Genomic DNA, 72,089 nt, shown 5'->3' with positions numbered 1-72,089 from the left:
CTGATTATTATTGATTTTATATTCTTTTCTTGAAGGAATAGAGAACAGACTCGTGCAATCTCGAGCACCATGAGGTGTGGGCTAATCAAAGTATAATTAAATTAGTTTTTAATTCATGCTCTCTAATCTTCTCTTCATTTTTTATTATTGTTTGGGTAAAAATCATACCTTTGATTGATTATTTGGTGGGTAATTCATTTTAATTCATGCTCTCTAATCTTCTCTATAGTTAATTCATTTTGATTATAGGGTTTACAAATGATGTTAATTTTAAGTGCTATATATATAAGATTTAACTTTGTAATGCTTTTGTTAATTCTAGGATTTAACTTGTTAGTCTCTCTCTTTTGCTTGGGGTGTCTATTATATACTTCCTCTGGACTTGGATTTGCACCCCTTTATCAAATTTCATTACTCATGTTAAAAAAAAAAAAAAAAAACCCCATTACAAACTTGAGGTCCTAACTTAGTTGAGGTTGTGGATTCATCTTTTCATCCAATTATTTGTGGAATCAAATTATAAACTTCTCTTCAGGAAGCACAGAAAAAGTGTGGCAATCTAAGGGCAAGCTCATATTTATATCATTTTTAGCATCGCTTGATGGTGTGATGCAAGTTTTTATAAACATGAGAGCCGTATTTTGCATCAGAATCCTAGTTTCACTCAGTATATACCAATTGATGAGTTGCAATCATAAGAAAGCTTTTTCATTGCTTTATAGAAGAATTTAAAGATAGGAGTAGTCTAGGATATGTACTATGTTATATGTTCATTTGGATATATTATTCCAGGATATGTACTTTATGGTTATAGACAATGTTATATGCATTTGATAATATATTTCTATGTTAATATTACGTTAGTTTGGAGACATTTGTGGTGTTGTTAATTAATTACATTTGTGATATTGTGTTAGTAGAGAAAAAATTATTATAGGTTATTTGTAACAGGTTTGAATGAAAAGAAAAAAAAAAAAACAATCTATAGCGGCGGTCAATAAGCGCCGCAATAGGTGCATATTTTATGTATCAAGTGAAATCCTATAGCGGCGCTTATCGCACGCCGCTAAAGGTACAAACATATAGCGGTGTTTTTACCCGCCGCAATAGACTAAAACCGCTGCTAAAAGGCGTATCTACAGCGGCGTGTTTTTGTACCGCCGCAATAGAGATACTGCGTCGCGACAAGGCTGGCGGGTAGAACCGCCACAATAGCCCCCGCCGCAATAGGTGAAATGTACCTATAGCTGCAGTTTTTGGGGCTTTAGCGGCGGTTTTGGCCCGCCGCAGTATGCCAGTTTTTTTGTAGTTTTAATGTACCAAGTTGAAGTTGAAGCCCAAAGGAGAAGATTGATTTGGGCCTATTTCCAGTCTCAGTGCTCTGCTCACTACTCAAGCACATGGAGCAACACCAACCACTTGAGGGTTATGCTATGGAGTCAAAAATTTCCACGGCAGCAGACTCATCAAAACGACCCTCCAAAGACTTGATGATGCTCTCATTCCATTGCAAAATTTCTTGAATATTTGAACACTCCACCCTGATTTTGAAAACACTTTCTTTAGTTTACACATGATTTTTTTATTCATCCGTGCCACACACATGCATAACATCGGTTGTAATATAAAGATAACGAGAGATCCAGTCAATTAAATTGTCCACATGAACAAACAATCATTTGTGGCAAAGATCCTCCCATACCTCTCACTAGTGATCTCCACAAGAGCATGATCCATTATAGAAATGATGATATTGGCTAGAATATCTCTCGCAACAATCTCCCTTCATTCTTAACAATCATGATACGGGTTCCCGAGGTGTGATAATGAGCCCAAGAGTAATGGCCAATTTCTCACTGTGACTAAGAACCATCTCTTCCTTGGTGTGATCATCCACATTTTGCATAACCATGCTTGTGTCTGGCGCATTTTGCAGCATAACCATACTTCTTATTATTCTTCCACAGTGCTGACTCGTAAATGAAAGCATCTCCAAACCCCACTAGCTCTCATTCTTCACATTTTACGTAGTAAATTTTCTTCTTATCATTCTTCCACAGTGCTGACTCGTATTTTTTGCTGTCAAAAGAAAGCAACTCACCCAAGGTTTCTATATAAAACCATTCATGTCACATAAGTGCAATAATTGGATGTATATTCTAATTGTTTAGAAGTCAACATCAATTATTGTTATACATGCGTGCCGTATATAAGAACCTTTCACAATTTTAAACATTTGTTGAAACCAATGAAAATGTAGTATTATCAAACACAAACGCAACGATTTTTCCTATAATACTAAGATAAGGAGAGTATATATAATTATATATACAGAGCAAATACTAATACAAATGATATGGTGGTTTAACCCAACAATTTATATGAAAAACCCTTTTAGGGTGACCTTCACTATATTAAGTTAATTTTATTACAATGTACCTAATGTAGGGTATTTATAAGTGGTTAAACAATATAGACTAAGCATACACTAACCCATCGTTACTAGACTTGTAGTACAAGTAGAATACTTTACTTAGATTGTGCTTGATATGCTTAACCAATACAATTAAAATTAAGGATGGGAGGCTGTCAAATTGTTATGTACTTAATTCTGCGAACCTTGATGCCTACTTGTTTAGAAAAATGGACTTTCATGTAAATTTTTTGTGGCCGTTTAACGTGTGCAGTGTTTACTATATGTGTGTTGGATGAAGCAAAAGATTATTGCTCTATTTCATCATTTCAATTAAGGATAATGCTTTGGTGAAGAATACTTGTGAGAGGTATGGTGGGAATTTTGCCAACAATTATTGTTCATGTGGACAATCTAATTGAATGAATATCTCGTTATCTTTATATTGCAACTAAAATTATACATGTGCTTGGCACGGATTCTTGCTGAATGCTAATAATGGACACTCTTTTGTCCACAAATAATTAATTTGTGTCATTATAAATTATAAAGTCAGAATTTCGGTCCATTGTTTATCCAACACAAAAGAGAACGTTTAAAAGAGGAAATGAACGAGAAAATTGATAAGACATAAACTATAACCATGCTTTTTTTTTAAAAAGCATTTTATAGATGATATATATAATAAATCAAAAGTTCCTATTTGATTTGATTAAGTAACGTACGTACTACAATTTACAAGACAGACGCATCTGTTAATGTTTACAATTTCAATTGTTATCCAATAAATTGGGCAAAACTATTTTCTTCTTGTTCTACTCATCAATATCCTTTATGGCATCCTGCATCATAAGCATTAGAATAGAAACGAGTCAGCATTGTGGAAGAATGATAAGCAGTATAAAAATTGACTAACTTCAGAATTTAAAATCGTTGGCAAGTGAAGCCTTTCAAGTAATCCCACATCCGTATATACATCATTTAGACAAAATTATAAGAGCCCCATCTCCAAATTCTCACCCATATTTAACCTAAAAAAATCTTTTTTTGTGTTACCTACCTACCTACCTACCTACCTTTTAAATTAAGTTACTTAACAAAATGACAAACTCTGCCATTTCTCTATTTGATGGGCTAATGGGGTTTTTAATAGTATGGGTTTGGTTGGCATTGGAGATGGAGCAACATTGGAGCTCAGGGCTGGCTAGCTTGGGTTAGATTGTTGGTTTAGGTATATCCGAGAGGCACGTGTTTATTGGAGATAGGAATAATAAAACCAGAGAAAAATACCGTGGGTTAAATTTAGCTCTCTAAGAATCTAAGAGCAGTGTATTATTGAAGGAAAATATAACATAATGCATTGGAGAGCTACAGTGGCTTTCTGGATTTAGAGCGCGTAGCAGTTGGATTTTCTACAAAGCCTCAAGTGAGGTATGTAAAAAATGAAGAGGAAGAGCCTCAAGTGTGGCTGTTGAAGATGCTCTAACGCCACACTAACTCAACCAAAATTTTGCCTCATTTCCAATTATGGAGTCAACAACATGAAGGTACCACCCATTATGCCACTACTTAATTAACAGATAGTGAGACTGAATTTTAGCCATGAGATAAGGGTCATTAGCATGATAGCTTGGGCAGTTAAAATTCACTAGTTTTAGACACGCATAATTTGCCAAAGTGTTTGGCAATAAAGTTGCTTAGTTTTTTACACTGATATTAACCCTATTGGCAAAATGAGGGATTAGGATAGGAACCTTAAACATAATAGGTTATAAGAAAGAAATACTTTGCAAATTGCAATAGAGACATTACCTTAGCAAGCTGCGTCACATAAGCTGCAGCAATTGCTGTGACCAATAGTCCTAGACCAAGTGTCAATAGCTGACCATTTCCTCCAGGTAAACCAATCTCAGATTCTTCTTGCTGAAACATCACCAGAAAGGGGGGGAAAATCAATAGGCAGACAATCAGATTGAATCTAATGGCAAATCATCCTCATTAGTGGAAGGTTGTGACCTAAAAGAATAGAAAATAAATTCAAGCACCAAAATTGGAAAATAATGAATGACTGATAAGTTTGTGCATCAAAAGCCTAATACCAAACCAATTAACCCATCAAATGCCTTCAATCAATCTCAAAAGGCAATCAGTTTTAGTTAAAAATTGGTTGTTTAGACTGTGGCCTTGCATTTCAAAGCTTCTACTGTGTGAAAGGCTCAAACTTCTTAAAAACACACCTTCTGGTTTACCAACCCATTCTTTTATCTCATTTCACTATGTTGCTAATACGTTGAAGAAGTTAGAGCAGGATTTGTCATAGGGTGGGAAAAGTTTTAAATGGTTGGATAAAGTATGACTGTTACACTTTTATAGGCTGTAAAAACTAACGAGACCACTATTACAGTCTAGGCAGTCATAAGGAACACACACACACACACACATACATATATATCTTCTAGAGGTTGTTAGGATGAGTCTTCATGGACACGCATGTTTACTTTTTAAGTAAAAAAGAACAGAGACAAAATGTAATATTCAAACAATCGGCACAATTACATATAAAGTTTGCAGTAAGAAGAACCAATTAAAAACTCACAATAATTGCCCGCCCAAATGCACCAGCACTCACATAAGCCCATGTTCCTGGAAGCATCCCCAACCAACTGCACACAAAATATTGTTGAAATTTGAATTAGAAAGCAGAAGATTGCGAGGGTTTTACAAAATCATATAAAACTTATATTGTCATTTATAAGTGATTAAGAGTTTTAAAAGTAAGTTCCCAAACATAATGTTAGCTTACCAACATGTTGTCACACTACACATTCCCAATAGCGAGATTTTGGCAAGTGCATTATTGACTAATGTATGCCACTGCTTCAACAGAACTTAACTAGTGAGTTAATAGATTATCTTTATGGTATTACAAATTCTCTCCAGTTTTGGCTAGGTTACACACCTAATTTCCACATTTTTACCATGCTCACAATCTAATTTGATAATTTTATTCATTCTACATTTTGAACAGGCAAACATGAATAAATAGACAACTCAAACCTTGTTGCATATATATTAGTAACATATATTACTTGAAAGCAAGTAGGAATGACAACTGGAGCCATGATCAAGCCAACAGTGACTAAGCCATGCATTACATAGACACATTTTTGGCTTTTTTTTTTTTTTTTTTTGCTAGTATAAATTAGTCAAAACAACATCTCGACAAATTGAAGCTAAAAGGTTATATGATTTATAAGTTTTAAGTCAAATCATCTTGGGGAACTCAGATGCCCATAAAAATGGCAAACGATTTCCAATTAGTAAAACATCCAAAAAAAGTTACCAAAAAGTGAAGCAAAAACATATACAATAAACCAAAAACCATTAACCATGAGCAAATAGAATCAACAAGAAGCAAACCTTCCCAACACGTATGGTACAAACTTCACGGATGTCAATCCATATAGATAATTTCCCAAAGAAAATGGAAGTAAAGGGCTTAAACGAAGGAGGGTAACAACTCTGAAGCCATTTTCTCCAATTGCTTTGTCAATTGCTAGAAATTTTTTGTTTCCTTCAACCAGTTTAAGAATCCGCTCTCGAGCAAAGTATCTAGCAATTAAAAAGGCTGCACTTGCTGCCACCTGAAACAAATTACCGATTTAGAAAACAAAGCTTAAGTAGATATTGTCATTTTGATCTTTCTAACTTGCAAAAGAAATTGACTCACTGTTCCACTGATGGAGACAATGATAGTGCCGATAAGAGAACCAAAAAGAAGACCAGCTGACATGGTCAAAGGAATGGCTGGAATCGCAAGTATCTAGGAACATAGCTATTCAAAGTCAGTATTAGCAGCTAACATATATATACATAGGAACACATGTATGTGTGTATAGCTTTGGAAATTGTTGGACAATGTTACAGCACCAATTTGAATAAGAATGCACAAGTTCAGGAGAATAGCCCAAGGAAAACAATTGTCCTTAACTTTTTTTTAAAATAAATATTTTGATAAGTTATGCACACACCCAATGAGCCTTGAATGCACAACGTCACATTCCACTTTACTCTTATAAGGGGAGGAGATGCATTGGCAATATCACCCTTGAGTTTAGAGACCATGTCGACATCATGAAACTCTCAGTTTATGATGTGGAAAATAAAAATGCCTACCTATTTTACTTTATAGACAAACACTACATTGCCTTGACATTTACTAGCATGCACATCTTGTGATAGGACAAACAAAGGAATTTGTATACGTGTGCTTGTGGCAGGTTACAGGTTTGGAAAATTTGTGGATCTTTAGAATTATGGAAGAAAAGGTCATGGATTTGTGTTAGGTATTAAAAGGTGCTTTGATGAGTTATTTGATGACTATTTGGTAGAAGAAAGTATGTGAGGTTTTAGGGTTTTGATAGGCAATACAAAAGGCTTGATTTTGGCTTGTAAGGAAGAATAAAAAGAGAGAATTTAATGGTGTTTAAGGGCTGTATTAACAATACTCAGGAACGGTACCATCAGAAAGAGAGGAAGAAAAGATGGAAGAGAAAGGGAGAAAGTAAAACATGAAGGCGAACATGCCTCAATGCTCAAAACACTCAATATTTTTCTTTTAATCAACTTCATCTCTCTTTGGAGTAAATTGAACACCACATATGTGTAAAGGCTCTTTCTTGCACTACTAGTATTATTAGCACTCCTAGTTTAACTAGTAAACTAAAAACCTAAAAAACTATCTTGGACATAAAGAAAATGACACGTAAGAAGATACTAAGGATCTCCTAGAAAATTATAGACCCAACTAAACTACCAGAATACCTTTAATTTGCAGTGATTACAGAAATGACAACTTTGACACTTCATACAAAATTGACCATAACTTATTAAATTAAAAAAACCTAACACTCAGACACATATAACTAGACCTTTAAAACCACACAACTTCACATGCGGACCCCATAAAATAATTCTTGAATCGGTGAATTCGCTAAGTAGTAATAAACTAATCTTCTAAGGTTGCATCACATCTAGACTGCATATTTTTCACAGATATTAAAATTTTGCCACTGGATAGAAAATACACCATAACTTAATTAAGTTAAAAAACCTAACACTCAGACACATATAACTAGACCGTTAAAACCACAGAACTCCACATGTGGACCCCATAAAATAAGTCTTGAATTGGTGAATTTATCAAAAAGTAATAAATTAAACTTTTATGGTTGCATCACAACTAGACTACATTTTTATCCATATTAAGGATGAAATGTATTGCTGAAAATAACATGCACTATACTCAGGAAAGAGTTCCAGGTGCATACTTCCAGTCCTGCATAAACCGCTACAAATAAAGCATATCCAGCTGGGCCATAACCTGTTCAATGAAAGAAGTTTATAAGATAAAGCTGAGAGCGCATTCTTTTATTATGATGAGCTAAACGCTATATTGCTGTCTAGATATACTCTGAAAATGCTGCTAGCATGGGCTAGGAAGAAACACAATTTAGGAGTTCAATGGCATCATAAATCAGGAAAGCAGTTGCTCCAATTCGTAGAGGAGGTCCTATCATCAAGATAAAGCAAGCACTTTCCGTTTAAAAATAACTCCAACCAAATTCATACATGCAAAACTATTTCCAATTTACACAAGATAAAACTACAACTTTGAAAATTAGATTGCATGATTGAGCACAGGATTCTAGATCGCAGTATAATCACAACAAAAATATGCAAAAAAGTGTCTCAGCAGGTATATAAGGCATGCAATAGGATGCCCTGGCAGTATTAGAATGAAGTAAAGTGCTTCACATGTGAAAGCTCCCCATTTCACCAAGTTGGCACCTGTTTCTGTAGGGTAATTCTACAGTTTCTAAAGCTAACAGATGAAGTTAAGCAAAAGTGTTTCCCATGATAGAGCTTATTGGCAAGAAATGAAAATAAACATTCAGGGGATTCCCTTCCATTTGAAATTTGACTACTTTGCAACTTGAAACTTATGCATTACAAACATGAACCACCTTTGAGAGACTGCACTTCCACAGCCAATAAGAAGGTATTATCTAGTTATAATGACCAACAGGATTAGATAATATTTTGAACGTATAGGATCCTAAATAGGTCTTGAATTACAACAAAACCATTGAGATTCTTCTACCAAAAAAAAATCCAATCCAAATTGACATAACAACATCAAAAGGGAATAGTATAGAATTCTAATTCCAATTAATTGAATCCACACAAGTCCTCAATAGAGTGGCAACATTCAGAGAATCCCATATCAATGATACTAACAGAAATCAACAAAATCCAATCCAAATGGACAAACAACATCAAAAGGGTATAGTATAGAATTCTTCTTCAATCAATGGAATCCACACAAGTCCTCAAAAGAGTGGCAACATTCAGAGAATCCCATATCAATGATACCAACAGAAATCAACAAAATCCAATGCCGAAGGAACGAAATTTTCACACAATTACCTTCGATGAAAGTAGAAAATTGAGTCAAGAAGGCATTAATCTGGTCCCTGTAGACATACCCAACAGTGGAAAAGCCACCAACTACACCCACCAGCAAAACACCAGCCAAGATGGTACCTTTAATAGCAGTGTCACCTTCCAACTCCAACCCACCACCCTTTTCACCATCTCCTCCTCTCTTATCACCACCACCACCTCCACCACCACCACCAGCACCGCCTCCACTACCTTCTTCTTCACTCCTTGGATTGCTAAAGAACCACCTGAGACTCTGTGGGGCAGTGCTAGGAGCAGTACTTCTTTCCTGCTTCTTGGTCTGCTTTAGAGAAGAGCAAGGTGTGAGGAAGTGAAACCGCTTGTTGGGTCTGAAGCTGAAGAGGAATGTGGAGCTGAAGAGACATGGTGGTGGTGAAGGTTGTGGTGGCCTGAGAGTGAGGAGGGTGCGCATTTTAAGGATTGGGTGTGGTGTAGGATAAGGGGGCTTCTAGTTCTAGGAGGTGTTGAGGAAGTGCCATCTATTGATGAGAATTTGGGGAGTGTTTGTGTTTTTGTTTGACAGTTTGGGTTGTTCTGGATTTTGGATGAGTGACTGGGAATGGTTGATAAGAGGAAATTTTTTTTTTTTTACTTTTAGATGTATGGAATTTTCGTGCTTTTTACACACGTGTAGCCGTATGAGCCAGTCAAAAAAATAAAAAGAAGTTGAAAGAATAGAAAAAGAAAAGTCTTTGGGTTCTGCTGTGGTTCAGGAAGTGCCAAGTTTGTGCCTTATTACCTTTGGATCGGAGTCAACACTCAAGAGTATGTGTATAACAATACTTATATATACAAAAAATTTCACTATTTTCAATAATTGGGGTGGTGAGTTGTAATTGGTACTAAGTCAAAATGATATTAATAGTAATTTTATGTAAAATGATTATTTGTTAATTAAAATGTTGTAAAATTTGTTATGTCTACGATTAGTGAATAGGTATATGATATACTTCCTAATTACAGGGATGAACTTGATAAAATTCCTCTCATATATTTATATACATGGGTAAATTGCACCAATTGCCTTCCTTGAGGTTTCAAAAAATATATTAGAATTCTCTTTTATTATATAAAATGACATTTTATTTTATCTTTTAAAATTTTATTATTATGTAATTGGTGACTAAGCATAATTTTGAGATTATTTTGGTTGAGAATTTAATTTTAAGTATAAATACTCTAACTTTATTTGTAATAAACATAAAGGGTCTTTAAGTATAAACACTCTAAATTTATTTGGTCATAAGAGGTTACTTGTTGTATAAAATAATAAATCAAAATATCAAGGGATAGAATATCATTTATAAAAATAAGGGCAGACTTTTCTCCCAACTTTGAAGGAGGACCATTCGGGATGTGGCTTGATGGTAGAAGTCTTTGTCCTTGCACCCAAAGAGAAGTGGTTTGAACAATAGTTCCAGTAAGGTCCGTGTGGTACATGTGACATTACTCATTGTCATCATGTGGCGTGAGATCGATGAGTTCACACTAGAGACCCCCTTTTTTATTTAGAAAAAAAAAACTTTGAAGCAGGTTATTGCAATTTAAATGTACATACACACACACGCACACATGTACATTCACACAAATATATATACACACACATATATCCTAGTTAGAATTCATTGTAAAAAGAAAAAAGAAAAATCAATACATCACAAATATGAGTTAACCCGCTACCATAGTACCATTTTCCATCATTTGCTAAACTGAACCCATGTCACACAAGGATTTGATATGATGCTATAGTCTAGGGTAATTGCAATTGTGCCGGATCTAAATCCATCACACAAAATCTCTTTTGTGTCTCTTTTGTGTGCCTTTTTCGAATGGAAGGAGACAAGGAGAGTAGAACAAAAAATAACTAAAATTGACTAAATTTTATTACTATATTTCAGTCACCTTCTCCTCTCTTCTCGTCGCCATCCCTTCCAAACATAAACTTAGTCATGTAAGGGCACGACCCCAATATTCTCATATCTACTAAATTCCAAGGTCCAAACTCCGGAGTACAAACCATCTTTGCATATAAGCTGAGGCTGGGTAGCTACTTGCCTAATTGTCCTGGCATCACTTTGAAGAATCTACATGGCTTTCAGAGTTTAGGGTGCTTTACCTCCAACAACTTCCCCTTTGTAAATTGTAATATAAATTAATGCTCACCCTCCACACTAGCTGCCTCCAAATTGTTAGACATGGTCACATGTCAGATCCGAATATGTTCAAACCCAACCCTAGTCCATCAAGCCTTTAAAGCCCATTCCAAGAGGGATCGGGTCAACCCACTTATCCACCATTTTAGCACCCACTAAACAATGTCCAATTTAAGCCCAATCGTCAACCCAACCCCATCAGAACCAAAGCCCAAATTTAATTTCTTAAGACCAAATGGACCAACTCAAAAGTCGTATTCCTACCAATCTAGTCCGTCGACAATGTAGCATTTTAAGGGCTTGGATGTCATGGAAACTAATGAGGACTGGAAAACTAGAGAAGGTGGCACACTTTTTTCGTTCACTTCAAACTTCAAAGCCTCAAAGATTTGAAATTGCATTGGTGGAGACTTGAAGAAGATGTACTCCCTCACGTCGCTGCTCTGACTCATTTAGGCCTCTCCAGCAGCTTCTCTAAATTTTTGTACTGTTTGAAGAATAAACCGTGACTTTTACATTTTAACTACCCACTTTTTCAAATATACTTTCCAATAGATTCTTTATCCCATTCTCTATCTCATTTAAATATTATTTATTCATTCATGCATTATTCTTTTTTATTATCATTTATTCTTCCTATATTCATTTCCAACAATTATATTTTTCAATGAATAGTGTTATATTCACAACATTTTTCGCAATACTTTCACAATAAAATTTATGTAAAAAGTTGTAATTAGTTCTATTTTGAACCCACCGTTGAAATTATTTTTTTTCTCACCAATATAAACTAATAACAATCTGTTACTTAAAATATATTTTGAAAATATTGTGATGGTATTTTTCAATTAATATTTTTTTATATTTTTTATATTATTTTTCTTTCTTCCCTTTGTCCTCATCCATACGTTTCTTCTTTCTTTTTCTTTTGGTTTTTTCTCCACAATACACGTATCCCACACCTTTCCTCCATCTACATTCTTTTTCTTTTTCTAGTTCATTCCGGCTCTCATTTCTTCAGCTCTCTGTCTCTCTTTTTCTCTAGCTATCTCTTTTTTTTTTTTTTTTACTTGATTCTAGAACACTCTCTCCCTCTCACACAAACAAATTCTCTCTCATACACACATAGATCACCGGCAGAGAGTGGAGATCGGCATTCTACAAGTTTGTTTGTTTGTTTGTTTTTTTTTTGGTTTTGGTTTGATTAGTTTTTTTTTTATTGTTCAGATTTTATTAGGCTTATGAGAAAGATTGTTTTTGTTTTTCAAATCTTTCGATTGGGTTTTGTGATTTTGTTTTGATTGTGGTATATTACCGTTGAGATAAAAAGTGAAGAACAAAAGAGAAAAGGAACTAGTGAGAAAGAATATTTTTTATTCAGCAGGGTATTTTTTTTAAGATGAAATAATGGTTTGGAGTTGCTATCTAGAGAAGCACTGTAGCAACTTCAAAAAAATTTTGAAAAAGTTTTGTGTTTAGAGAAGCTGTTGGAGGGTGAACAGTAGCATTTTTTGGACTAAAAATAGAGACAAAGCATCTACCGAGCATAGTTGCATGAGTGTGAAGCGAAGTATTGTTCATGCAAATTGTGACCAAAAACCTAATTTGCCCTAATTCTTCTTTCTCTTGAAGAAGCTGCTGTGTTTGTACACCGTAGGGTTTTGTGACCAAGTAACTTCATGATCTTCATCGTGTGATAAACTAAAGAACTTTGCAGCCAACATCCTTCTCAAGTTGGTGATTAAGTTGCGTACTAGGATCCACACTTCTATTGGTTAGTCACGTACTAGGAGTTGTGCATTAAAAGGAGAGATTGTCATTACAGAACAAGTCCAATTGGGTAATGGGGTAAGGGTTCAACTGTAAGTTAGTATAAGGTACTGAAATTCTTTTACTTGTAATCGCTTGTTGTGATAATAACAAAAATTGCCTTAATTGTCATCAATTGCACTTGCATGATGCATCTAAAGGCGTGCAGCAAGAATTTGAATACTACTGCTATCATCAACGCTTCCTCCAAATCTTCTTGGCTTTTCTTGAAAAATTTCTAACCATAACTGTGTCAAAGAATGTTAAGGGAAGTTCTTCATCAACGGGAATTTCTAACCATAACATTCTCTGACATAGTTATGAATAGAAATTTTTCAAGAAAGTGTTTTATCTACAAGTGTTTTTCAAAGTGTAAGAAAGTGTTTTATCAACAAGTGTTTTATTATGAAAAAAGCAGTATCATGATCCCTCTGATTGTTTCTGTATATCAAGACTCACAAATTAAAAGTAGATGAATGTACAAAAGCAACATAACATGCAAGCCCAAGTTACACATAACATTCTATATACACATAACATTCAAAAGTTTTTTAGATTTGATTGAGTTTTTTAAATTTTGGTCCTAATAGAAAAAAAAAAAACTGGCATACATATGCAATTTGAAAAAAAAAAGAAGATTTGCCCTTAAATATATATATATATATATATATTTTTTGGATCTCCTCTGAAATAGCGTCAAGTTCTATTTTGATAAATATGTTAAAATGTTTAAGAAACATTTATTTTATATGTTATACTTTGTTGACATTTTTATGATATCAAATGTTTAAGAAACACTTATTTTATATGTAGTATTTTGTTGAATATGAAATAGATGTTAGTTTTTATTTCCATAAAAAAAAAAATTGTTTTAAGCTTTGCCTCCCAGGTTCGAATCCTGATTCCATCCCTGAAGACAAGAAATTTTTAAAACTCCACAATTAAAGCCCCAAATCCAACTCAAAAAGACAAGAATTTAAGGTGATACTATTTTGAAAGTCCAGATTTCAATTTGAAACTAACAAAAAGTATGAGGCTTAATTTGTAATAATCTAAAACTTAATGGATAAGTTTTAAACTTTGATATTTTAGGTATTAATTTTAAACGACAATTATGGAATTTTGATTTGAAACCACCCCTAAAATATATGGTTTAAAATGTAATTTTCCCTCATCTTATTCTCCACCTCTGCAACTTAATCTCATTCTTGGTGACTAAAATTACTGATTTGCGACAATTTTTGGCATTGAATATCAATGTAGTGACGTCATTTTGTACAATAAGAAGTAGCAAAAATGAAGGACTCTCTAGAACATTGCCCCCTCAGCCACAGCTATAGACTAGGCTGCACCATTACACAACTTAATTACCCTTAATCCATTAGCACTTCCCTTAACCCGAAATCACGAATTCCCACTTAAATGTGAAACAATAATTCAGATGAAACCAAACCATGGGACCACAATAATTAAAAGATGAAGCTATGTGACTCTGTAATAAGTGGTCGAGAACGGCTACCCCATTAAGGCCACTCATTCTCAACGTGAAAGACGGTTGAAAAATCATCTAGATATTATTTTCAAGTCTCCTACGAAAATAGGAATTTAGGAGATATTTGTCAATGTCAAGTGTGAACTGGAGAAAACAAAATAAGAAGAAAGTGGTCAACTGGTCAGCAATGGCTACTTCAAGTCTGTAGTAAAAGGCTACTACTTCTCTGTTTTGCTGAGAAGAAAGAAAATGCTACTCATTCTCAACTCTCAAGTGAAATACAGAGCAGAGAAAAACCATCTTTATATTGTTTAATTTATTTCTCTAGTTTGCGATCCTCCCTATTTATAGTATTTCTTTTATCACCTTCAATTGTAAACTCCGCTTGTAAGCTCTCGAAGTCTACAATTCTTCTCAAGAAAATATTCCAGTTTAATTTTCAAGTAAGTCTATTCTTTAAAATATTTCACCACTGTATTTGCATATTTTAAATATTTAAAAGCATTAATTAGCTTTTGTTTTTATAGTTGATAATTTTTTCTTTTGGATCTCCTAGGTTCCTACATCTATCTTCAAGTTGAATATCAGATGGTGTAAATCTTGGGTATCCATTTCGAGTAGTGGACTCAGGACCGGAGGTTGGAGTTGAAAATTTTAAATATTATTTTATTAATTTGAATATTTTAAATTGTAGTTCATTTCTACTTATGTCTACATCATATATTCATTCTTTATTAATTATTGAGACCACACTTCATGAGGTTGAGGTTGAGATTGGGTCAGTTTGAATTTTTAATTTTTTTTTAGGGGAGTTTGAATTTCTAATTGTTTTGCTTTTAATCAATTAATTTGTACTTTTATTAGTAAATTTCATGAGGAATAAATAAGGGTTTTCTATCTTTTCAGTTGGTGGAATCACTTCATTTTATGTATTAATATGTTCTATTCTCTCTCATTGGTCACCTATTGTCTAACTGTTTGGTTTAAAATGCAAATTGCAATGCTTTTATTATCAATAAAACTTATAATTTGAAAAGAAAAAAAGGCCAAATTGCTTGATCAATTAATGATAAAAATGAATAAAAACCCTGGATCATGCTTTGGGTGTTCTACTTTATATTCCACCAATTACATACTATTACATAGTTTTTTTTTTCTCCTCTCATTTTCAAGTAACCAAAGTATATTGTTTTAAAAATAAATAAATCAAAAATCAAACATCAAACACATTACATACTATAATTGATGAAGTATAAACTATAAGTATAAAGTGAAACACTAGAGTAGGACATGAGACTTTTGTTTGAGAATACGAAGATTCAAAACAATTAAAATAAATTGGTCCCTTATGGAAACATGACTCTATGGTTTATTAATATAGAAATAATAGATCAAGGACAATTGAAATGTAAATGGTAAAGCATCTCTTAAACATGGCAAATCAAACAATTGTGTTAAACTTCATCTCTTATTAATGATTTAATTGTCACTTGAACAAGTTTAATATGTGAAAATTTATATTTTTGTCGATGTCTTTTACTGTCTTTACTTGAGAATAAATGCAATTATTATCATGTAATAATTTTTTTAACATATTTAAATTTAGTAATAAGATAAGAATGATATTTTAGAAAGACTCAATTATTTTTGTAAGTGCACAAATGTACTTGGCCTCAAGAACAGTTATGGGCCCAGGCCCAATGAGCCTTAAACAATATGAATTTGTAGAGGGTGGGCTTGAAACCCAGGTTAGAAGTGTGTGGGGATTAAATGACAAATTAAAGATTACAAATACTTAGAGACAACGAGGGATATTGTAAATCGGCTTCCTCGGATGTAAGCCAAGGGCTGTTCTTATATTATATCTTTCTCCTTGTCTGTTTTCTTTTTTAGATTACAAAAGTCCCCCCTTTTCTATTCCAGGTTCCTCCTTAAATACTCCTCTTTTGAACACTTTGTACACGTGTTGCCCCACCTCCCCCTTAGCCTAGATATTTCCCTTCTCAGTGCCTTTGAATAGTAACCAGAAGTTTCTCTTCTACTGTTCAGGTGTCACTTCCCCATAAATGCGGCCAGGGTGGTAGGTGCAGGGTCTTTAATGTGGAGGTAGCAGCCTTTATCTTTGACATTTCTTCAACACCGGTGCTTCTTGGGCGTTCTAGGGCTCCCCCCTTTTAACCATTGGCCTTAACCATGTCATCCCCTAATCTTTACTATGAAATCCCGAGTTCTTCGGTGTTCATCCGAGGGTAAGGTCACCCTCGGCTGGATCCTCGGATCCTCGGCGTATGGGCCGACCCATAGTACTAACAAATTCTAAACCCAGGATCAGGTCGGCCTTCTTTAACAAGGCCCAAAAGGCCCATGTTCCCATCAGGATCTTTTTGCCCCACACAATAGCCCCTCAAAACTCTAATTTTCAACGTCCGAGGAGAAAAATAGGGTTTTGATCCGACGAGAACCTACTCTACTCACTTTGCGAGTAATGGCACGTGTGGAAATCGTTTCGTGTCCCAGAAGATGCCATTTGGCGGTTTTATTTTGAACAACGCGCGTATTTATTACTGCCAGTTACACTTTGTCCCTCACGTTCAACGATGAGATGGACATCCAACGGCCCTCATTACTCCACGAAATTTTAGGCGGGACAAATATAATTTCGAGGCCGCCTTTTCGCACGTCGTGACGCTTCGGGAACCTGCGCCTTCATTTAATTCCTCAGGGGGTAATCCCATCAAGACATCAGCCATCATACCTTACTTGCAGAAAACCGTGGAAATTTGCACACCTTCAACCTTGTAAGTTCTTGCTCCTATTCTTAACCTTTTCTCCTCGATATTTGTCCTCGGCTATCACTACAAACACTCTCCCTTTTAGAGTTTAGTCTATCGTTCCTCTGTAATGGGAAAATTCAAGTGTCTAGTTGATACCGCCGCTGGGATGGAAGGCTTTAGGGCCAAATACCGTATTCCCAGCGACGTAGGGTTAGAATATTGCCCGGCAGAAGCCGTGGCCGGTTCTAGGAAGGAGGGAGAGGTTATCATTCCTATGATAGCCTTTATAGAGGGTGGGATGACCCTTCCAATGAAACCTGTAACTAGGGAGTACCTTCGCAACCACCGGTTGTGTCCCGATCAATGCCTCCCAAACGTTTTTAGAGTTTTGGGTAGTGTAGATGCTCTAAACGAGCAGATGGGTTTAAACCTCACATGGCACGATGTCGTGTTCCTATATGAGTCCCATAAACTTTCTAAGGTAGGTTATTATATTAAGTCTCGGTCCAGCACCGTTAGGCTAATCTCCTGTCTGCCCAAATCAAACAAAGGCATGAAGGACGACTACTTGATCGTGTCTGGGAACTGGCACGACGGCCTCCACTGCCCAGTTCAGTGGGGGGATCCAGGTGCGATGCCGTAGGATTAATCTCCCCACAACACAACTCCTTCTAACACACACAGAAATGCGTATTCGTACTTGCTTAAAGTTGTTAAACATCTGTGTGAATCTGACCAAGTTTGTTTGTTTTGACGTCTTTTTGCAGATAAGCAGCACGTGCGTCCTCGTCTGAGTCACTGTAACATCGCAAATCTAAACCGAGTACTTCGCTCCGAGGTGTTCGTTAGCGAAGACTTACAGCTCTGGGCCGCTCACCTCATTCTAGGGTACAATCCCCTTTCCTCGGACTTCCAGGAGATAGAGAACGCCATAATCGCGGGCGACCGAAGACGAAGGAGGATAAACGTAGCTCGGCCCCACTTTCTGGACGACCGCGACCTCCCGGACGCTCCTAACACCATTTTGTACAACCGGCCAATAGCAGCAGTCCCCCTTGCTGTGCACTCACAAGCAACTGTCGTTCCAGAAGAGCAGGTGTCTTCTTCACACACACTTGACGACGAGATAGATCAATTCCATCTCGAAGACACCGAGAGACCTCGCGGGAACCAGTTTGTGGTACTTTCCGACGAGGAGGAAGAAGCCGCCGAGGCCTCTGGAATTGCAGGGTTTGTGGTTGCCCTTCCCGAGGACGAATTTGAAGAAGACATGGGAAGAATGGAGGGTCTCCTCACCAATAGGGCTGCTAAAGTGGCAGAGAAAAAGAAGGGGACGTCTCAAGTTCCCCCATCCTTACCACCTCCCTCTCCTCCAGCTGAGCCAAAACTTCCAGCCGAGGATCCAAAGAAGAAGAGGAAGGGGGACAACGAGGGGACGATTAATAAAGACCCCAAGAAATCACGACAACAACTCCCTCCGGCCCAGCAGCAGAAGGTGGACAAGGGCAAGGGTAGGGCCCGCTCGGTTGAAATCGAGGAATTCAGGGACAAGGCTGAAGTGCGCCGAGCACCGACCACCTGGTCCCCCGATCTAAGACTGGACGGCGCACCCATCTCCTGCCAGTCCAGTATAAGGGCGGTTCAACAAGGCCATGCCCACCACCTGGCCGAGGTCCTGGAACGCCCTCTCCTGCTGCCCAAGGACATGGAGACCTTGGAAAAAATGGGCCAGCCACAACTATTCCTCTCCCTAAAAAGAGACTTAGCGCTGGTAAGTGTTTCTCCTTTTAACAATATTTATAAGTAAGTTTGTTTTTTACTGTTCCTAACTCCATCATACTTTATTACAGGCTATTCAGGAGGTCTTCGTAGCTGAGAAGTTTATTGAAGACACTCGAAAAATAGCCAGAACTGAGCTCGAAATCAGGATGGAAACTGAGAAGTCCTTAGGCACAGCCCTTGCTGAGAATGAGAAGTTGACCTCGGAGGTGGCTGATCTGAGGAGAGAGAAAAATGGGGTCGAGTCAAACTTGAAGACTATGCAGACCCAGATAGAAGGACAGCGCCAGCTCCTTCGTGAAAGAGATGAAGAGCTCTCCCAGGCTCAAAGGGAGTGCTCGGATCTGAAGAAGGAATTGGCATTGATGAAGAAAGAAGCCAGCTCCTTCCAACTCTCTCTCCACGCTGCCAAGCAGGCAAGTTTCGATGAAGGGGTAGCAACCACAGAGGAGCAGCTGACAGAGGAGTTCGCGGCTTTATGCCGCGAATACTGTCAAAAAGTATGGGGGGAAGCTTTAAACGTAGCAGGAGTTCCTCCATCTTCGGATCTGAGGAAGTCCGAGAACGTTTGGCTTCCTCTGGAAATACAGGAGATTGAAGAGGCTCCTGCTGCAACTCCTACCCCCGAGACAACTCTTCCTGCTCTTCCTCCGGTGGTCCCACGGCGGATTCCCGATCCTACGTAACCTTCTGGTTCCCACAAAGAGAAGGAAGGAGGAGGTGATGCAGAGAAGGACTTGAGCCAGACAGCGGAACCCAACGTCCTTTCAACGAAGACAGCAGATAAGGGAAAGCAAGTCTTGACTCCCTTTGAGCTGGAGTTGAGAAAGACCGAGGGCACCAGTACCTCTCAGCAAGATCCTCCTCCAAAAGCTTAGGACTTTAGCTTAGGGCTTCTCTTTTTCCATTTTTGAATTATATATGTAATGTACATTTAACAGATTAATGAAGAACAATTTCGTTTGCTTTTCACTTGGGTTATATCTATTTTTACTTTAATCTTTTTGTACTTATTACAAAAGCTTCCCATTAAGTCATAGCAAAAGTTTCTCAGAGTACACAAATCTAACTCCAAGGATTGCACAATCATAACTTCCACATAATCATGCGTATATTATTAAAGATTCAATAAAAGGTGACATGGTTAATATATTTGAACAACGCCTCGATTAAGAAGAAGAGAAGGCCTCATATAACGATTAAACCCTTGTAATGCATAGCTCTGTTTCTAGTAAGATGTAAGATCCGAGTTAATAAACAGTAACGCATTAACATCCAGACATAATACGGGAATGACTTTGATAAAAGTTGTGGTCAGAAGATAAGACTTAACCAATTCTCCGTTTGATTCTTAAAGGTTATAACTTCAAATGTAAAATTTCCCAAAGCAGGAGGTCCGAAGACCCAACATAATTGAGGTTCTGTTTAACAAATGACAAGACGTCAATTTTCACAAGGTTTGTGGTCCGAGGACTACACTTAACCAAGTTTCTATTTGATTCTTAAAAATGATAACTTCAAAGGTTAATTTTCCCAAAGTAGGAGGTCCGAAGACCCGACATAACTAAGGTTCTGTTTAACAAACGACAAGACATCAATTTCCACAAGGTTTGTGGTCCGAGGACTGCACTTAACCAAGTTTCTGTTTGATTCTTAAAATTGTAACTTCAAATGTTAATTTTCCCAAAGTAGGAGGTCCGAAGACCCGACATAACTAAGGTTCTGTTTAACAAACGACAAGACATCAATTTCCACAAGGTTTGTGGTCCGAGGATTGCACTTAACCAAGTTTCTGTTTGATTCTTAAAATTGTAACTTCAAATGTTAATTTTCCCAAAGTAGGAGGTCCGAAGACCCGACATAACTAAGGTTCTGTTTAACATATGACAAGACATCAATTTCCACAAGGTTTGTGGTCCGAGGACTGCACTTAACCAAGTTTCTGTTTGATTCTTAAAATTGTAACTTCAAATGTTAATTTTCCCAAAGTAGGAGGTCCGAAGACCCGACATAACTAAGGTTCTGTTTAACAAACGACAAGACATCAATTTCCACAAGGTTTGTGGTCCGAGGACTGCACTTAACCAAGTTTCTGTTTGATTCTTAAAATTGTAACTTCAAATGTTAATTTTCCCAAAGTAGGAGGTCCGAAGACCCGACATAACTAAGGTTCTGTTTAACATATGACAAGACATCAATTTTCACAAGGTTTGTGGTCCGAGGACTGTACTTAACCAAGTTTCTGTTTGATTCTTAAAATTGTAACTTCAAATGTTAATTTTCCCAAAGTAGGAGGTCCGAAGACCCGACATAACTAAGGTTCGTTTAACGTACGACAAGACATCAATTTTCACAAGGTTTGTGGTCCGAGGACCGCACTTAACCAAGTTTCGTTTGATTCTTAAAATTATAACTTCAAATGTTAATTTTCCCAAAGTAGGAGGTCCGAAGACCCGACATAACTAAGGTTCTGTTTAACAAAAGACAAGACATCAATTTCCACAAGGTTTGTGGTCCGAGGACCGCACTTAACCAAGTTTCGTTTGATCCTTAAAATTGTAACTTCAAATGTTAATTTTCCCAAAGTAGGAGGTCCGAAGACCCGACATAACTAAGGTTCTGTTTAACATATGACAAGACATCAATTTCCACAAGGTTTGTGGTCCGAGGACCGCACTTAACCAAGTTTCGTCTGATTCTTAAAATTGTAACTTCAAATGTTAATTTTCCCAAAGTAGGAGGTCCGAAGACCCGACATAACTAAGGTTCTGTTTAACAAACGACAAGACATCAATTTCCACAAGGTTTGTGGTCCGAGGACTGCACTTAACCAAGTTTCTGATTGATTCATAAAAATGAAACTTCAAATGTTAATTTTCCCAAAGTAGGAGGTCCGAAGACCCGACATAACTAAGGTTCTGTTTAACAGATGACAAGACATCAATTTCCACAAGGTTTGTGGTCCGAGGACTGCACTTAACCAAGTTTCTGTTTGATTCTTAAAATTGTAACTTCAAATGTTAATTTTCCCAAAGTAGGAGGTCTGAAGACCCGACATAACTAAGGTTCTGTTTAACAAACGACAAGACATCAATTTTCACAAGGTTTGTGGTCCGAGGACTGCACTTAACCAAGTTTCTGTTTGATTCTTAAAATTGTAACTTCAAATGTTAATTTTCCCAAAGTAGGAGGTCCGAAGACCCGACATAACTAAGGTTCTGTTTAACATATGACAAGACATCAATTTTCACAAGGTTTGTGGTCCGAGGACTGTACTTAACCAAGTTTCTGTTTGATTCTTAAAATTGTAACTTCAAATGTTAATTTTCCCAAAGTAGGAGGTCCGAAGACCCGACATAACTAAGGTTCTGTTTAACAGACGACAAGACATCAATTTTCACAAGGTTTGTGGTCCGAGGACTGCACTTAACCAAGTTTCTGTTTGATTCTTAAAATTGTAACTTCAAATGTTAATTTTCCCAAAGTAGGAGGTCCGAAGACCCGACATAACTAAGATTCTGTTTAACAAACGACAAGACATCAATTTCCACAAGGTTTGTGGTCCGAGGACTGCACTTAACCAAGTTTCTGTTTGATTCTTAAAATTGTAACTTCAAATGTTAATTTTCCCAAAGTAGGAGGTCCGAAGACCCGACATAACTAAGGTTCTGTTTAACATATGACAAGACATCAATTTCCACAAGGTTTGTGGTCCGAGGACTGCACTTAACCAAGTTTCTGTTTGATTCTTAAAATTGTAACTTCAAATGTTAATTTTCCCAAAGTAGGAGGTCCGAAGACCCGACATAACTAAGGTTCTGTTTAAAAAACGACAAGACATCAATTTCCACAAGGTTTGTGGTCCGAGGACTGCACTTAACCAAGTTTCTGTTTGATTCTTAAAATTGTAACTTCAAATGTTAATTTTCCCAAAGTAGGAGGTCCGAAGACCCGACATAACTAAGGTTCGTTTAACGAGATGACAAGACATCAATTTCCACAAGGTTTGTGGTCCGAGGACCGCACTTAACCAAGTTTCGTTTGATTCTTAATATTGTAACTTCAAATGTTAATTTTCCCAAAGTAGGAGGTCCGAAGACCCGACATAACTAAGGTTCGTTTAACAAACGACAAGACATCAATTTCCACAAGGTTTGTGGTCCGAGGACCGCACTTAACCAAGTTTCGTTTGATTCTTAAAATTTTAACTTCAAATGTTAATTTTCCCAAAGTAGGAGGTCCGAAGACCCGACATAACTAAGGTTCGTTTAACAAACGACAAGACATCAATTTCCACAAGGTTTGTGGTCCGAGGACCGCACTTAACCAAGTTTCGTTTGATTCTTAAAATTGTAACTTCAAATGTTAATTTTCCCAAAGTAGGAGGTCCGAAGACCCGACATAACTAAGGTTCTATTTAACAAACGACAAGACATCAATTTCCACAAGGTTTGTGGTCCGAGGACTGCACTTAACCAAGTTTCTGTTTGATTCTTAAAATTGTAACTTCAAATGTTAATTTTCCCAAAGTAGGAGGTCCGAAGACCCGACATAACTAAGGTTCTGTTTAACAGATGACAAGACATCAATTTCCACAAGGTTTGTGGTCCGAGGACTGCACTTAACCAAGTTTCTGTTTGATTCTTAAAATTGTAACTTCAAATGTTAATTTTCCCAAAGTAGGAGGTCCGAAGACCCGACATAACTATGGTTCTGTTTAACAGATGACAAGACATCAATTTCCACAAGGTTTGTGGTCCGAGGACTGCACTTAACCAAGTTTCTGTTTGATTCTTAAAAAATGATAACTGCGAGCGTCAGAGCTACTCATAACTTTGAAATACAAACTGACAAAAGCTCATTTCATTAATAATAATACCTTCTAAGATTATTTACATTCCATGGACGTGGTACAATTCGTTCGTCTAGATCAGCTAGCCTATATGACCCTATGCCTGCTACTGAAACAATGCGATAGGGGCCTTCCCAGTTAGGTCCCAGCTTACCCCATGCTGGGTTCTTAGAAGTGCCTACAACTTTCCTTAATACAAGATCACCAGGTGCAAGTGGTCTTAGCTTCACATGGGCATCATATCCTCGTTTTAGCTTCTACTGATAATAAGCCATTTGGACCATAGCTGCCTCACGTCGTTCCTCAAGTAAATCAAGATCTTTCTCTAGAAGTCCCTTGTTATTCTCTGGGCTAAAAGAACTTGTCTTTAGAGTAGGAAAACCAGATTCCAATGGTATCACCGCCTCGGCACCATACGTCATAGAGAATGGCGTTTCTCCAGTGGACCTGCGCGGTGTGGTCCGATATGTCCACAGGACATGAGGGAGCTCTTCTACCCATCTGCCTTTCGCATCGTCCAACCTCTTCTTCAGCCCGTTAACTATGACCTTGTTAATCGCCTCGGCTTGTCCATTTCCTTGAGGGTAAACTGGGGTGGAATATCTGTTTATGATACCCATGTCACCACAATACTTCCTAAAAGCCCTACTATCGAACTGGACACCATTATCAGAGATGAGTGTGTGTGGTATTCCGAATCTAGTGACAATATTTTTCCATATAAATTTCTTGGAATCAATATCTCGTATATTGGCTAAGGGCTCAGCTTCAACCCATTTAGTGAAGTAGTCTGTTCCCACGAGCAGCCATCTTTTGTTGCCAGCAGCTCTCGGAAATGGCCCTACAATGTCCAAGCCCCATTGTGCGAAAGGCCAAGGGCTGGAAAGAGGGTTAAGAACCCCTCCAGGTTGGTGGATATTAGGGGCGAATCTCTGACATTAATCACACTTTCTGGCATAGTCCTGAGCCTCCCTCTGCATATTGGGCCACCAATAACCCTGAGTCAGGGCTCTATGGGCTAAGGACCTTCCCCCAGTGTGGCTCCCACAAATTCCCTCATGCAATTCCTCCAGTAATGCTTCTGTTGATTCAGGGTGTACACACAACAAGTACGATCCTGAAAAGGATCGTTTGTATAGCTTCTGGTCCTCGGACAACCAGAAACGCGGCGCCTTTCGACGTACCTTTTCTGCTTCAACCTTGGCTTCGGGAAGAATGTCATTTTTAAGAAAAGATATGATCGAATCCATCCAACTAGGACCAGGCCTTATTAGATGGATGCGAGGTGCGTTAGCAATTACAAGAGAAGGTTCTACCAAATCCTGAACGAGGATAACCCTTGGTAAACCTTGAGCCGAGGATGTTGCCAACGTAGCCAAGAAATCTGCATGAGTGTTTCCACTCCTAGAAATGTGAGCTAAGGCAAAGGAGTCAAATTCAGCCTGCTGGCGTTTGACCTGGGCCAAATATTCCTGCATTCTAGGGTCTCTAGCCTCCATGGTTCCCATGACCTGGCCGACCACTAACTGAGAGTCCGAGAACACGTGGATTTCCTTGCCACCCATCTTATGTACCATTTGCATGCCTACCAAGACTGCTTCATACTCGGCCTCATTATTAGTAGCCGAGAAGGCCAATCTCAAAGATTTTTCGAAGACAATTCCTTCAGGGGACATTAGAACAAGTCCAACACCAGACCCTCTTTGATTAGCAGCCCCATCCACATAAACTCTCCAAACCGAGGGCGATACGTCTGTGATCACACCGACTGATTTTTCACCCATGTGTGCTTCTTTTGAAGTTTCTTCTAACAATGGTTCAGTAAACTCTGCCACAAAATCAGCGAGGACCTGTCCCTTTACCGATGTGCGAGGCTTGTATTTAACATCAAAGGCTCCCAAAATGGTTCCCCATTTTGCCACCCTGCCAATAATCAGCACTACGCAACACAGCCTTAAGAGGCAACTGGGTCAAAACAACCACAGTATGAGATTGGAAATAATGAGGAAGTTTGCACGTGGCGTGGACTACAGCCAGAAGTGCTTTTTCCAAGGGCAGATAGCGCACCTCGGCCTCATTCAAGGATTTACTAACGTAGTAGATCGGTCTCTGTACTCCGCTTTCGTTCCTTATAAGGACTAAGCTCACCGCGTGAATAGCCACGGCCAGATAAGCGAATAATACCTCGTCCACCTCAGGGCGAGATAAAATAGGTGGCCGAGAAAGATATTGCTTAAGCTGTTGGAAAGCTAACTCGCAGGCCTCGGTCCATTGAAACCCTTTCCACTTGTGCAACAACTGAAAGAAAGGACGACACCGGTCAGCTGACCGAGAAATAAATCTATTCAACGCAGCAATCATTCCAGTCAATTTTTGAATCTCTTTTGGGTTCCTAGGCGGCTGCAAATTCTGAATAGCCTTAACCTGCACTGGGTTTACCTCTATGCCCCTATGAGTAATCATATATCTCAAGAACTTTCCGGATCCCACGCCAAAAGAACACTTGGAGGCGTTAAGGCGCAACTTATACTTCCTTAGCATCTGGAAGGTGTCGGCCAGATCTGTCATGTGTGAAGGTACTGTCTTACTCTTCACCACCATATCATCCACGTATACTTTGATGGTTTTCCCCGATTCTTGCCGTTCAAACATTCGGGTCATCATTCTTTGATAAGTAGCCCCAGCATTTTTTAATCCAAATGGCATAACCTTATAATGATAGTTCCCTGTTGGAGTAATGAAAGCAGTCTTCTCCTGATCCTCTAGCGCCAAGGGAATTTGGTGGTAACCCTGGAAGGCGTTCAAGAAACTCATCCGAGGATGTCCAACAGTAGCATCTACCAGTTGATCAATCCGTGGCATTGGGAACGAATCTTTAGGACAGGCCTTATTCAGATCAGTAAAGTCCACACATACTCTCCACTTGCCGTTCTTCTTCTTAACAACAACAGTATGAGCCAACCATTCAGGGTAGAAAACTTCTTTGATAGCCCCCGCCCTTTTGAGTTTAAGAACCTCTTCCTCCACGGCCTCAGAATGTTCTCGGGAAGATCGCCGAGGTGGCTGCCTCCTCGGAACAATGGCAGTATTGACGTTTAAGCGATGACAAATAAAGTTCGGATCTACGCCTGGAGCCTCATAGGGGTCCCACACAAAGACATCCAAATTATCCTTCAGAAACTTCGACAATTCCATCTTCTCTTGGTGTGGCAAAAGTATGCCAACTTGGAAGAACCTCTCTGGATCGTCTGTTATTATAAACTTCTCTAACTCCTCACAAACAGCCTCGTCTCCTGTCATCGCTCCAGATGCCTCCGGAGCTGTTAATTGCTATGACTCCTGGTTGGGCAAGGTTGATGACTCAATTTCCGACTGACGAAGCACCGCAGCCGATATGCATTGCCTAGCCACTACCTGGCTGCCGAGGATTTCCTCAACATGCTCCCCCGAGGGGAATTTCACCTTAACATGTAAGGTAGAGGAGACAGCTCCCAAAGCGTGCAGCCATGGCCTGGCGAGGATGGCTGTATATGGAGAGTACGCGTCAACCACAATGAAATCTACCTCAACCGTTTCTGTGCCGGATTGAACAGGTAAACGGATCTGTCCCTTCGGCACAACGGCCCTTCCTTCGAAGCTTATAAGTGGGGAGTCGTAAGGGATTAAATCTTCCAACTCCAACCTTAGCCCTTTAAATAGGTCAGGGTACATGATATCTGCACCGCTGCCCTGATCTATCATCACCCTCCTCACATCATAGTTTCCTATCCTGAGGGTAACCACAAGAGCATCGTCATGGGGCTGGATAGTCCCTACTTTATCCTCCTCGGAGAAACCCAAGACAGGTAAAGTGCCCTTTAATCTCTTCGGCCTGCGGATGGGAAACCGCCATCACCCTAGTGGGACCTGAGCCGGTCCTACCAGGTGCAGCGAAGATAACATTAATTGTCCCCAATGCTGGCCGAGATGAATTGTTCCTCTGGTTGTTTGAACCAACTTGACTGACCTGCCTAGTGGACTGACACAAGTGCTGCTTTAACTTTCCCTCACCGACGAGCTGCTCTAGATGATTCCACAGGGTCTGACAGTTCTCAGTAGTGTGACCCACATCCTGATGATACTGACAGAAAAGATTTTGATTTCTTCTCGCAGGGTCCCCTGCCATCTTGCCGGGCCATCTGAAGAAGGGCTCTTTACGAACTTTTTCCAATAGCTGATGCACTGGTTCTCGGAACACAGTATTTACAGCCTGAGGTGCTGCCGAGCCGGATTGTCCGAAGTAATCCCTCCTCGGCTTGTTGTTATGATATCTGTCCGACCTGAAATCCCTTCTCTCCTGTGGGATAACCTTCTCCTTTCCTTTTCCCTGCTGCTGGTCTTCCTCTACCCTTTTGTATTCATCAATACGATCCATAAGACGGCGTACGCTGCGGACGGGCTTTTTCGTCAAGGACTTTCTTAGGTCGTGATCAGTAGGGAGACCCACCTTAAAGGTATTAAGCGCCACCTCATCAAAGTCGCCGTCTATTTCATTAAACATCTCCCAGTATCGGTCGGAGTATGCTTTCAGTGTCTCCCCTCCCTTCATGGCCATGGATAGCAACGAGTCCAATGGCCGAGGGACTCTGCTACACGTAATGAATCGCGAAGCAAATGCCCTAATTAGCTCCCCAAATGAGCCTACAGAACCTGATTTGAGACCGTTAAACCATCTCATAGCCACAGGTCCCAAGCTAGAGGGGAAAACTTTACACATCAAAGTCTCGTTGTGAGAGTGCACTGCCATCCTCTGGTTGAAGTGACTCACGTGCTCCACCGGATCAGTCCGGCCATTATAGATGGTAAATGTGGGCTGGGTGAACCTCCTGGGAAGCCTCCCCTTCTCAATCCTCCGTGAAAACAGAGATTTAGAGAGTTGGTGCAACGCCCTACTCATGGTATCGTTGCCTAAGCCCCTAGAACGAAGCTTCTTACGTCTGCGGGTTGGCTGGTCGTCCTCCTCACCGGAGGATGTTGCGCTGGTGGGGGAACATGACCTTGAACTGTAAGCAAGTCCCCTATCCTTCTCTGAGGAAGAACTAGACGAGGACGGGGAAACCTTACGTTTAGCGCGGCGTAACTTCCTCTTCAAACGATTGATTTCCCTCTGCATGGATTTAGAACCCTCATCATGGGTAGTGCTACCCCCTCCATGAGTATGGCTAGCCCCTGGGTATTCTGTATGGACGCTTCCCTCACGATCCCTACGATGTTCAAGACGTTGGAAATGATCTTCCGGTTGTGATCCTTGTGACTCTGCATGGTGAGAGCCTAAGCCTGCCATAATATCCCTACCTCTTCTAGACTAGATTTCCCACAGACGGCGCCAATTGTAAGTGCACAAATGTACCTGGCCTCAAGAACAGTTATGGGCCCAGGCCCAATGAGCCTTAAACAATATGAATTTGTAGAGGGTGGGCTTGAAATCCAGGTTAGAAGTGTGTGGGGATTAAATGACAAATTAAAGATTACAAATACTTAGAGACAACGAGGGATATTGTAAATCGGCCTCCTCGGATGTAAGTCAAGGGCTGTTCTTATATTATATCTTTCTCCTTGTCTGTTTTCTTTTTTAGATTACAAAAGTCCCCCCTTTTCTATTCCAGGTTCCTCCTTAAATACTCCTCTTTTGAACACTTTGTACACGTGTTGCCCCACCTCCCCCTTAGCCTAGATATTTCCCTTCTCAGTGCCTTTGAATAGTAACCAGAAGTTTCTCTTCTACTGTTCAGGTGTCACTTCCCCATAAATGCGGCCAGGGTGGTAGGTGCAGGGTCTTTAATGTGGAGGTAGCAGCCTTTATCTTTGACATTTCTTCAACACCGGTGCTTCTTGGGCGTTCTAGGGCTCCCCCCTTTTAACCATTGGCCTTAACCATGTCATCCCCTAATCTTTACTATGAAATCCCGAGTTCTTTGGTGTTCATCCGAGGGTAAGGTCACCCTCGGCTGGATCCTCGGATCCTCGGCGTATGGGCCGACCCATAGTACTAACAAATTCTAAACTCAGGATCAGGTCGGCCTTCTTTAACACGGCCCAAAAGGCCCATGTTCCCATCAGGATCTTTTTGCCCCACACAATTTTGTTTCAAAAGAAATTAAAAAAAAAGTCAAAATTTTGGTCCATAAATTATATAATTCTTTTATCAAATTAACGTTATTTCTCAAAAATGAAAATTTAACGTTATTTCATTTTAGTCCTTAAATATATATATATATATATATATATATATATATATATTTTGTTGAGAATCCTACTCTTTAAATCTTTATAAACATTTATTGGTACCCCGCCTTCCCTTACCATTATTATGCAATAAAAAAAAAATTCTAATGTAAAGACTAATTTACACATCCTCCTTTTTTTGTGTATTTTTTTTGAAAGTTCACGAATCACATCCTTCTAGTGTTCGGTTTAATGTATAAATCACATATTAGACAACATCTGGTGTCATAAATACAAACCATGTGGAAATGATGATATTTTAATAATTGACATGTTTTGTTTACAAAAAAATATGTTGCAAGTTTTTTTTTTAAATGAAAATGTTGCCTGTGACAAATAGAAATATTTCTCACTGTTTAATTTAGATAAATACAATGATCATTGTTTAATTTAAATAAATACAAAAATCATTGTATCTACACCACTTATCCCCAAAAACAAAATCATTCTTCAACTTAACTGACGTACTGGTACACTTTTTGAGAATTAGAATACTTTCATGCACTATGTTTCTCACTTCTATTCTTTCTTTTTCTTTTTTTGTGCAGGTCTCCTAGGACCGACAAGCAACAAGTCAAAGCATGGCATTCTCTTTCTCTTTGGATGTGATATAATTGGAAGAAAGGGAGCCTAAAAATGGATCAGACTGTAGTGAAACTCTTGACTGACAATATCATTTCAATTCTTTCAACTGAAGCACCGTTGTTATGGGGGACTCGTGACGCAATTGAAGATATCAAGGATGAGTTGATAAGCATGCAATTGTTCTTAGTAGATGCTGATAGAAAGGGAGTAGGGAGTGAAGGAGAGAAAAATTGGGTGGCAAATGTGAGAGACATGGCGTATGATGTTGAAGACATTATTGATAAGTTCATGTATCACATGAATCGCCAACGAATTGTTGGTCGATATTCCTGGATCCTTCACCACACCATTTACTTTCCAAAAAATCTCTGGGTGAGGCGTCAAACAGCCACCAAGATACAAAAAATTAATGGGAAAATCAAGGGCGCCATACCAGAGAGAAACCAAAGATATGGTATTGATCGTATAGAGGGAACTAGTTCTAAAGATAATCAGAAATGGGTGGTGCGTCATGCTGAATCATCTCTTTTTTTTAAAGAAGACGAACTTGTAGGGATTGAAAAGAAAAGGCAATTGATAATGGATTGGTTGATGGATGGAGAACCACATCTGACTGTCATTTCGATAGTTGGGATGGGAGGTTCAGGCAAGACCACACTAGCTGCCAACATCTACAACAATGAAGATGTAAAGAAACATTTTGACTGTTGTGCATGGATCACAATTTCCCAAGAATATGAATTAGAAGACATATTGAGGAGCTTGATTAAGGAATTCCACGAGTCAAGGAAGGAAACAAATCCAGCAGACTTGAATTCCATGAACTACAGACTGTTAGTAAAAACACTGGTGAATTATTTAGAGAAAAAAAGGTATCTACTTGTCCTAGATGATGTTTGGGACACAAACCTCTTAGATGAAATAAAGGTATCACTTCGAGATAGTTGTTTTGGGAGTAGAATCATCCTTACAACTCGAAAAGAAGATGATGTAGCTTGCCATCAAATGGGAGGTAAACATCACATTCATAAAATGGAATTGTTGCTAACAGAAGAGGCTTGGGAACTCTTTTGCAAGAAAGCATTCTCAAGTAGTCCTAATGGAAGTTGTCCACCGGAGCTTAAATCTGTTGCTCAGGAACTTGTGGGAAAATGTGATGGCCTACCTCTAGCAATTGCGGCTTTGGGCAGTCTTATGTACTCCAAGAATATGTCTGAGTGGAACAAAATTTACAACAGCTTGAATTGGAGTCTAAGTAAAAATCCTAAGCTAGAAGCAGTGAAGAGCATTTTGTTGCTTAGTTTCAACGATTTACCATATCAATTGAAGCATTGTTTCCTATATTGCTCTCTTTTCCCAGAAGATCATGAGATTCGAAGAAAGAGGCTCATAAAGCTATGGATGGCAGAAGGATTTGTAGAACAAGATAAAAGGTCCATGCCAGAGGAAGTAGCAGAGAGCTATCTATTAGAACTCATTTTTCGAAGCATGCTTCAAGTTGTAAAAAGGAATGAATTTGGAAGGCCAAGGAGATGTAAAATGCATGATATTCTGCGGGAGCTTGCTCTATCAATATCAGAGAGAGAGAAGATTGGTGTTGTACATGTTGGAAGAGAAGAAATGACAGATTGCGAAGCACGCCGCATTTCAATTCACAAAACCGATGGAGAAGTCAAATCATTTACGGGTATGTCAAAGCTCCGTTCTTTTCTTGTTTTTAACAAGTCGTTGAAAACATTGCCTTCAAGAAGTAAAATGTTAAGGGTTCTAGATTTGGAGGATGCCCCTATTGATGAATTGCCTGATGAAGTATTCGAATTATTCAACTTAAGATATTTGAATTTAAGGGGAACTTTACTTAAGAAACTCCCAAATTCCATAGGGAGGCTCCTTAATCTTCAAACCTTGGACATCAGGGACACACAAATAAAGGCCCTTCCTCATGGAATTGGAAAGTTGCAAAGCTTGAGACATCTAATTCTACACCAATTCACTAGAAATTGGAATGATTTCAAATATATTACTGGGCCACGAACACCATCAAATATCTGTAGATTAAAAAATTTGCAAGTTGTGACATATTTAGAAGTAAAAGGTGACTTGTTGAAACAGATTCGGAGCATGACTCAACTTACCTCGATCGTTCTTTCAAATGTGAAAGCAGCAGATGAGATGGACTTATGTGATTCAATTCATAACATGAAGCTTATGCGCTACTTGGGTATCGTGGTTACAAATGCGAAGGAAACCCTCCGTATGGATGCACTTTCATCTCCTCCTACCAACCTTCAAAAGCTTGTTTTGGTTGGAAAACTAGAAAAGGTGCCACAGTGGTTTCATTCACTTCAAAGCCTCACATTTTTGTATCTGCATTGGTCGAGACTGGAAGAAGATTTGCTCCCTCAAATTGCTGCTTTGCCCCATTTGAGACGTCTTGCCCTTACTAATACCTATGTTGGAAAACAGCTATGTTTCAGTACAGGCTTTCTTAAGCTTTCAAGTTTGGTTATTCGTAATTTCCCTCAATTGAATGAGATAATAATAGAAAAGGGGGTGATGCCCAATCTGAAATCCCTAGTTATTCTCAGCTGTATGCAGTTAAACACAGTGCCCAAGGGCATTGAATACCTTCAAAATCTCCAAGAACTACTTTTGAAATCTGTCTTAATGGAACTTCAAAATCGCATTGAAGGAGAAGGAAGCGTGGATTTTCCAAAGGTGCAGCACATCCCAAATATCTACATCCGTTAGTAATCCGGAATGTTTAATGAAGGTAGCTTCTCATGTCTATCTATTATATTATATTATTAATTCACTTTGAAATGGAACTAATGTTTTCTGACATGAAAAATAAGTAATCTTTTCTAATGATTGATTTTACTTTACCGTATCTCTGTTTTTTTTTTTTTCCCCTGGGGTACCGTAGAATCAGGCTCACTAATGCTTTCTACTGCTTGATTGCTTGTAGTTTGTTTTAGCTACCATCTTGGCATAAGCACATCAAGTTCCTCAAAACAGATAGAATTAGTTTCTGGGGTCTGACTCTTAATGCTATGTGGGTATGTAAAGCCTACCATATGTTTGAGGAAAGTCCTCTGTGGACGTTGTGTGATTGGAAGATACAAATGGTGACTTATGTAATCCCAAGACTTTGCTAGATTTTTCATTACGTCTTTCATGCATATGATTTTCAATTGTACGTACAAAGGTTTCTTAGACTTGGTTTGGATATGATGTCTTATTTGTGATTTGGAACATGTATTGGTCTATTTTAATAAGCTACATATTTGCTCCATTTGTTTATATATATATATATATATATATATATAAATATCTGTGTTTCAAACTTCCAAATGCTTACTTTGCTTCTTGTATAATTTGAGAACTAGTTATCATGGAAAACTTTGATTAATAATAGCTTGGTACATGCTTACTGTGTCTTTTTGTTGATTCCCTTGTACATGCTTCTATCCATTTGAGCAGTAACATGTAAGTTGAGAAATAAATTTCTCGACTTTATACATGTTGTCCCTCATACTTTCCTCACAGGTATTCCCCTCCCAAAGCTGAGACATGGTTGTTTTTACTTTTTAGGAGATTGTGTAGGGGGGACTACTAGACTAGTGCCTTGTATAAAATGTTTCTCTCAAGAAATATCATTTTGTACAATCAGAAAGAAAAATGAGGGACTCTCCTCCAACTACATCCTTGCCTCTTCAGTCTCTTTAGCAACCTTAACTAAAGACTAGGCATCAACAAAAAAAAAACAATAAAGTTTAGGCCCTATTTGGTACATGATCTTAAACCCATGATTTCATTTTTTAAACAACATTACACATATTTCCACACACTTTTGTATCCACACCTATTTCCAAAAAAATTAAAAACTGTTGTTTAAACACATGTACCAAATAGACCCTTAAATTCTCAAATAATTTGAAAACAATGTCAATGTAAAAAAATTAATATAAATATTTTGCAAATTTTGCGACACATCAAAAGTGCGGCCGCCCAGTGGGACATCTTATAGAAGATGTTCTTAGCTTACAGTGATTTTTACCAACTTTTTTTTTTTACGTTTTTTTTTACCAACTGGAATACATGATTGTGTCCTGAAGTATTTAACAAATCTGCATTCTATTCCTTAATAGAATGATCACTACATTCTAATCCTCACGTGACCTTCCATCTGAAATCTTAATTTTATGAATAAAAAAATGGATGAATTTCAAGCAAATACCGCAGTGTCTTCCATCTCAAATGCTTAAATGGGCATTAGAGTGAGTGGTTTATTTCTTTTGGACAAGTACCAAGTAATTTGGAGTATAGTCACGTAACATTGCTGCATGATCTGATTAAACAGATTCAAAAAATCAATCATCCAGTCCAAGTGATCAATCCCAAGTTATATTTGAAAAAGCCAAGATCCAATGTCCAATGACAATTACTCACCGATGCCTCCAAAAAAGAAAATATAGGAGATAATTGCTAAATGCCGTCTCAACGTAGATCGTGATAGCTTTCTCAATATAATAAGATGATGGCTATACAAATGTGGAGTAATAATCCAAAACAATTAATGTCTCAGCAATAATTAAAAATAAAAAAGCAGACAAATTGTGAAGGTGAAAGCAAAATTCATAGATCGAGGGGTGGAGATAGATTCTTATGTCAGGGGAAGACAACAACCCATTTGAAAATGAAATAAAGCCGTCCGCTAATGGATACTATGATTTCACCTATACAATGGATACTATATCGTCCATTGAATGGACCGTCCGCTAATAGATACTATATGATTTCACCTATACAATGGATACTATATCGTCCATTGAATGGACCGTCCGCTAATAGATACTATATCATTCAAACGACTAACGTAGTGATAAAGCTAGCAATCACCTTTTTTGTTTTTCACTAGTAACCCTCCTAAAAAAAAAAAAAAAACCCCAGTCAATGATGACTACAGCTCATCTTCTAACATTTTTGAAAATATATGTCTTGGATGTTGAAAACTTATCTAGATTTTATTATCAAGTCTCCTACGAAAAAAGGAATACAGGAGGTATTACTCTTGTCAATGTCAAGTGTGAATTGGTGACATCTTTTCCAACATAATATGACTATTGAAGGCCGTCTCAAATAGCGAAGCACATGAGCTGTCATCTTTTTCCTAATAAATTAAAAAAATGTGAAGCAATAGTCTGAAAAAAAAGCTGTGTGACGTAATAATTCAAGAAACAGACCAGTGAAAGTCAAAAAAGCAGACAAGCAGTTAAGCAAAAAGTCGTAAAAGTGAGGATCATTCTACAGTACAGAGGAAAGCGCGAGGAAAAAGCCAAATGAAAACAAAATAAGAAGAAAGTGAAAACAAAATAAGTCAGAAAAGTGAAAAAAGTGCATAATCATTCTACAGTACAGAGGAACGGCCAAGTGAAAACAAAATAAGAAGAAAGAAAGTGGTTCACCGGTCAGCAATGGCTGCTTCAAGTCTGTAGTAAAAGACTACTCTCATTCTCTGTTTTGCTAAGAAGAAAGAAAATGCTACTCATTCTCAACTCTCAAGCGAAATACAGAGCGGAGAAAAATCATCTTTATATTATTTAATTTATTTCTCTCGTTTGCGATCCTACCTATTTATAATATTTCTTTATCACCTTCAATTGTATACTCCTCTTGTAAGCTCTTGAAGTGAAGTAAGTCTATTCTTTAAAATATTTCACCACTGTATTTGTATATTTTAAATATTTAAAAGCATAAATTAGCTTTTGTTTCTATATTTGATAATTTGTTCTTTTGGATCTCCTAGGTTTCTACATCTTCAAATTGAATATCAGATGGTGCAAGTCTTGGGTACCGATTTCGAGTAATGGAGGTTGGAATTGAAAACTTTTATATATCATTTTATAAATTTGAAGATTGTAAATTGTTGTTTAATTCTACTTTTGTCTATGTCATATATTTATTCTTTATTATTTATTGAGACCGCACCTAATGAGGTTGAGTTTTTAATCAATTAGTTTGTCTTTTCTTTCTCAAAAAAAATTAGTTTTTCTTTTTATTAGTAAAGTAACTTGTTATTTGTGTTTTCACAGGAAACATTGAACAATTAAAAAAAAATAGAAAACATTGAACAATAAAAAAAATAAATAACAAAATTGAAGAATTTTGCCTAGGATTATAATTTTATTTATTATTATAATTATATTATTATTCATGAAACAAAGTATTGGTTGTTATTATTAACTAGTCGTTAATCCGTGTGACGTACGGAAAGACTTTTTTACATTCATGTTATCAAATTAAAAAGATTTAAAAATAGTAGTAATGTTTAAATGTTATCAATTTATAAAAAAATATATATAGATAGTGTGATTGTCATGTATTTCTTGATATAAAACAGAATATAATTGATATAATATTTGATATTTTGTTCTTTTAGATCTCCTAGGTTCCTACATCTATCTTCAAAGAGAAGGCTACTCATTCTCAACTCTCAAGTGAAATACTGACTTGATATTATTTCTCATTTGCAATCCTCAATGCCTGTATTTCTTTACTGTAAAGTCCTCTTGTACGTAAGCTCTTGAAGTGGAAAGAAAATATTCAAGTGAAATTTTCAAGTAAGTTTATTCTTTAAAATATTTTGCCATTGTATTGGCATATTATAAATATTTAAAAGCATTTATTAGGATTTGTTTCTATATATATATATATATATTTTTTTTTTATTTGTTCTTTTAGATCTCCTAGGTTTCTACATCTATCTTTAAATTGAATATTGGCAATGCTTTTATTATCAAGTTTGAAAATAGTGAATTCCAATTAGCTCAACCGATAAAGTCTCTGATGGTTGAATAAGAGATCTGGGGTTTAATTCCCGTCTACACTAAAAACTTATTGGTATTTTGGTTTGATGATAAAGAGTTATCATGAGGAGTGGATGACATAGGTTGAAATTCTCTAAAAAAAAATTGAAAAGAAAAAAAATGCCAAATTGTTTGATCAATTAATTATAAAGTGGAAAAAATAATCATCAATCCTCACTTTATGCACCACCAATTGTGTACACTATACACTGAGTACTCTTAGCACGATAGTTACATTACAAGTTCAAATTTTTTTTGTAGGGGTAAGGGTTGGAGTTCAAGTTTTTAGAAGGGAGCATTACACATGTATACATTTAGATTAAGCTAGAGTAAAATTTCTATTTTGTATTAAAAAAAATTGTATACACTATACAGTCACACTTAAAAAAAAAAAAAAAAAACCCAACATATTATATGCTATAAATAATGGAGTATAAAATGAAATTCTCAGAGTTTGATATGAGATTTTTGTTGAAGGAGGGAAGTTTCAAAACAATTAAAATAAATTGGTCCCCTCATGGAAACATGACTCTAAGGTTTCTTAATATAGAAATAATAGATCAAGGAAAACTAAAATGTAAATTGCAAATCATCTCTTACAAAGCAAATCAAAAACAAATTTATTAAACTTCATCTTGTTAATGATTTAATTTTCACTTTTTTTTTTGAGAAGTGATTTAATTTTCACTTGAATAAGTCTTAATTATATGCTAAAATTTATATTTTTGTTGATGTTTTTTAATATCTTTACTTGAGAATAAATGTGATTATCATAATTAAAGTAATAATTTGATCAAAATTTTTAATTGTGTAGATAAGAATGATATTTTAGAAAAGATAAGAATAATATTTTAGAAATTTTCAATTATTTTGTTTCAAAAGAAATAAAAAATGTCAAAATTTTGGTCCATAAACTATAAAATTTTCTAATTCTTTTATCAGATTATACGTTATTTCATTTTAGTTCTTAATAAATCTTTATAAACATTTACTGGTATCCTCACCTTCCCTTACCATTATTGTTCAATTAAAAAAAAAACTAATATAAATGTGCAGCTGTATACTCTTCTAAGAAAAAAAAAATTTGTGCAGTTGTACACATTCTTCCATTGTTGACCAGACAAATTAGACAACATGTTGGTGTATAAATACAGACCATATGGAAACGATGATATATATTTTAATTATTGAAAATGTTGTCACCGACAAATAGTAATATCTATCATTTTTTAATTTAGATAAATACAAACTATCACTATCACTAAACTTTTAGAACCTAACACTTTTCAATTGTTAAAAACCCTTATTAGTAAAATTGTAATCAGAGTCTTGTTTTTTTGACATTGACACAGACTATCACTATATATAAGACCCAAACGTTGACATAGGCTATAGTATATAGTGCCCCAGAAAATTTCATGAGTTAAAATTGTTTCTCTCGAAAAAGAAGGGGAACAAAAATTAAAAAACCTCACATGCTATTCTTCCATTACACTTGCTTTCAAAACCTTAAGTTGGGCTACTCCAAGTAGAAGTGTAGAACCCTATAAGTGAAAAGTTGTTATTAATAAGTAACATTTTGTGGGACGCTGGAACTACAAATCTTATTTCGGACTATTAAAAAAACTGATTTATTTGTGCTATCTATTGTGACATATTGATTAACGAGAAGATTTTTATTTATTATTTTGAAGATTGTAAATTGTTGTTCAGTTCTATTTATGGTTATAACAATTTTTTTTCCTAACATAGTGTCTAAAGCTAATCAAGTACATGACTATCTCCCCCTCAAAAAAAAAGTACATGACTTTTCTTTGATTAGGAGTTCCGAACTCATCATCTCATATATCTCATGAGGTTTTGGAAACCACTAGATCAACCATTTGGTGTTGTCTATAACTCTATCATATATCTATTCTTTATGCCAGTCTTGTAGCTTAGTTTCTCTTTTTTATTTTATGAGAAGGATTCCAATTCGACCTCTCTCATGTTTGTAACAATATACTAGCCTTATCGTACGGTCAAAGAATAAATTATTTTTTTGGGTCTAGTGTCATAATTTTTATTTTTTATTTTTTATTTATATTTCGGATAAATTTTTTTTGAAGACATGGATTAGTAGAAGAGTGTCTTATTTTGTAGGTATTTTAAGTGGAGCTGGAAATCTATTTTTACCGAGTTGTCCTCAAGTTTTTTCCTGTTAAAGTAAGGTTTAAAGGTATTTTTGAATCACATAAAAGTCCAGCCCAAAGAGAGGAATCCTCTTATAAAGAGAGAGAGAGAGAGAGAGAGAGAGAGTGTGTGTGTGTGTGTGTGTGTGTGTGTGTATATTCTCCTTTATTAATCACCGTGACCTAATTTCTTAGCTTGAGGTTAGGTAACTTTGAATTTTGATTTTTTTTTTCTTATTGGCCTACTATTTAACCAATTAGTTCATCCTTTTTAATAGTAAATTTCATTTTTAAGTGTGGAGGTATATCCTAAGGAATAGATAATTGTTTTTATATCTTTTCACTCAGTAGAATAATTTCATTTTATTTATCAATTTTTTTATTCTCTCTAATTGATCACATTTTCATTCTCAAAAAAAAAAAAAATAGTCACATTTTGTCTTAACGTATTGGTTGTAATTGTGATGCTTTTATTATCATTGAAACTTTTTTTTTTTTTTAAAGCGAAATTGTTGGATGAAATAATGATAAGTGCATGGGCCCTGGGTATGGGCCCAATCCGTTAGCTTCCTTCTGCATTGAAGTTTAGGGATTAAAGCCAGGTCAAGGCCTACATCAGGTTGAAGTCCAATATAAATTCGAGGTCCTAAGCCAGGTCGGGAACCAAATAGAGAAGAACATTAGTGCCTTGGGGGAAATGCCTGTCGGGCACCATTTGATGACAGGAACAAGTTTCAAGAAAGTAATGTTAGATGAGAGAAATAAAATTACTTTATAACACTTTAAACTCCACTAATTACAAATTGTCATATAATTTTTCTAAGTAATCAAAATTTAAAAGGGAAAAAAAAATCAAACATATAACATGATTTTGTGAAGTATAAAGTAGAACACTAAAAGACAAAATGAGACAATATATATATTGATAAGAAGCAATTTTAGAACAATTAAAATAAATTGGTCTCTTATGCAAACTTGCTACATGGTTTCCTAATAAAGAAATAATAAATCAAGGAAAATTGAAATGTGTAACATTTATTTTTAGATATGATAGGACTTTTTTTTTTGATAAAAAGATATGATAGGACTTAAACCTGTAGTGCTTACTCCATAAACATTACTCTTTATTATTATCACAAAACACTAATTAATTTTTGGTATAGACTAGGTTTAAACCTAATTTTCTTATGCAACACTAAAAAACTTTACTAATTGGGCTAATCGGAAGGTCTAGAACCCACTATATAGCATTTCTCAAACATGCCAAAACAAATCTTAGTCTTGTGTTGTTGATATAATTGTCACTAGAACAGGTCGTATATGCAAAATTTTATATATTTTATTAGTGCCTATTATATTTTAATATCTTTACTTGAGAATATATGCAATTGTTATAAAGAAATAATTTGTTCAATAGTGTTAATCGTGTATTAAGATAAAAATGATATCTTTTTTCTTCTTCTTCTTCTTTTTTTTTGTTTGTTTGTTGAGAAAGAGATAAAAATGATTTCTTGGAAATGCTTCATTGTTTTGTTTAGAATGAAATTAAAAGTCAAAATTCAGTCCTTGAACCACCTATAATAATTTCTAATTATATTATCGAACCCTTTCCACTAAATGTTAATATAAAAGAGTACTAATGTACAAATCCTTCTTATGTTGACATGACCCATTAGACTACATGTTGGTCTCATAAATACAAACATAGGAAACAATGATAATTATTTTTGAAAATGTTGTCAGTAAAAATATGGCAATATCTATATATTACTAAAAGCTGAAGCGTAGCGTTTAATGCTGCTGCTCTCACGTTGCGCCACATTAGCTGCCATGTCATTTAAAAAAAAAAATTTGTCCAACAATTTTAAAATGGTTTTTACTATTTTCAGCCCTATAAATCCCAGCCCTATAAATGCAGCCCACTACTTAAAGAAAAAAAAAAAAAAAAAAACTCTTCTTCTCCCTATTAGTTACTATTTCACTTTCTCCAACCTTTACCCTTCCTCTTTGCTTCTTTATCTCCCCACTACTCTCTACTTGATTGTTACACTTCTTTCATCACTATCTCTTCTTATATTTTGACTCTTCTTCTCCTTATTTTATTTTGTATAGATTTGGTGTCATTTCTCCCATATAATCCATATTTTTCTCACAAACTAACTGTGAGTACTCTCTCTCTCTCTCTCTCTCTCGGTGGATTTTTGTTCTTTCTTATCATTTTTTTTATGGGTCTTTCTTATAATTCTGATTATGGTTGATTTTTTTTTTTGAATATTTGTTTTGGTTAATACATAGTTTTTTTTTTTTGAATATTTGGTTCGGGTTAATACGTAGTTTTTTTTGGAAATAAGAATTTGAGTTTCTATCAAAACACAATCTACATGACTATAGTTCTTTTTCTTTTTCTTTGTCCTTCGTGATGAAAATTTCGATCATTGAGCACCGTTGCCTTTTCTCTGCATTGTTGAACACCGCTTAGATGTTGGGGAAATGATAGAACCAAGCTACTCCACTATAGCAGAGAGTACTTGGAAATGGAAAATTAATGAATGACACAAGAGTCTAAAAGAGTAGATGAAAGGCTAACCAAATAGAAGGTGCTCAAAGCACAATAATGTTTAGTCCAGTAGAATTTTATATTATTATTATTGTTTTCTTAAAAAGAAGCTGGAGAGTTATCTTTGGTCAATGAAGTTCATGCGGTACATGTTTAGTTCACATTGGTCTCTTCTCCTCAACCCACAGAAAAGAAAAATAAATTTCTCCACTTTTACAAAGTAGTGATCTTTTTTATATGGGAAAATACAGCCCACACACTCTATTACGTACAATTTTACACACGTCCTTGAAACGCACTGAAATCTATATTTTAGTATATGTGTAAAATTGTGTATAATAGACGCTCCATTTGTTTTGAAGTAAAATATTTTTTCAAATATTAGTAAAACATTGGATTTGAAACGTTGTTTTTAAATTTATTGGATGTCATGTACACTTAAAAAAATGAATTTATTAGAGAGATTCTACAGAATACAAACAAAATTAACATATATACTTGGTATAGAGTGAAAAAGTGCTTGGTAAATTCAAGGATGCATATATGCCTAAACAATAGGAGTTTTTTTTTTTTTTTTTTTTTCTATGGCTAAGAATATGAGTTCCTTTTGAAAGTAATGTTGCTGATCATGGATTGAAAACTTTGATCATTCTTTTTCATTTCCATTTTTCCCTTTCGTGTTAATGTAATTACCGTAGTATGTCTAGACTTTATGTTTATTTTTGTTATTGAATTACTAATGTTCTATTTTTAGGAATCTAGCTATCTACTTTAGTTGTTTTCAGAGTTTAAGCAAAGAACAATTGTCTACCCGTAATCATGTCAAATTGCTAGAATAGATTGGGTAGGACAATGTTAACGGAACATGAAGAAATGTTTAAAATGTAAGAGTGTGCTTTTTTATAATAACTAGCCGCAAACTCACGCAATGTGTAAGAATATTATTAATGATCATTTTATTGTTAAACTCTTCTTCTCCCTATTAGTTACTAATTCATTAAAGATCATTTTGTGAATGGTCAAAAGAAAATACTTTTCAAATAAGTTAATAAACTACCATTACTAAAAAAAATAACCAAAGATATATAATGTAAAGTATTAAATTATTCAAACAAAATCTTTTAAAGATATCATTTAAACCAACCATCAAATATATGATGTACCCTAGAAACTTTATAATTAAATAGTGTAGAGTAAACATGGTCTTACAAAAACAATGAATTTAAATTAGCATTCTATGAATAATAATAAAAAAATAGGAAATGAAAAGCAAACATATCTTCGTGTAAATTTTTGTGCGCTTGAATATTACTCTTATGCTTGTGGACTCCATATTATGCTATATTCATATACATCTAGATGAGTAAGACTAAGAATGTAACTATTATTTGGGCTACATAATCCACTTATTTTGTACCTTTTTTTTTTTTTTTTTCCTCTTTTTGAACTTTAATTCTACCTATTTTCAACAAAAAAAAAAAAAAAAAAAAATCTTCTTCTCCCTATTAATCACGGTTACACTTCCTCCAATCTTTCCCTTTCCTATTTGCTTCTTTATCTCCCCACTACTCTCTATTCTACTGTTACACTTCCTTCATCCCTTTCTCTTTCTTATATTTTGACTCTTATTCTCTCCATTTTATTTTGTATAAATTTGATATCATTTCTTCTATTTAATCCTATTTTTCCAGCAAAATAACTATGAGTACTCTCTCTCTCTCTCTCTCTCTCTCTCTCTCTCTCTATATATATATATATATATATATATATGTGTGTGTGTGTGTGTGTGTGTATATATAATATCTTTACTTTCTTTTGGTAGATTTTTGTTATTTCTTATAATTTTGATTAAGGTTGATATTTTTTTTTTTTGAATATTTGTTTTGGTGTTGTGCTTTTTTAATTTCCCTTTAATAGTAATGGTTGAATTTTGGTTTGGGTTAATACATAATTTTTTTTGGGAATAGAAATTTGAGTTTCTATCAAAACACAATCTATATGACTGAATTTGAATATGCCTACCAATTTTTTGAGTAATAAATTATTATAAAGTCTAACTTTTATTCCTTTGATTTCATTTTAATTTTTGGTTAAGACAGTATTGTAATTTTGTGATGAGTTTTTATTATTATGATAATCTCTTTATTTCTTAAGAAATGAAAATTTTGAATAAAAGATTTGAAACTTATAAAGTTTAGTTGTATATTAGGAAAATATAACACACTACAACAGAAGTTAGAAGAATATGGCTCACCTTAAAAAAATATTAATTATACAAAAAAAAAATAGAATGATTATTTTTTGAGATAAAAAGATAAATAAAATAAAATAAAAAACTTGTAGAAATATATATATTTTTTAAATAGATAATATTTGAATTAATTGTTACTCATGATATATTATAGCCCATTACATAATATTTATATATTCCCACGCATCGCGTGGATCTGCAGCTAGTTTCTATAAATACAAAGATATCCTCCTCTTCCCAAGAAAATATTCACTCTTATGGGAGTCCTCCCTCCTTCCAAAAAAAAGAACTTAGTTGACATGTATCGCTACTCTTTTTTGAGAATTAGAATTCCTTCATGCATTATATCTCTCATCTCTATTCTTTTTATGAAGGTCTCTTTGGACCGGCGAGCAACGAGTCAAAGCATGGCACTCTCTCTCTTTGATGTGATATGATTGGAAGAAGGGGAACCTAAAAACTTAGTGATCGATTGAGCTAGAAGGGAGTTCGAAGTTAAAAATGGCCACAGCTGTAGTATATCTCTTGATTAACAGTATCCTTTCAACTGAAGCATCGTTGTTATGGGGGGTTGGTGATGCAATTGACGATCTCAAGGATGAGTTAAGAAGCATGCTATCTTTCTTAATTGATGCTAATATGAAGGAAGCCGAAAGTGAAACAGAGAAAACTTGGGTGGCAAATGTGAGGGACAGGGTATATGATGCTGAAGACATTATTGATGAGTTCATGTATCACATCAATAGCCAACAAATTCAGGGAGGATGTTCTTGGATCCTTCACCACACTATTTACTTTCCAATAAATCTTTGGGTTAGGCATCAAACAGCCACCAAGATACAGAAAATTAATGGGATTATCAAGGGCGCCATGCCAAAGAGGAAGCAAAGATATGATAGTGATCGTAGAGAGGGAACTAGTTCTAAAGATACTCATAAATGGGCGATGCGTCATGCTGAATCAACTCTTTTCTTTAAAGAAGATGAACTTGTAGGGATTGAAAAGAAAAGGCAATCGATAATGGATTGGTTGATGGATGAAGAACCACATCTGACTGTCATTTCAATAGTTGGGATGGGAGGTTCAGGCAAGACCACACTAGCTGCCAACACCTACAATAATGATGATGTAAAGAAACATTTTGACTGTTGTGCATGGATCACAATTTCCCAAGCATATGAATTAGAAGACGTATTGAGGAGCTTGATTAAGGAATTCCACGAGTCAAGGAAGGAAACAAATCCAGCAGACTTGAATTCCATGAACTACAGAGTGTTAGTAAAAACACTGGTGAATTATTTAGAGAAGAAAAGGTATCTACTTGTCCTAGATGATGTTTGGGACACAAACCTCTTAGATGAAATAAAGGTATCACTTCGAGATAGTTGTTTTGGGAGTAGAATCATCCTTACAACTCGAAAAGAAGATGATGTAGCTTGCCATCAAATGGGAGGTAAACATCACATTCATAAAATGGAATTGTTGCTAACGAAAGAGGCTTGGGAACTCTTTTGCAAGAAAGTATTCTCAAGCAGTCCTAATGGAAGTTGTCCACTGGAGCTTAAATCTTTTGCTCAAGAACTTGTGGGAAAATGTGAAGGCCTACCTCTTGCAATTGCGGCTTTAGGCAGTCTTATGTATTCCAAATATAGGTCTTAGTGGAATGAAATTTACAACAACTTGAATTGGAGTTAAGTAAGAATCCTAAGCTAGAAGCAGCAAAGAGCATTTTGTCACTTAGTTTCAGTTACCATATCAGGAAGCATTGTTTCTTATATTTCTCTCTTTTCCCAAAAGATCGTGAGATTTGAAGAAAAAGGCTCATTAAGCTATGGATGGCAGAAGGATTTGTAGAACAAGATAAAAGGTCCATGCCAGAGGAAGTAGCAGAGAGCTATCTATTAGAACTCATTTTTCGAAGCATGCTTCAAGTTGTAAAAAGGAATGAATTTGGAAGGCCAAGGAGATGTAAAATGCATGATATTCTGCGGGAGCTTGCTCTATCAATATCAGAGAGAGAGAAGATTGGTGTTGTACATGTTGGAAGAGAAGAAATGACAAATTGCGAAGCACGCCGCATTTCAATTCACAAAACCGATGGAGAAGTCAAATCATTTACGGGTATGTCAAAGCTCCGTTCTTTTCTTGTTTTTAACAAGTCGTTGAAAACATTGCCTACAAGAAGTAAAATGTTAAGGGTTCTAGATTTGGAGGATGCTCCCATTGATGAATTGCCTGATGAAGCATTTGAATTATTCAACTTAAGATATTTGAATTTAAGGGGAACTTTACTTAAGAAACTCCCAAATTCCATAGGGAGGCTCCTTAATCTTCAAACCTTGGACATCACGGACACACAAATAAAGGCCCTTCCTCATGGAATTGGAAAGTTGCAAAGCTTGAGACATCTAATTCTACACCAATTCACTGGAAATTGGAATGATTTCAAATTTTTTATTGGGCCGTGAACACCATCAAATATCTGTAGATTAAAAAATTTGCAAGTTGTGACACATTTAGAAATAAAAGGTGACTTGTTGAAACAGATTCGGAGCATGACTCAGCTTACCATGATCGGTCTTACAAATGTGAAAGCAGCAGATGAGATGGACTTATGTGATTCAATTCATAACATGAAGCTTATGCGCTTCTTGTGTGTCATGGTTACAAATGCGGAGGAAACCCTCCGTATGGATGCACTTTTATCTCCTCCTACCAACCTTCAAAAGCTTGTTCTGGCTGGAAAACTAGAAAAGGTGCCACTGTGGTTTCATTCACTTCAAAGCCTCACATATTTGCATCTACGTTGGTCGAGACTGGAAGAAGATTTACTCCCTCACATCGCTGCTTTGCCCCATTTGGGAAGTCTTGCGCTTACTAATGCCTATGTTGGAAAACAGCTATTTTTCAGTACAGGCTTTCTTCAGCTGACAAGTTTAAAAATTCGTAATTTCCCTCAATTGAATGAGATAATAATAGAAAAGGGGGTGATGCCCAATCTGAAATCCCTACATATTATCAGCTGTATGCAGTTAAACACAGTGCCCAAGGGCATTGAATACCTTCAAAATCTCCAAGAACTAATTTTGGAATCTGTCTTAATGGAACTTCAAAATCGCATTGAAGGAGAAGAAAGCGTGGATTTTCCAAAGGTGCAGCACATCCCAAATATCTACATCCGTTAGTAATCCGGAATGTTTAATGAAGGTAGCTTCTCATGTCTATCTGTTATATTATATTATTAATTCACTTTGAAATGGAACTAATGTTTTCTGACATGAAAAATAAGTAATCTTTTCTAATGATTGATTTTACTTTACCGTATCTCTGTTTTTTTTCCCTGGTGTACCGTAGAATCAGGCTCACTAATGCTTTCTACTGCTTGATTGCTTGTAGTTTTTTTTAGCTACCATCTTGGCATAAGCTCACCAAGTTCCTCAAAATAGATAGAATTAGTTTCTGGGGTCTAACTCTTAATGCTATGTGGGTATGCAAAGCCTACCATATGTTTGAGGAAAGTCCTCTGTGGACGTTGTGTGATTGGAAGATACAAATGGTGACTTATGTAACCCCAAGACTTTCGCTGGATTTTTCATTACATCTTTCATGCATATGATTTTCAATTGTACGTACAAAGGTTTCTTAGACTTGGTTTGGATATGATGTCTTATTTGTGATTTGGAACATGTATTAGTCTATTTTAATAAGCTACATATTTGCTCCATTTGTTTATATATATATATATATATATATATATATATATATATATATATATAAATATCTGTGTTTCAAACTTCCAAATGCTTACTTTGCTTCTTGTATAATTTGAGAACGTGTCATCATGAAAAACTTTGATTAATAATAGCTTGGTACACGCTTACTATGTCTTTTTGTTGATTCCCTTGTACATGCTTCTATCCATTTGAGAAGCAACATGTAAGTTCAGAAATAAATTTCTCGACTTTATACATGTTGTCCCTCATACTTTCCTCATAGGTATTCCCCTCCCAAAGCTGAGGCATGGTTGTTTTTACTTTTTAGGAGATTGTGTAGGGGGGACTACTGGACTAGTGCCTTGTTTATGGGTAGACGCTCTTAGTCATACTTTTTTTTTTTTGCATCATCTCTTAATCTTAGTACCTTGTAGATGTACAAACTACTAGATGGTAGATGAGCAATCCCCTTCCAGTTCTGTACCCATGCTTGAAAGTGATGAAATAGTGGTTGTATCAAGTTGAGGAAAAAATAAGAAGGTTCCCACATTCTGTTTTAGCTTTACACCGTATGCTCTTTAGTTTCCTATACTTGTATATATATAGAGATGTCATTAAGGCTTATTTTATTTTTTTTGATTAGTATAATCATAGTTTAATTGTTTTCCCTTTGTTAATGCATCTTTGACCATTAACCTATGGTTCTTGAGTCCTCATTAAAAATCTTTGACGTACATATAAATTCTTAATGGAATTTCCCTTTTTTTTCCTCTCTTTTTTTTTTTTTTTTTCAATTCTTCTTTTGGGTAGCAAATATGTTGTTTTAAACTGTATTTTTATTACATTCCTCATTGTTAGGTTGTCTGTTCATGAAGAGAAATTAGTGCTCAAAGTCATAATATCAAAGTAATACATGTTGGAACAATTTTGTTTCAGTGTTCTAATACGTGATCAGAACTGCAACTTGATACTTTTGTGTTACTTAAGTTAGCAATATCTATTTGAATTTGTAATCGTACTCTTAGTCATGACTCAAGTTATTATTTTGTTATTCAGTGTTGCCTTCGCATATACTAATATATGTAACAGCCACTTTTTGTAATTTCTCTCCTCTATCAGATGCATCTCTTTCTCTTTTGGTAATCATTTTGATAGTAAGAAGGAAGATGCCTCTTCTCTTTGCTTACAAATATGCTTTCCTTATTGTTTTCCTTGAAATATATGTTTGGTTATTTTTGTTTAAACATTACAAATAAACTGTCTTATGCTGCCAGGCAGTGTGGGTGTAGAAAGTTCATAGGCTCCTTTTCTTTCTGTTCAGAAAGCATATCCAATTGCATACTTGATGAGAAGATGCTATGGAGGCTATTTAGAGGGAATTTGCATGCAGCTTGTTCCAAATCTGGTGAAGATCGATGTACAATTCAATCAATTGTATTAGCTGAGTTCTGTGTAATTCCAAGCAAATAGATTGGGAAATTTCCCTCTACATTGAGTACTTAATTCACCGTGGTAAGAAAAAGCTAGGCCAACTCAGGAGCCCTGATACAATTGGGTGGTTGTCATTAAAAGCCAGTGTCTCTAAAACCATAAATCCTAGGCTTTGAGCTAAGATATTTATTTGATTCCTATTCTTTTTTGAAGCTGAAATTTGTTTCTTTCATTAGTTAAATCTCTTGTCCCAAATTCTTAGTGTTTGTAAATTAAGAAATGGTACACTACTTTAACTGTTGCAAATCTTTTTAACTAATGACTTCTCGATGAAGAACTCTTATTACTTATTCCAGTTCTTTCTTATATGGTTCCCTGTTTTGCAATGGTAAATATTGCCACTTATTGCCTGTTCGTGCTTTTCAACATATGCTTACTTTAAGCTTAGATGTCCAATGCTTTTCCTTTGTGTTGTTTATGACATGATGAATAATTTTCCATTCAGCCTCTTTTTTTCTTCTCTCTTTTTAAGGCTGAAATATATTGTTGGTCCCCAGAAATTATCATGAGCGATTTTAGTACCTAAAGTTTAAAGTACTTGTTTTTACTTTTTAGTCCCTTGGATGCCATGTGACCACTAGAAACTAACTGGTCATCTCTCCATAGGGACTAAATGTGACCACTTTAACTTTGTTAGGAACTAAAATAGATCACTTAAAGTTTTTGAAGGACTCAAAAACTATCACTTAAGTTTATCAGCGACTAATAGTTATCACAACTTTAGGGACTAAAATGACCCATGAGTTAAAGTTTAGAGACCAACAATTTATTTTGGTCAATTTTTTAAAATAATAATAATAATAACAATAAAAGGAAATAAAATGTTTCTCTCAAGAAATATCATTTTGTACAATCAGAAAGAAAAATGAGGGACTCTCCTCCAACTACATCCTTGCCTCTTCAGTCTCTTTAGCAACCTTAACTAAAGACTGGGCATCAACAAAAAAAAAAAAAAAAAAACAATAAAGTTTAGGCCCTATTTGGTACATGATCTTAAACCCATGATTTCATTTTTTAAACAACATTACACATATTTCCACACACTTTTGTACCCACACCTATTTCCAAAAAAATTAAAAACTGTTGTTTAAATACATGTACCAATACAAACCCTTAAATTCTCAAATAATTTCAAAACAATGTCAATGTAAAAAAATTAATATAAATATTTTGCAAATTTTGCGACACATCAAAAGTGCGGCCGCCCAGTGGGACATTTTATAGAAGATGTTCTTAGCTTACAATGCTTTCTACCAACTTTTTTTTTTTGACATTTTTTTTACCAACTGGAATACATGATTGTGTCCTGAAGTATTTAACAAATCTGCATTCTAATCCTTAATAGAATGATCACTACATTCTAATCCTCATGTGACCTTCCATCTGAAATGTTAATTTTATGAATAAAAATATGGATGAATTTCAAGCAAATACCGCGGTGTCTTCCATCTCAAATGCTTAAATGGGCATTAGAGTGAGTGGTTTATTTCTTTTGGACAAGTAAAAAGTACCAAGTAATTTGGAGTATAGTCATGTAACATTGCTGCATAATCTGATTAAACAGATTCAAAAAATCAATCATCCAGTCCAAGTGATCAATCCCAAGTCATATTTGAAAAAGCCAAGATCCAATGTCCAATGACAATTACTCACCGATGCCTCCAAAAAAGAAAATATAGGAGATTATTGCTAAATGCCGTCTCTACGTAGACCGTGACAGCTTTCTCAATATAATAAGATAATGGCTATACAAATGTGGAGTAATAATCCAAAACAATTAATGTCTCAGCAATAATTAAAAATAAAAAAGCAGACAAATTGTGAAGGTGAAAGCAAAATTCATAGATCGAGGGGTGGAGATAGATTCTTATGTCAGGGGAAGACAACAATCCATTTGAAAATGAAATAAAGCCGTCCACTAATGGATACTATGATTTCACCTATACAATGGATACTATATCGTCCATTGAATGGACCGTCCGCTAATGGATACTATATCATTCAAACGACCAACGTAGTGATAAAGCTAGCAATCACCTTTTCTGTTTTTCACTAGTACTCCCCCCAAAAAATAAATAAATAAATAAAAAACCCCGGTCAATGATGACTACAGCTCATCTTCTAAAATTTCTGAAAATATGTCTTGGATGTTAAAAGTTGTTAACTGAGGAAGTCTTACCTGACTCGAAGTAAAATAAGCTACACCAGTTTTGAGAAAGTGAATAGCTTCGTCCATTATTTTTTCTCCAATAAGTCATAGCATCCACTCTATTTCTCTTCATTTCAGCTGTCCATATCCTTAAGTGTGTTTAGTTGGGCTGAAAACAAAGAGAATGAAAAATAGAGAGGGGAAAATATGGTAGAAAATGACATTATCCACTGTTTGGTTAAAAGGGGGAGGGGGAGAATAAAGTGGTGGGGCCCACAAGTTTTCTCTCCTCCCCCTTCAAAATACAATCTCTCCAAATTGGAGAGAAAATTGAAGTGAAAATTGGTGTGAAAAGTTTTTTTTTTTTTTGACAAAACTGCACCCACTTTCTCAGTTTTTTTTTTTTTTTTTTTTTTCTCTTAATTTTTATTTTTATTATTTTTTAAGACAACACTTTTAGATGATTTTTTATGCTATTTTTTTGAAATGTCTACTTTCATCTATACACAATTTTTAAAAAAAAATTATAATGTATTACTTTCTCTTTTATTTAAGAGGGACATAATAGTAAATTTATATAAATCTTATTTTCAACCAAACTAAAATTTTTTTCATCCCTCCACTTTTCCACCCTCTCAACCAAATACAACTGAGGAAAACTAAAAACTTTTCTATCCTCCCACTTTTCCATCCTCATTCTATTTTTTATCCTCCCACTTTTCCATCCTCCCAACCAAACAGACCCTATGAGTGTTTAGCTTTCCGGTATATTGAAAAAAGTTGTTTCAGTAGAAGCCTACTCATTCTCTGTTTTGCTGAGAAGAAAGAAAAGGCTACTCATTCTCATCAAGTGGAGAAAAGCCTTCTTTGTATTATTTCTCATTTGCAATCCTCCCTATCTGTATTTCTTTATCACCTTCAATTGTAAACTCCTCTTGTAAGCTCTCGTAGTCTACAAGTTTCTTGAAGAATATATTCAACTGTAATTTTCAAGTAAGTTTATGTTTTAAAATATTTCACCACTTTATTTTGCCTATTTTTAGTATTTAAAAGCATCAATTAGCATTTGTTTCCAAGTTTGATAATTTGTTCTTTTGGATCTCCTAGGTTCCTACAGCTATCTTCAAATTGAATATCAGGTGGTGCAGGTCTTGGGGACCGACTTCGAGTAGTGGAGGTTGGCATTGAAAACTTTTCTTTATTATTTTATAAATTTGAAGATTGTAAATTTCTGTTCAAATCTACTTATGTCTATGTCATATATTTATTCTTTATTAATTATTGAGACCACACCTCATGAGGTTGAGGTTGAGATTAGTTTGAATTTTTAAATGTTCTGTTATTTAATCAATTAGTTTGTCCTTTTAGTGTGGGGGTATTTCATTAGGAATAAATAAAGGGTTTTTTAACTTTTCACTTGGTGGAATCACTTCATTTTATGTACTTCCATTTTCTATTCTCTCTCATTGGTCACCTACTATATTGATTTAAATTGCAAATTGCAATGCTTTTATTATTAATGAAACATATCGTTTGAAAACAATAAAAAAGGTCAAATTGTTTGATCAATTAACGATAAAGAGGAATAAAAATCCTCAATAACGCTTTGAGTGTTTCTATTTTATGTTCTACCAATTACACTATCACACATTTCCCCCCCTCTCATTTACAAGTAACCAAAATATATTGTTTTAAAAATAAAAAATCAAATACGTCACATATTATAAATGATGGAGTATAAAATGAAACACGAGAGTAAAAATGAAATTTTACATGAGATTTTTTATTAGGAAGGAGAAGATTGAAAGCAATTAAAATAAATTGGTCCCTTAAGGAAACTGGATTCTATCGTTTCTTAATATAGAAATAATATATCAAGGAAAATCTATATCTATATTTATATCTAAAAGCTAAAGGGTAGCATTTATTGTTGCTATGCTCATGTTGTGCCATCTCATCCCCCATGTCATTAGTCATATAATTATTCTTTTTCTTATTTATTTTTTATTCCTAAATTTTGTTGACAATAATAAATATATAAATAGATTGACTTTACACATTCATCTCTGGTGTTTTTAATTTTCATATAACTTTGTCTTTACATATTCATCTTTTTTAATTTAGAAGTATATTACGACAAAATAAAATCAATGAATAATCAAAAACCAAAAACAATGTATATACATATGACATATCTATCTATACTAAATAAAATATGGAAGTTTTGTAATAAATTTTACAAATATCTTTTTGCACCACGTCATTAACATCATTTCTTATTTTTATTTTTTGCAATTTTTACTTTGTTCAACATTTCATCTTCTTCAACTATTGTCTTCTTACCATCGCTCCCCCTTAGTGTGGTGGTCACTCTACAAGTATAAATGCTTGTGGGGTGTGGGGGGCAAAGGCCGGGGTTCGGGGGGCAAAGGCCGGGGTTCAAGTCTCCAGCAAGGAGCTTCACACACATATACACTTAGATTAAGCTAGAGTAGAAATTCTATTTTGTATTAAAAAAAAAAAAAAACTATTGTCTTAGTTCAATCTTTTATCTCCTCAAATCATTATCTTTTTAAAATTTTCATTTGATTCATTTATAAAATTTTAATTTTTCTCCATCTTAAATTCTACCGTTTCTAAATTTTTTCAATCATTGTCTTTTTAAATTTCCAACCTTTCATCTACTTCAACTATTCCTATTCCATCTTAATTTTCTTATAAATTTCTTTTTACTTCATTTCCACCTCTCTCCCCTATGCCTTCCAAGATGTTCATGGCAAAAAAGGTCAATACTATATACATATAACATATCTATCTATACTAAATATAATATGGAAGCTTTGCAATAAATTTTACAAATATCTTTTTGCACCACGTCATTATCATCATTTCTTATTTTTATTTTTTGCAATTTTTACTTTATTCAACATTTCATCTTCTTCAACTATTGTCTTCTTAGTTCAATCTTTATCTCCTCTCAAATCATTATCTTTTTAAAATTTTCATTTGATTCCTTTATAAAATTTTAAATTTTCTCCATCTTCTTAAATTCTACTGTTTCGAAATTTTTTCAATCATTGTCTTTTTAAATTTCCAACCTTTCATCTACTTCAACTATTCCTATTTCATCTTAATTTTCTTATAAATTTCTTTTTACTTTGTTTCCACCTCTCTCCCCTATGCCTTCCAAGATGTTCATGGCATAAAAGGTCAATACTCTCTCTCTCTCTCTCTCTCTCTCTCTTCAATTTTTTTTCTCTTTTGGTGGAGTCTTTTATTGTTTCAATCATTTTTTTTCCCGCTAATGGTGTTTTTGTTATTATTGATTTAATTGTCACATTATATTTGTTTCTCTATTTGGCAAATTTGTATAGAATTTTATGCATATTTGTGTATTTTGGTATTCCAACTCCCGTTCACAAGTTCTTTTCTTTGTCCCATTGGTTTGATTTGATTTGTGTTAATATTGTTTTGTAAGTTAAAATTTGATTTTTTTTTTTTAGTAATCCATTTAGATGTTAAACTATGAGATTTTACTAAGTTTTTTATTTTTATTTTTTTTAATCCTTTTGGGTAAACAAATTGTAGTGTTTGTAGAAAAAGTACTCTTCATAGTTGTATTAGAGTACCCTATATTGTCACTTATTTAGATAAAAACAAAGACTAGTCAAACAAAAATGATGGGATGAGTGACATATTTTAGCTATTGCAATTGTATTTTCATTATTGTTGTTGTTGTTGTTATATAAGGATGCACATTGAAACTTTTTTTTTTTTTTTTGGAGAAAAAGGAAATTTGTACGATCTTTATTAAAGAAATCTTAAGGAATTACATCAACATGAGCTAGAAAAGAAATGCCTGGTGGAACACATTCCATCCACACAAAAAGGGGAAAAGAATTCTTAGCTCTCCTAGTTGAGGCATGGGCAACCCCATTACCTTGCCGTCTAACATGAGAGAGAGCAGGTTTGTAGCAAAACCATTATAGACTTACAGTCTTTTACTATGTGACCAAAACTAGAGCGATCAGAAAAATCGCTTGCTAAAGCTTTAAACACAATTTTTGAATCTCCTTCAATAATACACTAATGAAAATTTTGTAGGAGATTTTGCTAATAATTTTTTATTTGATATCTTTTTGGGTGGACAATTTTGTAGTTACTGCAAAGAAAATAATCTCAATAGATTATCTACTACAATTTTTTATTTTTTCTAATCGGTCCAATTAATCATTGTTAAGCAATCATAATATATGATTTTATGAATATTAGAAAATAATTAGATATTCCTGTGCATCGTGCGGGGTTGTGACTAGTTGAATGTAAATTGTAAAGCATCTCTTAAAAATGGAAAATCAAAAAAATATATTAAACTTCATCTTTTATTAATGATTTAATTGTCGTGTGAACAAGTCTAATATGCAAAAATTTATATTTTTGTCGATGCCTTTTATTCTCTTTACCTAAGAATAAATGTGATTATTATAAAGTAATAATTTGTTTAATAGTTCTAATTGTGTAATTAGGTAAGAATGATATTTTAGAAAGATTCAAATTTAATTTTTTTGAAAGAAATAAAAAATTTTCAAAATTGTCCATAAACTATATAACTTTCTAATTATTTTATCAAATTATTATTGGTTATTTCATTTTATTCCTTAAATCTTTTTTTTCCTTTTAATGAGAATCTTAGTCCTTAGATCTTTATAAACATTTATTGGTACCCTCGTCTTCCCTTACTATTATTATGCAATTAAAAAAAGACAAATTTTGACTACAAATTTAGTTGTAGCCTAAAGCTACAACTCCCATAAAAAAAATAAATAAATAACATTACTTTATAATTTAAGATTTTTACCATTGAATTACATGCTTTTTATGTTGTTAACACATATAACAAATTTCATGTTAATCGAATGTTATTTACTATTCAACTTATAAAATTATTTTTATACATAATTTTAGACTACAAAAACTTAAAATTTAAACATTTAATTGATGACACAACTATTAATTTTTTATTTTCTTAAATTTTTGCAAGCATGAAGGATATAAGAAGAAAATATAATCCAATGGTGGATTTGTTAAAATTCACATTCAATAAAAAGATATTGAGTAGAATTGTAGTTTTAGGCTACAATCAAGTTTGTAGCCAAATTACTCTAAAAAAAAAAAGTTTGTAGCCAAATTTTGTCCAAAAAAAAATATAATCTAATGGGGGATTTGTTATAATTTGTATCCAATAAAAAGATATTGAGTATGTGAATTTTAACAAATCCACCATTAGATTACATTTCTTCTTATATCCTCCATGCTTGCAAAATTTTAAGAAAATAAAAAAAATAATAGTTATGTCATCAATTAAATGTTTAAATTTCAAGTTTTTGTAGTCTAAAATTATACATAAAAATAATTTTATGATAAGTTGAATAGTAAATAACATCAGTTGAATAATTTTTTTTTTTTTTGGTGAGGGAAGACTGTGCAAAGAATGGAAGAGAAAATGATAAATTTATTGTAAAATAGTGTGAATAAGAAGAGACAAAATAAGGGAAGACGAAGGGAAAGATAAAGTGATATTAAAATAAAAGATAGTAGGGAGATGAAGAGGAAAGGGAGGGAGAAAGGTTGGAGAAAATGTAAATATTTAAAGTATAAGTAAATGTTAAAAAATATTATAGAAAAATTGGAAAGAAATAGAATAATGATGTAGACGCTGATGTGGCTCAACTGGAGCGTAATAATAATAAATGCTGCACTTCAGCTTTTTTTTTTCTTTTTTTTGAATATTGCACTTCAGCTTTTACATATATATATATATATATATATATATATATATATATATATATATATATATATATATATATATAATATAGATTACAAACACATAAGAGATAGTTTAAATATCATATTACAATTTGCCTTTATCTCTATCTGAATGATGAGCCTTATAATAATCATGATGGTGTGCTGCATTATCCTTATCATCCCCCTGCAAGTGAAACGGCAGTAATAGAACGTTGAGCTTGGTTCGTAGTATATGAAACCTGGTGGAGACAAGAGGTTTAGTCAGAATGTCTGCAATTTGATCCTTGCTTGATAGAAATTGCATTTGTAGAAACCCATTTCGAACTTGTTCTCTTACAAAGTGAAAATCAATTTTGAAGTGCTTTGTTCGTGCATGAAAGATAGGGTTCGCAGTCAATTAGGTAGCACCCACATTGTCAAACCACAACACTAGCCCAATCTGTGTTAGAGTATACCAACAATTGAGTGGAGGAACTAGGTCGAAGATAAAGACCATAGTTAATGGTGTCTTTGAGGTATCAGAGTATACGTTTGACTGCACTCCAGTAAATATCAATGGGACCATGCATGAATTGGCATACTTTGTGGTCAAGTGATTTGTAGAGCCAGTGTCGGGGTACCAATTCATATCAGCAGCATTTTGAGGAGCTGTAAAGTAAGCTCCTCAAAATGACCTGTTTTGCCGCATAATTGACAAGTTGGACGAGGGCCAAAGGAGAAAGATGAGCCACGACCACAACCGCGGCTTCTGCCTCGACCTGAAATGGTTGCTGAGATCTCTGTCGAATGGAGTTGCGACCATTATTACAGCCGCAAGAATGGTCCTTGTGAGTGGCCATGTTGGCTGAGCACACTATAGATTGAACAGTATTAGTGTGTCACTCAAGACGAAGTTCAAAACCAAGTAGGCGACTGTAAATGTCTTCCAAGGTTAGGGGATCCACGTTAGTTGAGATAGAGGCCATGAATGGATCATAGGAAAAGTCAAGACCATTGAGCAGGGAGGAGGCTATCTCATAGGCTAGAAGTGGCTGTCCAAATGTAGCAAGGGTATCAGAAAGTGTCTTGACCTTTTGAAAATACTTCGTGACAGAGGATTTACCTTTTGTGATGGAAGACAATTGGGAGCGCAGATGCATCGTTCGTGTAGTAGATGTGAATGAGAACATTCTCTCTAATCTGGACCAAACCTTTTAAGAGGTGGTGCAGTTGATAACTTGACTTAAAATGCCTTCAGACAGAGAAGACATTAGAATGCTAAGGATGGCCTAATCCTTTTGAAACCATTGACTATAAGCTGGATTCTCAATCTGCACTGGAGTAGTGGAAGATGGTGCAGTTATAGTAATGAATTTTGAGGGAGCAATAATGGTGCCATCAACATGGCCAAAAATAGTTGCTGACCACGTAGATAAGGAGTAACTTCGGCACGCCAGAGAAGATAATTATCTTTGGTGAGTTTGACAATGACCAAGGATTGAAAGTTGACAGGAGAAAAATTGGGAGTAGCAAGAGTGGCTGATAGTGATGTAGAAAAGGAAAGGGAAGAAGAGGAGTAGTGGGCCATGATGACAGGCATGAGTCTTTGTAAGGCTCTGATACCATAAAACAGTTTATAAACAAAGAGTAAATGAAGTTAATGTAATATATATAGAATGGTTTGTTACAATTAATAATTACAAACACATAAGAGATAGTTTACATAACAGATTACAATTTGCATTTACCTCTATCTGAATGATGAGCCTTATCATTATCATGATGGTGTGCTGCATTATCCATATCAATAAGTAAGCATGCCCAACAATGCTTGCTATTGCTTGATTGCTTGGAGTTTGATTTAGTTTCCATCATGGCATAAACACATCAAGTTTCTTGAAATAGAATGAATTAGCTTCTGGGTCCTCTCTCAAAATACTGTGTTTTATATGTATTTTGGTGTGTGCATGTATGAATGTGCGTTTGTAGGCGTGTTCTATATGTGGGCAATGCCTGCCATATGAGCCAGGAAAATCCTTTATGAATGATGTGTGATTGGGAGAGGTACAAGATGGTGACTTATGTAACCCCAACTTTTTTTGGATTTTTCATTATGTGTCCTTCATGCATGTCAATAATCCAAATCTTTGATAATTTTCAATTGTATGTACAGAGGTTTCTTAGTTTTGGTTTGGTTACGATGTCTTATTCGTGATTTGGAAATGATTTTGTCTGTTTTAATAAGCCACATGTTAGCCCATATTATTTATATATATATAAGTTTTACTAAAAAGTTTATATATGTCTGTGAAATGCTAGATATATACATTGTTAGTCCACTTTGTAATAGCATAATTTTTTATGAGTTGAACCTTGACAAAATGCACCATATCTCTGTTTTTTTGTTTTACTAGTGGCAGAATCATGCTGAAGATTATGGGTTTGCGGTTTGCCTTGTTTGCTTCAAAAGGATCTTGTTTTATTTGGAGCTCCAAATCTAAGTATCGTTTGGATATTCTGTTTATTGTTCAATAAAATAATACTAAAGACTTTCTTTCTAAATTGTTTGTAATAAATTTAAAAGTTTGAACTCCAAGATACCTTAGTGGCAAAGTTGTTAGAAGATTGTTACTGGTTCAATGGTGGATTTTGCTCATCTTCTGTGTGTTGTATATAATTTAGCTTGGGCAAACGATTAGCATCCCTATTAATTGTTGAGAAATGATATGTCCACAACATTTTTACAACAAATTCTAATTGGCAAGTTGTTACTGGTTGTTATTGTTGGGACAAAAAAGTAATCTTAGTGTTAGATTCAAATTTGAACCTATAACAACTAACCACCTATGATTTGTTGTAAAATTGTTGTAAAAATGTTGTGTACGTAGCACCTCTCTTAATTGTTTTCTATTGTTCTAGTGAGTTTTGTAGTTCTTCTGTTCATTTTTCTTTGATGTGTATAGATTAAATCCACCAACTCTATGAACCTGATCCAACCCAACATAAACCAACGCCTAGGATTGGTATTTTATGGGTTGAAGGGTTGGGTTGGGCTTTTTAGTTTAGAAACTTGGGTTGGATCAGCTTTGAGTTGGCAAAAATTTAGACCAAGTAAATCCAATCCATGCTCTTACTCAATAGTTTATATATATATATATATATAGAGTTTAAATTTGTTATTTTAAATTATTTTGATATTTGTTACTAGTTTAGATGAAATTGTAATTCTTTATTTGAAAGTGGGCTTAAATTGTAGAATGAAAACCAAATTTTTTTACTCGGCCCAGCAAAATTATTTCAACCCAATGACATGACCCAACCCATCGTGTTTCCTACCGATCAAACTGGGTCGTCTTTTTAATATAATAATGAACCCACGAATTGAATAAAAGTTTGAGGAACCCAAGCCATTAAGGGATTATGTGCTGCCACTGCTTATGCTTCAAAGTATTATATCTCATTACTATATTACACTCTTGTAGTCTTCTAGATGTACTCCTATCCTCATATAAACTTCCATACTGAGATTAAATTATGGGGAAAAGAAGTTTGAGTGGATATGTTAATGGCAATGACTTCCTTGACAAATTCAACGAGGAAGGTAGCTTCTCAATTCTATCTGTTCTTCATCTTCCTTTTATCTTTATATGAATGGTCATTGCATTGATTTTATATTGTATCCTTAAAAGAAAAAGAAAATTGCTTAACATGCTTGATTTATATTTTATTATTAATCCACTTTGAAATGGTTTATGGTTTTGGAACTAATGCATTCTGACATGATGAATTAGTAATATTTTCTAATGATTAATTTGACTTTACTGAATCTTTGTTTTTTGGTTTTAACCGTGGTAGAATCAGGCCCACTAATGCTTTCAACTGCTAGATTTATTGTAGTTTGTTTGAGCTACCATCTTGGCATAAGCACTTCAATTTCCTTGAAATAGATCAAATTAGTTTTTGGGTCTGACTCATAATGCTGTGTTTATATATGTATTTAGGTGTGCATGCATGATTGCTAGTGTGTTTGTGAGTGTGTTCTGTATGTGGGTATGTCAAGCCCACCGTATATTCGAGGAAAGTTTTCTGTGGAGGTTGTCTGATTGGAAGATACAAGATGGGTGACTTATGTACCACAAGAATTTAATTTTTTGGCTTTTTCATTATGTCTTTCATGCGTGTCAATTATTTTTAAGCTTGAAATATTTAATTGTATGAACAACGGTTTCTTAGATTTGGTTGGGTTATGATATCTATTTTTGGTCTGTGGAACATGTATTTGTTTTAATAAACCCTGTGTTAGCCCATGATTTGTTTATATATATATATATTCGTGTTTCTAAGTGCTTTTTAACTTCTTGTATCTGAGAACTAGTCATAATGAGAAACTTTGATTAATAGTAGGGTTTTTGTTTTTTTTTTCCAGACAATTTATTGATGAATAAACACATTACAAACAAAGAGCAAAAGCTCACAGCTAGCAGACTACAACCACTCTTATATGCACAAAAAGTCCTTCATAGACCACCTAACTGAGATTGCTAGCTTACAAATCAACAAGACTAACAATTTGACACCAAAACTATCAAAGCCTGGCTATAAACAGGTATAGTTTCTTGGATCTGCCAATAACAGTTCCACCGGATTGGAAATATCTTAGGGCCTAATTAACACCAACTGCTTCAACACAGAGCAGTACCTGAGGCAATCCATCAACATATTAGGCAATTGTCAACATCAACCATCTTTGACCATTCTTGAGCAGGATATATTCCTTCATGCCCCAGTTACAGGATAATACTCGATCTTAGATGGACTCACAGTTGGAACCTTTGCTTTCAGCTCTGGATTTGACATCCTTGTTAGTTGTTAACAGATTTGACTATTTGCCCTTCTGTTCTAATAGCTTTTTTCTTTTTACATTGATAATAGGATGTTCGATTGCTTAGTGCTCACATTTTTTGTGTTACACACTGTGGCTATAGATTTATTGTCTAATTTTAGATAGACTATTAGACTGTCTTCTGTACTTGCATATCAGCTTGGTACATGCTGCCTGCATTTTATCATTGAGGCCCTTGTACGTCTGCTATCCATTTGATATGCAATGTATAAGATCAGAAATAAATTTCTTGATTTATACAGGTATATCTCTCATATTAAAGCTGAGACATGATTGTTTTGAGTAGCATATGCACTAGTGCCATGTTTCTAGGAAGTATTGAACCTTCATTTTGCATCCTCTTAACCTTAATACCCAGTAGGCGCACAGACGATTGGCCAAAAGATGTGCTAACCCCCTCCATTTCTGTAGCAGCACATGAAAGTGTTTGTGTCAAGTTAAGAAAAAAGGTTCCCAGTTTCTGCAATACACATTATGCTCTTTAGTTTGCAATTCATATATAAATGAGATGTGATTAAGGTTTATTTATTTTTGGATAAGTATAATCAGAGTTTTATTTCTTTTAACTTTATAAATGCATCTTTGGCCCTTAACGTATGGTTCTTGAGTCTTAGTTAAAAATCTTTGACCTACAAATAAATTCAAAATAAGATTTCCAGTCCCTACCAACCACCACCCCCCCCGTTTTCCAATTATTCTTTTGCATAGAAAGTTCTTGCTTTAAACTGTATTTTCACTGCATCCTCATGTTAGGTTGTCTTTAACCTCATGAAGAGAAATTAGTGCTCAACAATTTTGTGTCTGTCTTCTTTTATGTGATTGGGAACGTAACGTGATAATTTTTGTTACCTAAGTTAGCTATATCTATCTGAATTTGGGATCGTACTCATAGTCATGACTCATAAGTTACTCTTTTTCTATTCACTGTTGCATGTCCATACACAAATACAGTAGCCACTTTGTGTAGTTTTTCTCCTTTATCATTTTTTATCATCTTTTAGTCATTTTGAAAGAAAGAAGTAAGAAATCTTTTGTCGTTGCTTACAAACATGCTTGCATTTTTGTTTTCCTCAAAATGTAGTTATGGTTATTTTTGTTCAAGTTTTGCAAATAAATACTGTTTAATGTTGCACTGCAGTGTGAGAGAAGAAAGTTCATATATTTCTTTACTTGCTGCTCAGAAAGCATCTTCAATTGCAAACTTAATGAGAAGATTCCATGGGAACCTCTAAGGGTCCAAGGCTTTCTGGGATGCAGAAGCAATTACTAAGTCTATATAGAGGGTTTTTGTGAGTAGTTTATTCCAAATCTGCTGAAGATCGACATAAGATTGCTTCCATTGTGTCAGCTGGGTTCTGCAATAATTCTAAGCAAGTAGATTGGAAAATTTTCCTCTACATTGAGTACTTACTTTGCTGTGGTAAGAAACAGTTGGATCAGCTCAAGAGCCCTGATACTATTGGGTTGTCGTTAAATGTCTGTGTCTCTGAAACCATAAATCCAAAACCTTGAACCAAGACATTTGTTTAATTCTTATTCTGTTTTGAAGCTGAAAATTTTTTTATTCACTAGTTAAATGATTATTTTATGAAAAGGATATCTTGGTCCCAAATTCTTAGTATTAGTAAATTAAGACATGGTATACTGCTTTGAAAGTTGGAAATCTTCCCAACTATTGATTATTCCATCCTCTTCAAGGGCAGCATATATTGATGAATCTTATTCTTAAGTTATTTATCATATGGTTTACTGTTTTGGAAATGGTAAATCTTGCCAATTATTGCTTGTTCAAGATCTTAAACATATGATTACTTTCAGGCTTAGACGTCCAACTCTTATCCTTTGTGTTGTTTATGATATGATGAACATTTTGCCATGTTTTAAAACATTTAGGTAGTGAATACGATCAATTCCATAGAAATAAAGAAGGATTCTGTGTATGATACCCTTATGACAAGGATTCAGCCTTTTCAACCTAAGTTAAGAGTGTATTTATTTTATTTTTTTATCTTCAATATGTGGAAAATAGAGGCTGGGCTCAATCCGTGAGAATTGAAGCCCCAGAGAGACTGAGCAAAAATAAAAAACAAAAGCTTGATTAACTTTAATGTATCAACTGAGAATTGCTCTATTTTGAAAAATGAGTTCAATAATGAAGGCTTCATGCATTTTTTCTTTACTTTCTAACCAATTATCAAAAAAAAAAGAAAAAAAAAGAGGAGGATTTGAACCCTTAAAAGTTTCTGTTGTAGATGTTAGTTTTGCCTTTGGAAATTGTTGAGAAAAGTTTTGTTTTTTGCTTTTTGTTTTTTCTTTTTTGCAAATATTCTAACTTAGCTTTTTTCGAAATAAACTATTTTTTAGCTTTTTTTTTTTTTTTAACACATTGAACATAAATTGATAAAAGTTGTCAAAAACCATATTTTTTTTGTTAAACACCACAAATAAATTATCGAAAATAAGCTATTCCAAGATCGACATCAAAACTTCTAAACTTGTTGGGATACAAGTTGGAAGCTGTAAAAGTTATTTTTGTTTGAAATAACAAACATTGCCTCTTGTTGGCTGATCTGATAATGCAGATTCAAAATCAATTGTTCAGTCCAAGTGATCAATACCAAACTTTCATCAAAAAAGCCAAGATCCGATCACAATTATTTTAAAAGTCTCATACGAAAAGTAATATAGGAGATAATTGTCTACGTTTAAGTGGGAACATGGTGAAATGTTTCTCAACATTATTTATTTTCCTAAATAAATGTAAAAATAAAATGTGAAGCACTAATCTAAAATTTAATATAAAAAAAGCTGCGTGACAACTATAAATCAAGAGGCAGAGAATCCATTTGGGAAATTAAAATTTAAAAGAATAAGAGGAAAGCCAGAGGAAAAAGCCAAGTGAAAACAAAAGAAGAAGAAAGCGTTCGACAACGGTTGCTTCATGTCTGTAAATACTCATTTTCTGTTTTGCTGAGAAGAAAGAAAAGTCTTGGGTGTCAATTTCAAGCAGTGGAGACTGGAAGTTGGATTTGATTATTTTATTTTATTTTATTAATTTGAAGATTGTAAATTGTTGTTCAATTCTACTTATCTCTATTATATATGTTTATTCTCTATTAATTATTGAGAACACACTGAAATTTTATCAATTATTTTGTCCTATAAAGTGTGTGAGTATTTCATGAGGAATAAATAACGGTTTTCTATTATTTTTTCACTGGGGGGGAAACACTTGATTTTATGTATTACCATTTTATATTCTATCCGTTGGTCACCTATCTGACTGTATTGGTTGTAATTGCAAATTAATTGCAACGATTTTATAGTTTTATTATCAAAGAAACATATTGTTTGAAAAGAAAAAAAAGGCCAAACTCTTTGATCAATTAATGATACAGAGGAATATTGTGGAACGCTCGAAACAAATTGGTCCCTCATGGAAACATGACTATGGTTTTTTTAATATAGAAAAAATTAGATGTAAACCTCATGGAAAATTAAAATGTAAATTGTAAAGAATCTCTTAAACATGTCAAATTAATAATAAAAAAATGTCAAAATTTTGGTTCAAAAACTATATAATTTTTAATAATTCTTTTGATCAAATATTGGTTAATTCATTTTAGTCCTTAAATCTTTATAAACATTTATTGGTACCCTTGCCTTCCCTTACCATTATTATGCAATAATAAAAAATTAAAAGAAGCCTAATGTAAAAGACATGCACCCATCCATCCAGTGTTGACCAGACAAATTAGACAACAAGTTGGTGTCATAACTCATAAATACAAACTATATGGAGAAGCTGATATTTTAATTATTAAAAATGTCATCCGCAACAAATAGAAACAATAATATTTCTCATTGTTTAAATATTTTTTTCCTCAAAAAAAAAAACTATTTTTTTGAGAAAGAAAAGAAAAGAAAATCATTGTTTAATTTAGATAAATACAAAGATCATTGTATTTATGGAATTCTAATACTTATGACATTCGCTAATTAAGTAAAGTCAACGTTAATGAATGAAATCTACCCTGATCTATTCCAAAAAATCTTTGGGTGAGGTGTCAAACTACCACCAAGATACAAAAAATTAATGGGAAAATCAAGGGCACCATACCAGAGAGAAACCAAAGATATGGTATTGATCGTATGTTCTCCTTATGATACGCATTTAGCCTATCCAAACCGAAGTTAAGAGTGTATATAATTTTATTTATTTATCTTCAATATGTGGAAATTTGAGGCTGGGCTCAATCCGTGAGAATTAAAGCCCCAGAGAGACTGAGCAAAAACTAAAAACAAAATCTTTAATAACTTTAACGTATTGAGTATTAACTGAGAATTGCTTAATTTTGAAAAATGAGTTCAATAATGAAGGCTTCATGCATTTTTTTTTTCCTTTACTTTTTAACCAATTATAATTTTTTTTTTTTAAAAAGAGGATTTGAAACCTCAAAGTTTTTGTTGGAAATATTGGTTTTGCCTTTGGAAATTGTTGAGAAAAGTTTTGTTTTTTGTCTTTTGTCTCTTTTTTTTTTTTTTTTTTCAAATACTCTAACTTTTAGATTTTTTGAAATAAACTAATTTTTAGTTTTTTGTAACACATTTAACATAAATATTACTAAAAATTATATATTTTGATAAACATTAAAAAAGAAGATGGTGTAGCTTGCCATCAAATGGGAGGTAAGCATCACATTCATAATATTGAACTGTTGCTAATGGAAGAGGCTTGGGAACTCTTTTGCAAGAAAGCATTCTCAAGCAGTCCTAATGGAAGTTGTCCACCGCAGCTTAAATCTTTTGCTCAGGAACTTGTAGGAAAATGTAATGGCCTACCTCTTGCAATTGCGGCTTTGGGCAGCCTTATGTACTCCAAGAATACTTCTCAATGGAATGAAATTTATAGCAGCTTGAATTGGAGTCTAAGTAACAATCCTGAGCTAGAAGGAGTGAAGACCATTTTGTTGCTTAGTTTCAATGATTTACCATATCAATTGAAGCATTGTTTCTTGTATTGCTCCCTTTTCCCAAAAGATAATAAGATTCGAAGGAAAAGGCTCATTAAGCTATGGATGGCAGAAGGCTTTGTAGAAAAAGTTGAAGGGTCCACTCTAGAAGAAATAGTAGATAGCTATCTATTAAAACTCACTTTCAGGAATCTGCTTCAAGTTATAGATAGGAATGAATTTGGAAGGCCAAGGAGATGTAAAATGCATGATCTTCTGCGGGAGCTTGCTCTATCAATATCAGTCAAAGAAAAGTTTGGTGCTATACATGGTGGAGGAGAAGAAATGAAAGAATGCAAAGCACGCCGCATTTCAATTCACAAAACCGATGGAGAAGTCAAATCATTTATGGGTATGTCAAAGCTCCGTTCTTTTCTTGTTTTTAACAAGTCGTTGAAAACATTGCCTTCAAGAAGTAAAATGTTAAGGGTTCTAGATTTGGAGGATGCTCCCATTGATGAATTGCCTGATGAAGTATTCAAATTATTCAACTTAAGATATTTGAATTTAAGGGGAACTTTACTTAAGAAACTCCCAAATTCCATAGGGAGGCTCCTTAATCTTCAAACCTTGGACATCAGGGACACACAAATAAAGGCCCTTCCTCATGGAATTGGAAAGTTGCAAAGCTTGAGACATCTAATTCTACACCAATTCACTAGAAATTGGAATGATTTCAAATATATTACTGGGCCACGAACACCATCAAATATCTGTAGATTAAAAAATTTGCAAGCTGTGACATATTTAGAAATAAAAGGTGACTTGTTGAAACAGATTCGGAGCATGACTCAGCTTACCAAGATTGGTCTTACAAATGTGAAAGCAGCAGATGAGATGGACTTATGTGATTCAATTCATAACATGAAGCTTATGCGCTACTTGTGTGTCATGGTTACAAATGCGGAGGAAACCCTCCATATGGATGCACTTTTATCTCCTCCTACCAACCTTCAAAAGCTTGTTTTGGTTGGAAAACTAGAAAAGGTGCCACAGTGGTTTCATTCACTTCAAAGCCTCACATATTTGCATCTACGTTGGTCGAGACTGGAAGAAGATTTACTCCCTCACATCGCTGCTTTGCCCTATTTGGGAAGTCTTTTACTTACTAATGCCTATGTTGGAAAACAACTATGTTTCAGTACAGGCTTTCTTCAGCTTACAAGTTTAAAAATTCGTAATTTCCCTCAATTGAATGAGATAATAATAGAAAAGGGGGTGATGCCCAATCTGAAATCCCTACATATTATCAGCTGTATGCAGTTAAACACAGTGCCCAAGGGCATTGAATACCTTCAAAATCTCCAAGAACTAATTTTGGAATCTGTCTTAATGGAACTTCAAAATCACATTGAAGGAGAAGAAAGCGTGGATTTTCCAAAGGTGCAGCACATCCCAATTATCTACATCCGTTAGTAATCTGGAATGTTTAATGAAGGTAGCTTCTCATGTCTATCTGTTATATTATATTATTAATTCACTTTGAAATGGAACTAATGTTTTCTGACATGAAAAATAAGTAATCTTTTCTAATGATTGATTTTACTTTACCGTATCTCTGTTTTTTTTCCCTGGTGTACCGTAGAATCAGGCTCACTAATGCTTTCTACTGCTTGATTGCTTGTAGTTTTTTTTTAGCTACCATCTTGGCATAAGCTCATCAAGTTCCTCAAAATAGATAGAATTAGTTTATGGGGTCTAACTCTTAATGCTATGTGGGTATGCAAAGCCTACCATATGTTTGAGGAAAGTCCTCTGTGGACGTTGTGTGATTGGAAGATACAAATGGTGACTTATGTAACCCCAAGACTTTCGCTGGATTTTTCATTACATCTTTCATGCATATGATTTTCAATGGTACGTACAAAGGTTTCTTAGACTTGGTTTGGATATGATGTCTTATTTGTGATTTGGAACATGTATTAGTCTATTTTAATAAGCTACATATTTGCTCCATTTGTTTATATATATATATATATATATATATATATATATATATATATATATATATATATAAATATCTGTGTTTCAAACTTCCAAATGCTTACTTTGCTTCTTGTATAATTTGAGAACTAGTCATCATGAAAAACTTTGATTAATAATAGCTTGGTATACGCTTACTATGTCTTTTTGTTGATTCCCTTGTACATGCTTCTATCCATTTGAGAAGCAACATGTAAGTTCATAAATAAATTTCTCAACTTTATACATGTTGTCCCTCATACTTTCCTCATAGGTATTCCCCTCCCAAAGCGGAGGCATGGTTGTTTTTACTTTTTAGGAGATTGTGTAGGGGGGACTACTGGACTAGTGCCTTGTTTATGGGTAGACGCTCTTAGTCATACTTTTTTTTTTGCATCATCTCTTAATCTTAGTACCTTGTAGATGTACAAACTACTAGACGGTAGATGAGCAATCCCCTTCCAATTTTGTACCCATGCTTGAAAATGATGAAATAGTGGTTGTATCAAGTTGAGGAAAAAATAAGAAGGTTCCCACTTTCTGTTTTAGCTTTACACCGTATGCTCTTTAGTTTCCTATACTTGTATATATATAGAGATGTGATTAAGGCTTTTTTTTTTTTTTTTATTAGTATAATCATAGTTTAATTGTTTTCCCTTTGTTAATGCATCTTTGACCATTAACCTATGGTTCTTGAGTCCTCATTAAAAATCTTTGACGTACATATAAATTCTTAATGGAATTTCCCTTTTTTTTTCCTTTGTTTTTTTTTTTTTTTTTTTTTCCAATTCTTCTTTTGGGTAGCAAATATGTTGTTTTAAACTGTATTTTTATTACATTCCTCATTGTTAGGTTGTCTGTTCATGAAGAGAAATTAGTGCTCAAAGTCATAATATCAAAGTAATACATGTTGGAACAATTTTGTTTCAGTGTTCTAATACGTGATCAGAACTGCAACTTGATACTTTTGTGTTACTTAAGTTAGCAATATCTATTTGAATTTGTAATCGTACTCTTAGTCATGACTCAAGTTATTATTTTGTTATTCAGTGTTGCCTTCGCATATACTAATATATGTAACAGCCACTTTTTGTAATTTCTCTCCTCTATCAGATGCATCTCTTTCTCTTTTGGTAATCATTTTGATAGTAAGAAGGAAGATGCCTCTTCTCTTTGCTTACAAATATGCTTTCCTTCTTGTTTTCCTTGAAATATATGTGTGGTTATTTTTGTTTAAACATTACAAATAAACTGTCTTATGCTGCCATGCAGTGTGGGTGTAGAAAGTTCATAGGCTCCTTTTCTTTCTGTTCAGAAAGCATATCCAATTGCATACTTGATGAGAAGATGCTATGGAGGCTATTTGGAGGGAATTTGCATGCAGCTTGTTCCAAATCTGGTGAAGATCGATGTACGATTCAATCAATTGTGTCAGCTGAGTTCTGTGTAATTCCAAGCAAGTAGATTGGGAAATTTCCCTCAACATTGAGTACTTAATTCACCGTGGTAAGAAAAAGCTAGGTCAGCTCAGGAGCCCTGATACAATTGGGTGGTTGTCATTAAAAGCTAGTGTCTCTAAAACCATAAATCCTAGGCTTTGAGCTAAGACATTTATTTGATTCCTATTCTTTTTTGAAGCTGAAATTTGTTTCTTTCATTAGTTAAATCTCTTGTCCCAAATTCTTAGTGTTTGTAAATTAAGAAATGGTACACTACTTTAACTGTTGCAAATCTTTTTAACTAATGACTTCTCGATGAAGAACTCTTATTACTTATTCCAGTTCTTTCTTATATGGTTCCCTGTTTTGCAATGGTAAATATTGCCACTTATTGCCTGTTCGTGCTTTTCAACATATGCTTACTTTAAGCTTAGATGTCCAATGCTTTTCCTTTGTGTTGTTTATGACATGATGAATAATTTTCCATTCAGCCTCTTTTTTTCTTCTCTCTTTTTAAGGCTGAAATATATTGTTGGTCCCCAGAAATTATCATGAGCGATTTTAGTACCTAAAGTTTAAAGTACTTGTTTTTACTTTTTAGTCCCTTGGATGCAATGTGACCACTAGAAACTAACTGGTCATCTCTCCATAGGGACTAAATGTGACCACTTTAACTTTGTTAGGAACTAAAATAGATCACTTAAAGTTTTTGAAGGACTCAACAACTATCACTTAAGTTTATCAGCGACTAATAGTTATCACAACTTTAGGGACTAAAATGACCCATGAGTTAAAGTTTAGAGACCAACAATTTATTTTGGTCAATTTTTTAAAATAATAATAATAATAACAATAAAAGGAAATAAAATGTTTCTCTCAAGAAATATCATTTTGTACAATCAGAAAGAAAAATGAGGGACTCTCCTCCAACTACATCCTTGCCTCTTCAGTCTCTTTAGCAACCTTAACTAAAGACTGGGCATCAACAAAAAAAAAAAAAAAACAATAAAGTTTAGGCCCTATTTGGTACATGATCTTAAACCCATGATTTCATTTTTTAAACAACATTACACATATTTCCACACACTTTTGTACCCACACCTATTTCCAAAAAAAATTAAAAACTGTTGTTTAAATAC

The 72,089-nt window shown here is 34.7% G+C and overlaps 3 protein-coding genes, 1 long non-coding RNA gene and 1 pseudogene across 4 annotated transcripts; 4 read left to right on the top strand and 1 right to left on the bottom strand.

The window, feature by feature from the left end:
• Positions 1 to 3,033: 3,033 nt before the first annotated feature.
• LOC142621314 (uncharacterized) lies at positions 3,034 to 9,485 on the bottom strand. Its single transcript, XM_075794632.1, has 7 exons — positions 8,903 to 9,485; positions 7,744 to 7,796; positions 6,144 to 6,236; positions 5,834 to 6,057; positions 5,010 to 5,076; positions 4,226 to 4,336; positions 3,034 to 3,255 (listed from the first exon to the last, which is right to left on the bottom strand). Exons 1-7 carry the CDS (start codon positions 9,348 to 9,350, stop codon positions 3,229 to 3,231), a joined length of 1,023 nt encoding a protein of 340 aa, XP_075650747.1. The 5' UTR covers positions 9,351 to 9,485; the 3' UTR covers positions 3,034 to 3,228.
• Positions 9,486 to 14,506: 5,021 nt separating this feature from the next.
• Positions 14,507 to 33,892, top strand: LOC142619167 (disease resistance protein RPM1-like). Its single transcript, XM_075792245.1, has 4 exons — positions 14,507 to 14,835; positions 14,949 to 15,030; positions 30,610 to 33,419; positions 33,615 to 33,892. The coding sequence occupies exon 3, from the start codon at positions 30,698 to 30,700 to the stop codon at positions 33,395 to 33,397; it is 2,700 nt and encodes an 899-aa protein (XP_075648360.1). The 5' UTR covers positions 14,507 to 14,835; positions 14,949 to 15,030; positions 30,610 to 30,697; the 3' UTR covers positions 33,398 to 33,419; positions 33,615 to 33,892.
• A 2,441-nt stretch (positions 33,893 to 36,333) lies between these two features.
• LOC142621245 (disease resistance protein RPM1-like) lies at positions 36,334 to 49,857 on the top strand (annotated as a pseudogene).
• Positions 49,858 to 61,044: 11,187 nt separating this feature from the next.
• Positions 61,045 to 64,149, top strand: LOC142621318 (uncharacterized). Its single transcript, XR_012841753.1, has 2 exons — positions 61,045 to 61,235; positions 63,676 to 64,149. It is a non-coding gene; the product is annotated as an uncharacterized LOC142621318 (long non-coding RNA).
• A 3,055-nt stretch (positions 64,150 to 67,204) lies between these two features.
• Positions 67,205 to 71,307, top strand: LOC142621236 (disease resistance protein RPM1-like). The gene is made up of 2 exons (XM_075794553.1): positions 67,205 to 68,987; positions 70,784 to 71,307. Exon 1 carries the CDS (start codon positions 67,220 to 67,222, stop codon positions 68,963 to 68,965), a length of 1,746 nt encoding a protein of 581 aa, XP_075650668.1. The 5' UTR covers positions 67,205 to 67,219; the 3' UTR covers positions 68,966 to 68,987; positions 70,784 to 71,307.
• Positions 71,308 to 72,089: the final 782 nt, after the last annotated feature.

Source organism: Castanea sativa, chromosome 12 (assembly GCF_040712315.1).
Source record: "Castanea sativa cultivar Marrone di Chiusa Pesio chromosome 12, ASM4071231v1".
NCBI classification, from domain to species: domain Eukaryota; kingdom Viridiplantae; phylum Streptophyta; class Magnoliopsida; order Fagales; family Fagaceae; genus Castanea; species Castanea sativa.
This window is presented reverse-complemented; position numbering and strand designations above follow the sequence as displayed.

Coding starts and splice junctions, on each gene's coding strand:
- LOC142619167 (XM_075792245.1), top strand. CDS start 30,698: ATGGATCAGACTGTAGTGAAACTCTTGACTGACAATATCATTTCAATT.
- LOC142621236 (XM_075794553.1), top strand. CDS start 67,220: ATGGGAGGTAAGCATCACATTCATAATATTGAACTGTTGCTAATGGAA.
- LOC142621314 (XM_075794632.1), bottom strand. CDS start 9,350: ATGCGCACCCTCCTCACTCTCAGGCCACCACAACCTTCACCACCACCA. Junction 7,797..8,902: donor ATTTTCTACTTTCATCGAAG/GTAATTGTGTGA, acceptor TTCATTGAACAG/GTTATGGCCCAGCTGGATAT. Junction 4,337..5,009: donor CATTTGGGCGGGCAATTATT/GTGAGTTTTTAA, acceptor GTGATGTTTCAG/CAAGAAGAATCTGAGATTGG.